The sequence below is a fragment of the Ammospiza caudacuta genome, chromosome 11 (genome assembly GCF_027887145.1).
Source record: "Ammospiza caudacuta isolate bAmmCau1 chromosome 11, bAmmCau1.pri, whole genome shotgun sequence".
Taxonomy (NCBI): Eukaryota; Metazoa; Chordata; class Aves; order Passeriformes; family Passerellidae; genus Ammospiza; species Ammospiza caudacuta.
In genome coordinates, this window is record NC_080603.1 from 12,015,293 (window position 1) to 12,076,240 (window position 60,948).

General features: G+C 42.1%; 1 protein-coding gene across 1 annotated transcript; it reads right to left on the bottom strand.

Annotated features, from left to right (window-relative positions):
* Positions 1-12,820: 12,820 nt before the first annotated feature.
* IRS1 (insulin receptor substrate 1) lies at positions 12,821-60,510 on the bottom strand. The gene is made up of 2 exons (XM_058812271.1): positions 56,818-60,510; positions 12,821-13,888 (listed from the first exon to the last, which is right to left on the bottom strand). Exon 1 carries the CDS (start codon positions 60,372-60,374, stop codon positions 56,841-56,843), a length of 3,534 nt encoding a protein of 1,177 aa, XP_058668254.1. The 5' UTR covers positions 60,375-60,510; the 3' UTR covers positions 12,821-13,888; positions 56,818-56,840.
* Between the last annotated feature and the right edge of the window lie 438 nt (positions 60,511-60,948).

A 60,948-nucleotide genomic window follows, 5' to 3' on the forward strand; every position in this document is an offset into this window, starting at 1 on the left:
GAATTTGAAAACATAGCACATAATAAAGATCAGCCACAAGCCATAGTACTGGCTGCAGTTTCAACTTATTTAAACTAAAGTATGCTGTCTCTTTTCCAACACAGGCTCTATGAGCCCATATATTGTTGAGTAAACTTCTTCCCATGAAACCATTCCCACTCCAGTTCAGAGATAGGCATTATGGTCAAGCCATGTTTCTAACAATAATGTTTGGTTTGGCAAGTTGTAGTGTGGTTATCTTGGCAAACAGATGCTTTAGCCTATGCCATTTATTTGATCCCAGCACATTCCAAATTATTTTGATGAAACTTCAAGTGTGATATGAAGGGAAAGTCATAGCTAGTAAATCACCTGGAAAGACCCATAAAAAGGACAGGTCTTGATGGCCTCACCCTGCCAAAGAAACAACACTGGGTTGCTGATCTGCTACAAATTGGAAATGCTTACAGAAAAAGCAGGGGTTCTTTTTATTGCAAGAAGTCAAGGAAATATATACAGCACACAGAATAGTAATATGACCCTCCAGCAATGCTCACCCTAGAACAGAAGGACCATAACTCTGAAGAGCAGTCAGCACTTAGGTTCATGAAGTTACTGAGGCAGTTGTCACAGCATTCCCCCACTCTCTCTGTGTAAATTGTTATTTATGTGCATGCACATGTATGTGCACAGACACCCATTTTTAAATCTGTGGATTATTAACGCAAAGGTGAGAGTTCACATCAAGCAGGAGGAGGAGAGATTTCTTTCTTTATCAGCACTATCTTACTTCAACAGAAAAAACACTGCAAATGGCAATAAAACAAAAAGAAGATATTTAAGTCCTGAAATAATGCATGGTAGTTCATGCAAACAGGCTTTCCTTGTGGATTTCTTGATAGGTTTGCTGCTCCTTAACAGTGCTGTAACAACTGCAATGCTTTTCTTTCAAATACAACTCTTTTTTTCAAATAATTTACAATATTTGCAAATTATATAAATCCCTTTTTATGGACCTGAATACTTTAAGAATGGCTTGGTTCTCAGAAACGTGCCATAACCTCAGAGCCCAATGTAAAAGACAGCATCTGTCAGTGCCTTGCACTTGTGGAAATCAGGGCAAGTCCAAAAGCTGTAAATAAAGTTACTTCCTGTGTCTGTCCCATTAAAGTAATTTCCAATAACTTTATAAAAATCTCACTTGCTTTTAAAACAATAAAGAGAAAAAATTCATAGTGCTTAGCTCTGATTTCTATTCACACAGCTTTTCCCCACAAACGTTCACATTCACCTCTTTAGCTTTAAGCTGTCCTCAATAAGAAACACAGACACTAAATCCCAACTTTCCATATTTCCTCAGCCCAAATGCTGACTGCTCAAGAGTTAAGAATAGCAGCAGCAAGCTGATAGAAAACTGGGAAAAGGAGAGCATTTGAAAATTAATGCTTGGATTCACAGCATTACCAGGACAGGCTGACTGACAGCTAATCTTAGATACATCTACAGGAAATGTCATTATTTAATTTCTTTCACTGCACATGGAACAGGAAGTATTACACAATGACTATAGCTAAATGTAAATACATGGCCTCTAAATTTTATGGATATTCTTCAGATACCATCTAAACAGGTAGGCAGATTTATATGTATTTGTCTTTCCCAGAAGACATCTCTCAAATTAAACAGCAATAGAAAAGGATTATCTAATTTCCTGAGCAGCCTGCTACAGAAGTAAGAATCATGAAGAATCATGCACAGACCTCTCACATGGACAGAGGTCCAGTTGAGCTTTCACCTGCAGGAAACTCCAAAGTTACCTCGGTCCAACAGAAACTGTTGAACTGTAGCCTACCTCACAGGGGTGGGAATTGAGACCTGGGAATATTCAACATCCTCTGAAAACACAAGCAGTTCAACATTTCCTCCAATGGATGAATATCCAGCTTTAAACACATCCCACAGGACATGTGCATCTTAACAGAAATGAAATCATAACTTGAAGTCCACAAAAAACCCATCATGTCATGTAATGCACTAATAAATAAGTACCTAGGAATTACAGATGTTAACATTGTTGTGGGATAAAAATAGAACTGAGTTTTCAAGGGCAACTAGTGACCTTTGGTTAAGCTGCAGTCAGTGCTGTTGGAGCATTTACTGGTTTTACACATATACACATTCTCAGACAGTCAATCTGATGCTTTCCCCATTTCCTTTTTCCTGATCTTCTACAGTTTCACCTAATTCCCTCTTTCCTTCTTTTTCTCTTGAATCCGAACACGTCTATAAAATAGTGTATTTTAAGTCCTTCAAGAAAGAAGAAACAAACACAAATAATTTGCACTACTCTCTGCACAAACACACTGCTATGGACACAGTCTTTTCCTTCCAGCATATCAGTTTCCTTCAACAAGCAAACAACTGGAAAAACACATGTCAAAGACAAATTAATTAGCTTCCTACAAATTAAATTTTTCCTTTCTGTATTCCTAAAGCTTGTATCTACGATTTTCTCTTTTACTCTTAACAATGCAATTGATTAAAGACAAATGACATTTCTGTAGGCATTGATTTGCTAAAGCTTTTGATAGAGCCCATTCCGGATGCATTATCCGATGGACGGATCCTGCTTGGGAAGCTGCCACGGACTCCAGACAGCGTTTGAAGCGCAGTTATGCAATGGATGCCACAGTGCCCGAGCAGGCAGATGATCGCCTTCCCAAGGAGCCATCCACCCCGCCCCGAGCCGGGCTCTGTGTGCAGGAGCTGCAGCTCCCCGGGCACCCAGCGGCTCAGGGTGTGCTCAGAAGCTGCCGCACAGCGACCACAAAAGTGGTCATTGGGAGTAGTTCAAAACGCTTCACAAGAATGCTTTGATGCTATCCAGAGCCGTGCTACTCGCCGGTAGCTAAACTATAATTATGCTGGCTGGAGCAGAAAGTCAGGGTTGAGTTGCAAGAATTCCCTTCTCGGCCCACCCGTTCCAGACCTTGATCAAGGCCAATGTACTTTTGGGAAAGTTCAGTTCCAGTGAAAATGTGAGCTACAGCTGAAAACCTCCTGGGTTCAGTTTTTGTTTTAAAATATAGGTCAAGCCATTCTCGTAGCAGTGGCAGACTTTCCACGCAGGTGGGGATACTCTGTACACAAGAAGGTACTAACAAAGAAATGTTTACAAAAATCTACTGGTATGTGTTAGGAAAAAACAAATTAGCATCAGTTCATTATAAGCTTTGTCTCTAGCCTGACTTCTACATCTGTGATGGGGATTTTGTTATGCAGTGAAAGAGCAAGACAGAACTTTAAACAATTGCCTCGAGCACACGAGTCCTGTGTTTATTCCTAGGAACATATTCATAAATTATAAAACTGAAGGAGGACCACTTTGACTGTGTGGACTGCAGGAAATTACTTCATCATGACATGTTCTGACTGCTCTGGGACCAGCCCAATTCCCACATTTTTGTTGAGGTCCATGACCACCGTGCACCTGAGCAGTGGCTCTGAACTCGGTGTGTCAGGGATGAGTGATCATCAGCACTGGGATTTCCCACCAGGCTGGGCTGGGTGCAGCCACTGCCAGGGCCGGGCAGGGCTGTGGCATCGCCCTTGTGAACACTCCTGCTCCAGGGGCAGGGCCATAGCAGGGGCAGGACAGCACTGACCCCTGGCTGAGCACTCCTCTGTCTGCTTAGCAGACACCAGGCAAAGCCAGAACCACGTGAGCCAAGTTAAATTCAGTATCCAAGCTCCACCTGGATCATCCCATTTCCCTGGGCAAAGATCACAGTTGTGGACTTTGTTAGGCTTTTCCCAATCCTTGTTGTCTGGTTTTTACCCACTGCATCCCTCCATAAACGCTGTCCAAGCTTGAGCCTAGCACCCAGCTTTCACCTCCTTCAAATTCTGCTTGTGGGAGGAAGGGTGACATCTATTCTCTGCTCTCTAAACTGGATCTAAAACAGGGCATCAACTAAATAATAATTACAACCTCCAATGTGTTTATTTGTGCCTCGGGACATTGGTTTAAGGAAGCCTGTGCACAGCATACCAACCCCATTTTCAGACAAACAACCTGGCAGGGAATCACAAAATTTTTCTCCTCATCCCCAAAGAATCCTTATGATGATGAACTTCCTTTCAGCAGCTTCATTTTAAGTCTCACCATTAAAACAAAACACTGCACAAAACAACGCACTAACATCTTATGGACTGCTTCACATGGTAAAGAATTATCTTGTTAATTCAGCCATCTCTCAGAAATTAATGCTTTTTTTCCTTGTCTTGGGAAGTCAGGGTACCTTATTGTGTTTGTGTATTTCAGTTCACTCTGCCATACATTACCCTGATTAATTCTGGCAGTGACAAAGCTGGAGAAGTAATTTAAACTCATGATCATACAGAGGCATTGCATTTTCCTGCAGCAAAATCAGCACTCCTGTTTAACTCTCCTGACCTTTCATTTTCTGTGAAGGAGCACAGGACGTAAAACCTGTTTCTGCAGGCACTATCTTAGGAGTTCTCAAGTTTGTTTTTGAATTATTTTCCCTCAAATGAATGAAACCTAGAGAGACACAGTACTGCAGTGACACCAAAGAGCTACACTACAGGTGGAATTAGGCTAAAACACCAAGGCTATTCAACCAAGCAAAGTCAATCTAAATTTATATTTGTCAACCTTGAAGAACAGAGAAGAAACCATGGAATGCAAATGTTAGGGATGAGCAATCTGACTCGTTTCCTGGGTAAGGTTTGCTTTGAATAAATATGTGGCAATACTGAAAACAACAAAATATGCAAAGATGACAAAGGGAGAATTTAAGCACATTGGACTTGTAATTTGTTTCCTTCGAGTTTCACTTCTTGTTTCCTTCTAATTATAGCTCCTGAAATATTTTTAGGGAATAATTATAATATAATGACAGTTTTCTATGTCAATTGCAAGTCATAGATGGCTTAACTCCTCTTTTTAAGAATTGGCCTTAACTATTTTCAGACTAAGCACGTACTTCCTGTAACCTCCCAGAACAGCAGTTGGTGATCACTGGAGCTAGAAGAGCTGCTGCCTGCTGCAAAGTGACACTTGCAATGTCTACACAAAGATCAAATATAAATTTATCAGAGAGCACCTATCCAAATGTCTGTTACAACACAATCAATCATTGATTTTTCACTGACAAGCTACTGAAAGTCACTTCTACTCTGCACACGCAAACCTAATAAGCAGTAAAAAAACCTCAAGAAAACAAAGAAAAATACCTCAAAAAGCCATTACATTCTTATAGGTTTGAGCACAACTCTTCTCAAAAAAATCTCACCTATTCAGCATCAATTTATATTACTGTTATATATGCCAAGCATCCTGCTTAAATAAATAGGCTGTTAAGCAAATGGACTGACAAACCCACATCACAGTCATGACATTATTTGCTTGGCAAGTATATGTGATTGTTTTACAGTGATGGAAGTTTCATTAGGAAACACTTCACTGCACTGCCAGACAGCAAGGTGTGCAACACATACTGTGGGAAAGAGACTCCAATCTGCACACCAAGTTCATTTGGGGTCCCATCAAAAAGAAAGTCACATGTGGTCTTCTGGTTTCTTGTTTCTCTTATTCTAAAGCCAGGATAAATTTAATAGGATGCTATCTCATACTGGAAAGTTCTGCCTTTTGAGTAATGCTATTACCTGTGCAACCATGTTCTAAATTGTGTTTATTTAATGATGTTTAAAAAAACCCAAACAAACAGTGAGTTAACTTTTCATTTGAAGTGAAGTTATTCCACATATCTAGTCAGGAACAAAATTACTCAGGCAGGTAAAACCCTCCCAGTATTCCATCAGGCCTTCATTTCTGAAGATACCAGAGAAGACCAAATCTTTTAAAATCAAAATAATTCTGTTATGTGGAAAAACAATATTATTTCCCCCTCCTTTATCCCTCCTCCCCATATTTATGCTATAAGCCCATTTACTCACAGCAAAACTGAAGAGTCTGTGGTTTCAGGACCCATTGCCTACTATGGCAATTTCAAGTTAAAGATTTCACACTTTTTCCCTGTTCTTGGGTCATTTAAGTCCAAGCCAGTGCTGCTTACAGGATGTCTCCAGAAAGTTCTGCTGGCTGCTGTTTCACTAAGGCAGCACTGTCCCCAGAGTCAGCATATGGCTGTCAAAGAACATTCATGTGCTAAAAGTGCTTCACAGAAAAGAGGAAAGCAAAGGAAAAGTTCAGAAAGGCACCAGGAGCTCACTGGTAAGGTGAAGAGGTGAGGAGCTCAACAATAAGAAGTTCCCTCCTTGAAGCATCCACGGGAAGAGGTATTAGGAGGAAGAAAACTTGCTGACTGTGACCTTAAAAGAGACTTCTGTTTTGACAGTGAGAATCACAGCCATCCTATCTTCAAGGAAGCTTTGAAGATCTGCATTTCATAGAACTCCAGCTCTCACAATAAGACTGCTGGAATAACAAACACAGGCTCCCCAAAGAACTTATGTGCCTGTAGAACCATTCTTAATTTAAGGATACACTTGCTTTAAGCTTCTGTGATTAGTTTACAGGCTTTGTTTAGTAGAAATCACTTTGATGAACCTTTAGTGGGCATTGGTCTTCCTGAATAGCAGCAGCCTCCTGAGTAAGGGAAAAGTGTGACTTCCACAAAGAAACGACAAAAAGGGGGTTGAGAATTGCAGACTGGGCTTGCACTGCTCATCTTCTGGTGAGAGCACCTTGGCTGTGCAACAGTTAAAACAAAACTCAGGAGTGGAAAGGACTAAACACAGAAGGAAACTTTCCAGCAACTGAGTTTTTTGAGTGAGATGGCATTAAACAGAACTGAAGGGGATACTGAAATCTGGAGAGAGAAAAAGGGCTGGACAGTACTACTGTTCTGAAAGGACACAGTTTACATATCTTCCTTACCAGCATTTGTTACCCAACACTGCAGCAGTTATGTACTTCTTACTCCTCACTTCATCCTCCTAACACCTCAATGGAGGTAAAAAAATCAGTTTTGATTTGCATACACAAAATTAGTGCAATAATACCAAAATATTTATTCCCATTCATGTAATGCTTTGAAAGAGACAAAACTAAACAGTTCACTTGTGTCTCATTGTTAGCTCTAATTTTAAAAATAACACAGCAGGCAGAAGTCTCTTGATCTTTCACATCCATGTGTCACGTTCAGGCCCTTGGCCTTATCGTTCACCTCAGATGACAACCCTCAGAACTACCCACATGACTGGAGACTGGTGATGAGCCAACAGATTACCAGGCCACTTCACACAGCCTAACAGGGAAGAAATACAGGCAAATTGCCTCCTGGCAGATTTAGGAAAATGAATTTCAGCTTACCTTTCCGTGCTCCCGCTGAGGCGGCACCGGCGTGTGGCTGAGGGAGACGGACGCTCTCTACCAGCAGGCCGCGTTCCCTTCCACAGCGGCGGCCACGCTGTGAAGAGGCTGAAATGAATGTAAAACATGCCTCTGATAAGGGCAGGCTGTCAGGAGGGGCCACATCACTGCCAGGTGCCTGAGGAAAGCCAGAGCTTGTGGGAAAAGGGCGGCTGCGCAGGGGGTGAGGGCTGAGGAACAGGAGGCCAAGCACCCAGAGGCGGTGCAGGGGCTCTGAGGAACCACGGCGCTGTTTGAAGACACCACTGTCGTGTAAGAACACAACAGTTTTTCTCTGAAGTTAGTCACTTGAAGGACAAAAAATTTTTTTGGCCCTGCATAGGCTCAAATGCATGTTTTGGACTAAGACCACAACCCCACAACCACAAGAACTGGAACTCACCTTATTTTCATCAACCTTTTAAAAACAAAAGCCAACTTGGCCTTGACTTCAAAAGATACAGCCTGAGGAAGAAACAGTGACACGTTTGCCTTGCACCCAGCTCAGCTGACTGCAGAATCAGGATATGCCAGAAATATGGGGTTTGTTTTGCTTTCAGGCTCCTGCCTGATAAAAACCAAATTTTTCCTTAAATCTGCCTTAATCAAATTTCAAACTGGCCAAAGAAAAATGAACGGCTGTTTTAAATTCACAAGCTGAAGGTGAAACAGTAAATTGATAGATAGTTAAAATTATAATTTCTTCTTTCAGTCCATCTTCAAAAAGGTGAGAAAACAAAGCACTACCACTGACTGCAATGAGGAAACTGAGCAGGACAGTAGCCACATCCACAATAACCTGAGGAGAAAGCCCCTGACATTTCAACTTTATTGTACTTTATTGGCAGCAAATAACTCACAACAAAACAGACATTTTATTCAATCTAACTAATCACTGGTTATTACAATAAAAAAAACCAAACACAAGCAAACAAGGGGAGAAAGACTTCTCACTTCTCAGTCTGAGAGATGGACCCTGGGAAAAGCCCCATGAGCAGAGCCATGCACAGCAGGAGGGACTTTCTCCCTGCTGACGTTCCAGGAAGGTTCAGCCATGACATCCAACAGCCAAATGGTGCCAGACTGATTTTGAAGTTAAAAAAGTAAAAAAGAAAGGCACAGATTGTGACAGCCATATACAATGCCACCCACAAGCCTTTGGATGGACAGACAGGAGCAGAGCTCTAAGTCACAACTTTTCCTCTTCAAAAATTACTGGTAAAAGTATCAAAGACATTACCCGGTTGTTTTAATTTTTTATCAATTCTGTAGCAGCATTGCTACTCCAATGTTTTTTTCCTTGCAAGGCTCTATCCTCTACAAACATTGTAGGCAATTTCTCCAGTCAAGGCATTTTTCCTGAAATTAACCAGCACTTCAATTTCTATAGACAGAAGTAGGGTCCAAGAGTGGTTGAAAAAGCAGAACCATTTTACCAAGCCATGACACAGCATAGCTCCACTTCCTGCTGTTCTGATTCAATGCAGTTTATCTGTATACAGACACTGATTTCTCTTAGAGGTACTCAACATCTACAAAAGGCAGACTGGTTTTATTTTATTTTATTGGTGTCCATCTCCAAAAACAATTGTCAAGTGTCTTAATACAACAGAAACAGGAGTTTTGGGGATCCAACCAAGCAGAGCCTTTCCATAGGTTGTGGAGTGTTAGGGAGACTTGCCAGCAGATTCCTTTCCACTCCCCTAACACAAAGTTCCAGTTTCCAAACCATCCACGAGTTCAGATCAGGAATCCAGAATGGCACAGACCCTTTTACCAAAAATGCTGTCCCCAGCAAGCTTCACAAGGCACTGAGTGTTTGAGTTCTCCCTCCGTCCTTCCCTCTTGAGGCCTTGCACCCAGCCCTACTCTGTCTTACAGCAGACGTGCAGAGTCCTTGGGCTGTTTTCTGTGACATCCAAGCCCACTGCAGGCACACATTAACATTCAATTATCCTGTTAATGCTATTCCAAATGTAGAACAAAAGCTTCCAATCTAAAAATATTTAAATACAGAAGTCACCACAACACCTGCTTCAAGTAGTCCTTGACTGGCCTCCACCTTCTCCTAGGATGTGTAAATGTTCTTTCGGTAAACATCTGAAAAGCACAGATTCCTCATTTCATCTTTTTTGAGAACAGTGTCACCTTAAAGATGCAAAAACAAAATAAAAGTTTATCTCTAAACTGAAACTCCTGAACTTTTTTCCACTTTCACTTTTTTTTTTTTTTTTTTTGCAATGGGGATCTGCTAAGTTTACAAACAACTTACTTACAGTATCTTCAAAGTCACATCTCAGTGAAAATACTGATAGGTAGATAAACACAAGGTGAAATGGACAAGGGTGAATACTGTCACTTTACAGTATTTACACTTCCCTGTCACCACTGAACTAGTCTCTAAGTCTGCAGGTTGAAAAAATCAGACAAACAAAAAACCAACCCCAAAAAACTCCCAAAATCATCTGCACCCAAAGATGGCTTGGAGGCCACACAAGAAATGGGAAAAAAATTACCATAACATCTTTATTTTCAGTATTGTTTCTTTAGTCTGAATGAAGTTGCAGAACAAGAGCTGCAGCATGTCCCCAGATGGAGTCCATGGGCATTGAATGCTGTACTCCAGCTGCTCCCAAGCACCGGGGTCAGCTCAGCCTTGCAGGAGCCCCGTGAGGCTGCTCTGCTCTGCTGTGCTGGTCACACAGCTCCAAGCAGCACAGCTGGGGGCTGATCACACCCTGCTCATCGCCCAGCCCTCAGTGAAACACAGGGCACCAAACAGCTCCAGCTGAAAGTCAGCTGGGAGCAAGATGGACACAGTGCTTGGCTCTTAAATATGCACCAAGTAAGGCTACAGCACCAGAACATGCATATAAACATGGCTTGAGTTCTCTTTTTGCTTTCTGAATTTGTACTTTTACTGAAACAAAACCAAAACAAGACTATGAAGACGTGATATTTTAAATACTAAGTAAAGAGGTTAGTAGCAAATACTAAAAGGACAAAAATTTATTTAGAGTTCCACAACATACACATCAACTCAATCAAACTGAGCTTGAACACAGCAATCTTTGCCAAAACCCAAGTGTGTAAATGCTCCTTGTGCTCCTGGAGACTGCTTCAAATGGTTTTTCCAACCTCTCTCATTTTCAACCAATAGCACTAATAAAATGCATTCAATAGAGAGTTTTTGAACACTGAAGCTGTGCCAGTAACAGAGCCAGAAAGAAATTCAAATAATAACCAGAAACTTCCACTTGAAAAAAATTAAAAACAAAATAAACTTCCAAGCATCTGAGTTTTACCAGCTGATCTAGGACTGATCCCATGTGCTCATTTTCAAACTTAGAGAAATGAAAATCTCTTCTGTGGCAGACAGTGCAAAAGAATTCATAAAAGATAGTATAGCACTGTATTTTTGAGGCATTTATACTTTAATTTAAAAGGGTTTAGTTCATAATCGTCTATTTATTAAAGTTTGTAATACATAAGAATAAAAATCTATGCAATAATCAAGAGTTTTAGGTTTGGTTATGAATGCACTTTGTTGCAAAAGTATTTTCAAAACATTTGCTGAACAGGCATCTTGAAATTTACTTAGGAAAAAATAATGATTAACATAAGCCCTATGCACATCAACATCTTTAACAAGCTCCTTCTCTGCCCATGTGCCATCATTAAGATGAATGGAAACCCACCAGATCAGCACCATCCCTCTGCCATCCCTAGTGACCACTGTCAATTCCTACACTTTTGTAGAATTCATTTTGTTTTAGGAACAAAATTTGCTCATGGAGGTATAACTGTGAAGTACTCCTACCAACATTAAATGAACTCACTGGTGCCTTTTAAATCTTAACAGTAGCTTCCAGCACCTCCAAACTTGTGACTTTAGTAATTGCCAGATTCTGCAAATTACCTGGAACAATACAAGCACAATGGACATTACATACTTTTCTATGCAAGGCACTTAAACATCAACACAGGCTAATATTCAGCAACCAAATCAACACAGTGAACATTTAATGTAATTCGCTAAGATGGAGAAGACTGGGCAAAGGAGATGAGGGCAAGTTTTTCTCATGTTTTTACTTCAGAATATATGCAAGCTTTCATTGCAAATAAACCAAATTTTAAAAAAAAGATAAAAAAAAAACAAGATAAAATTAAAATGGGTAACTTGCAAATTTCAATACTGGTCCGATGCACGTGGCTTTCTTTTTAAAGCAAGTGCTGCCTTTTTAGTTATTAATGGTTCTTTGGAAAAATCCAGATCACTGCTTATCAAGGCTAAAAGGTGAGCTACTCCAGATCACTTGCCCCTTTCTACATAAGAAAGCAGCAAAGCCTCTTGTCTGCTACTGCTGGGTATCAGAAGCTTTGGGAGGAGACTGCTCTGTCAGCAAAGGCCAAGATTTCCAATGCAGCACTTGGGCAGGCACAGATCCCTCTCAGGCTGCAGCCTCTCCACACAGCAGCACCCTCACTCTGCCAGCATCACCACTGCTGCAGTTGTTCCCAATCTGGAATGATTTAAGCATTCTTAAACTTCAAGTCCTTTCATAAGTGAATATTCTGACTTGACAGGGTCAGAGTGGTTTTATATGTGCAGTAATACCAGCAGAGCAAAGGGACTGGTAAGCCTCCTCAAAAGGAGAGGTGAAGAGCAGCTGTGCAATGGCCCCTTCATCTATACTGCAGTCAGAAGAGGACACTGCACTAACCACAGCCTAATCCCAGACATCATAAATATCTCAAGGGGAAGAAATTCCGCTTTGAGGGCTGACAGCCTTCCTACAGGTAGAGCTGCTGCTGTGCCTGCCTGCTTTTTCCTGATAACAAGAATTCTTTTGAATGTGCACTAGCCCATGGAGCTGCTTCATGGAAGCACGAGGGACCAACAGGGACCTGACATGGCTTCAAATTTAATTATCACTTCAACAACATTTTACTTGAAAATCCATGATCTCAGTATTTTTCCAGTCCCCAAAAGAATTAAGACTCTGCACATGCTATGCACAGAAGAATTTTCATCTGCACAGAATCAGTGTAAAGCAAAGGAGAGTCACAGAAGAATTTTTCCTTGTCGTGCCTCTTGCACTGATTTCCAGACAATCATCTGAGTTGTGCTTTTTAAATTTTAGGCTGAAGTTGTGCTATGGCTTCCAAGTGATTTTACATTCTGTGAACCCTTCCCCTTCTGTGGAATGGAGACTGTATCCTGAAAAGTCTCCAGAAAACTGAAACAAGGGCTTCAGTGAGAGAATGCAAGGAAGCATGCTCCTACTCCACCTAATTACACTTCATTTCATTCTTAAGTTACAGTGGTCCACAGCCATTCTCAGTGACAAGCCATGGCAACATCACAGAAACCTGGTGGGACAATTTCAGATATTTGACAGAGCTTACCAAGAAAATAAAAAAGACCCAAAACCCACTACAGCAGATAAAACAGTATCTAGTTTATTACATATAGAAAGAGATTTCCAGAATTTACAAACACCCACATTTTCATTCCAGGGAGTCAATTTAAAAAGTTCACCCTTTTTTTGTTTCCATTTTGCTTTGTGGTTTCCTGTTGGTTGGGGTTTTTTCGTTTGTTTGTTTTTCTTCTTTACAATATATACAATGGAAGACTTTGATTTCTTTTTTCTGATTTGTTGTCAGTTACTGTGCAATTGATGAATTAAAGTTGACGCTTGTAAATACCCATGTACAGTAATGTTTGTCTTCGTTGCAGTTAATACAGACTATTATTTTACAAGGAGTACAAAATTATTTTTCTTTTGGAAAGAATTCAGCTCAACATCAGGGTTATCTTACAACTGATAGTATCAGTAAATATGACTGTACAATCAAGGCCCAGGGGCCAATGACTGGTATTATATTATTTTCTGAATTACAATCTTAAAACAAGAATAGTACCCTACTCTATTCTTAGAAGCCTTGTTTTAAGCAGGTTCCCCACTCTGTTTACAACAGAATATAGTATACCTCAGTTCCACATCAAAAAAGATGTGCTGTAGGAAAAGTTACATTTTAATTAAAAAAGTACATGTATAAATCAAAACCTATGTTAAATATTTAATACTCTTCAACCAACATTATGTCTTGTATGTAATAATTTACAATGATGATTTGTCATACAGGTTTTCAGCAGCAAATGAAGTTGTGTAAATGTGCTAGTAAAATACCCATTCTCACCATGATGTAGTGGTGGGCACATCAGTTCATGTGGCCAGCTAAGTCCTTATGGTAGAGGATGAAGTAAGAGAGACTTGTTGTCCAGGTGTCACAGTGCTTCTGCTTGGCACAACACAGGATGTGCAGCTCAGTCAACAACTCCTGAGGTTTGTGTAAAGTAAACAAACTGAACTGGATGCATCGTACCCATTTACAGAGGAAGAGGAGGAGGAGGTGAGGTCCTAGTTGTGATAGCATGAAACATTTATAGTCCTGATACCCATGAGTTTAAAAGAAGGATTTGTTGAGGTTGTGTAGGTCATCATTCTGAAATTGAAAGAGAAAGAAAATTAACACCACAAGCACTTTAAAACTTTTCTGCAATTATTTCCCCACCCCTCCTTTGTTTTTCTTCTCTTTAAAAGAGTTATCATTCAAACTCAAAGTGTTAGCACCTTGAAAAATTATGGCATACACAGTTGAACTGTACGCAAGCATGTGAATCCCCAAAGCATTTAAAACAGATGTTGGCAATAAAATTCAAAGCAGTCAGAAACACATTTAAAACTTGCAAGAGATTCACCTAAGCAGAAACAATTTAAATGTCCATACTGATTAACTCTGACAAGCTCCTGTAACAAGAGAAAGGAAAGCTCCAAACACCAGCCTGCTGTTGGCATTTTTACCAGCTACAAGAAAGATTCACTGCATGTCAGGCCCTACAAGAGGCCTTCCTGGCCACCTGCAAACACCAGGCTGGCCTGGGAAGGGCGACCAAGAAATGCAGCATTCAGGGTGCAGCATTACCACTCCCTATTTGACATACAAGTCCAAAAAAACATTGTACATAGAAAATCCTGCAAAAGCCCATAAAGTTATCAACATTCTGCTTCCCTCTGAGAGAGGGCTGGTGAATAACAAGGTCCTGCCCTGACAATGCACAGCACAGGTTTAGAGGGGAATGAATACCAGAAGCTGCCTCTGACCCTGTCCCCCCGTTCTCCTCATCTGCTGCAGCCCCCCTGACCCAGTGCACAGCGCACCAGTCTGGGTCAGCAAGTCCTCTGGACTCTGTTCTCCCAGGCAGGCTGTCAGCCCCAGCCCTGCTGAGGAGCAAGGCAGTGTCCAGCAGGATGCACTCGGGGCTGATGGCCTCGTGTCCTGCTGGCAGCTGCTCCAGCCCCCATGGGGAGCACGGTCCCTGCTGGGGGACATAGAGCTGAGGTCACACGCTGGGGCACCAGGGCTGCCTCCCACCGCTCCTGAGGCCCTGTGGCACTGGCTGGCCACACACAGAGCCCTGGTGCCCCCACTGCCCAGCACCCCTGGGCCTCCCACACCACATCCCAGTTCCTCCCTGCACGCCACTGACACACAGGCAGACCCACTGGGGACCGAACCACGCAGCACTGAAATGAATACAACTTGTCTTTTAACTGGGGTTAGAGGACTACCAGCATTTACATTTCAATAGTTTTGCTAAAACCTGCTGAAGCAAGACTCATATTTTACATAAAAGTGTGTCTATTTCTTTGTTCAATATTAACTGTGCTCCTGAAAAGACAAGTAAACAGTGCGTTTTCCTCAGTACAAATAAAGGCTTCCCATAGACACGTTGAACTGAAAAAACTGAAAAGACCTCCTGTCCTATATTCTTTAATTGCACAAGAAACAAAATTTACTTTGTGTGGTCCTTCAAGTGAAAGGAAAGCCTATCCCTGCAAATGATGTGTGGTATGCTGTGAAAACTCCCTGGAGAATTATCTCACAGATCTCTTATTTACTTTCAACTTTCCTCTGCACTCACATTGCGATCTACTGGAATGTTCCTACCCAAATATCTATACACAGCTTCACATAGCTGTCAGCTTTCAACTACATTTGACCTAAAATTAGCCAGTAATGCCATACTTTATTAATAAAGACAAGCAACAAAAGAGAAATGGCTTGTTGAAATGAAGGGGCAAAGTGTGCATGATGTGCGTGCTGCATATCCAAGGTGGGTGTTCCACATCCAGCTCCCATCCAGCAGGGCCACAGCAACTGCTGGGTGCCCCCAGCAAGGACCAAACCAACAGGGCAAGTGGAAGGACAGCAAGAAACAGCTTTTCTACATGGCCAGACTTGATTCTGCTGAGAGATTTTAAGAACATAAATAATACATGATTTGCAGCATCAGGGCCAAGTTCTACGCCTCTTCACCAGTATTCATCTAAACGAGGTCATCTAAACTCAAATACATCATGTATTGAACAAAACAGCCTGTCCCATCCAACTCCTCACCAATTCCATCAATACAGCCAAGAAGTCATCTCAACCACTACTGGAGGGCATTTATTCCTGGATTCCAAAGTCAGAAGAGCAGAAGAAGAAAGAGGGTAACAAGTCTATGGGAAAAACAAAACAATTCCTGGAAGAATTCACTAAGCAAAGAAAACTGAAGAAACCCACAGGTACAAACACTTGTACGTTATAGTCCTGCACATGTGTAAAAAATGTGAAAAATCACAGAAGCCTGAAATATCCTGGAGACAGGATGAAGAGCCAGAATCATGTAGGACATGACCTGGTACGGGCTGAATTTCATACCAACGTCAGCTGCAGGCATGACAGGACACAGGGGCATGGAGCATTTTCAAGCTTGTACTTACACCTCCAGATCTTCAGCAGCACAACATGAAAATCTGTCACCCTCTCCTAAAGATGCACTGGTAGTTTTTGTTTTCTTCTAATTTTGAGAAGGGAAAAAAAACAAAAAACAACAAAGATCTTTGCTAAGGACCATCTGAAACTATTGATTGCAATTAGTGGCTTTCATACCCAACTCCTCTGACCAATCTCTTTCAACAAACCACAAATTGAGTAACTGAGAATGACAAGCCACACTACTGCTACAGTCCAGTGGTGCTTGTTCTGTCTGAATGCACAAAGATGTGTAGGAAACAGACTATCTGAGAGCAAAGCTGCTCCTCTGAGGTCACTGGAAATACACTCATCCTATAAACCTTGGATCCATTACTTGTGCCTTATGCACAGCCAAAAGCACTATCCTCACTTTTAGCATACAAATGTTCTTTGCTGGACTTCAAAAGACTCCTGAATTTTTGACAAAGCAATCTGAATCTCCTCTCTCCTTAGTGAGCTATTGCAGTGTGCTTTAAGGTGAAAGAACCTTATTTGGAAATGAAGTAATGGGCTGGATACCTCCAGCCATCAGCATTTCCTTAACAACACACAAAACAGTGCAGAAGACAAGTGTTCTAATAGAGAGTGTGAGGACAGCAGCGAGCTGAGGTAAGGATCATTAAAACTACTGACATCACTGCTGGCAACCAGAGAAAAGGGAAAACCTGTGTTTAATCTATTTCCTATTCACCACAAGTTTCAGCTGGAGTCCCCAATAATGCAGTTTGTGGTTGACTTTATGGAAAAAGTTAGTGATGCAAGAAAAATGTACTGAAACAAACAAGCATCTTTAAAAGTTCCTACAAGGTACCTCTGACAAGTAGTCTCTGCTCAACATCTGTTACAACACACATGCAGATAACACTGAGGCACGTTCCAGCTGGCAAAGCTTCCTTCTCAAATCTCTTAGTCCAGGATGGATACAGCACAGCTAGCTGCAGTTCCTATTACAGCTGAAATCCCATTCTTAAATCCAGTAACTAAAAATAAGGTGATATTTCATTTTATTTCCATTATTGGGAAGCTGGAGAAGAAGAGTACCTAAATTTTGAACTAAGAGCAGAGTGTCTAGACAGCTTAATATATCTTTTCTGAAGTTAAACAGAATTTTCATACATAACATAGACGTGTTGCTAAACTACACTTAAAGTGTAATCCTTACTCCTTCCTTACACTCCATTCTCTTTGAAAGTAATCAAGGAGGAAAAAAATAAAACAAAGCAAATATAAGTGAAAACTCAAGCAATGTTCCAGCAAAAGGCTTTCCAGTAGCCAACTTAAACTTCCATTAGGGATTAAGAGCCAATAATGTGTTTTGTCCCTAAAACACCAATAGAATTGCCTTTCCAAAGAGTCATTTAATTTCGAAACAATCCAATACCATGAAGTTGCTGTTGAAGTTCCACCATCATGTCAGCAAATAAATGCAACTACTTTGTCACTGATTAACACAGCAGGGCAAAACACAGCTCCCAAACATCAGGCCTGCTCAGCAACTGTGACCCCTTCCCAGGGTCAGCTGGCATCTGTTTGGGAAACAACTCCACAGGTGACACAGCCAGGTCAATGAAAAGATAGTTCTTGACTGAAGAAAATATCGATTATTTTCTCGATCTACCAAATGAGGATATTTTGAAGCTCTGCCATTAACCTTGTTAATCCAAACACATTTTCCAGAACTGTACCTATCACATCAACACCTCATTTGAAACCATGAGCAAGGACTAGTTGAAGACTCCCTGTCACAGTTACGAGTCATAAACAAAAGGTTTTAGAAGTGCATTTGTTGTTTACTTTAGGATCATACAGATCACCTCATTCTGTGTGTGGCGGCTTCCCACATAATGAACAAATCTAGCTCGTAAAAAATAAAAAGCTCACGAAGAAAAGCTCGGAACAAAAGGAGAGCCATTGAGAACATCCCCGGGAGGACTCACGCAGGATTCCACCAGCCGAGCTCTCCGCGCAGCCCGCCGCACCACTGCCTGGACAGCTATAACGGGGTGTCCTTAGAGATCCCATAAACAGTAAACACCTTAAGAAGTCTTGAGGAACTCTTACACAGCTCGTCTTGGTGACACCTGCATGAGCCATCACTAATTCCAAGCACACGCTGCGCACCTACCCCGCACAAACCCAACGCAGCCCCGTGCCGCGCTCCCCACACGGTGAGCACAAGCAGTGCCTGTTTACATTTTCCCCGGCATTCCCAACGTGCTCACAGGCACGGGACGCATCTCCTTCGGATAAATTAAAAACATCGACCAAAATTTCAGCTAATTCAAGTAACTCCTTTTCAAAGAGATGCAAATAAGCTGCAGCGCTTCCCCAGTCCCGGACGCCGCAAGAGCCAAGGAATGCGGGCAGGAACAATGGCTGCTCCAGCGCGTTAATTGCAGCCCGGGTCGAACAAAAGCAATTCCAAACAGAACCAAACAAAGTCATTACAACATTGCTATTTAATTTGTCAGGCTGTAATCTACATTTAATAGATAAGCTTTTCTTCCTTGTACCCCAAAATGCCTATTTCAGCTTTCCCGTGCACGTCTTAAATGGGGAATTACTGAAGATTGGGTTTCACCAAGTCCTTTCCTATAAAGCAGAATAAGTGAATTTGGTGCTTCCATCCGGTTTTGTCTTTTATAGAGGTCATTCACTGCTGGAGGAAGGAACCTAAAGACCACTTACAGATGATACTAGCTTTCTGCTATTAGTTCAGACAAAGTTCATGTACAGCCCTGGAAAAAAACCAAAGCCATCCTCACTACAGCAGAAAATATTCTTCTATTCTCCAGAAATAGAAGGTGGGAAAAAACAACAACAATGAGACTTTAAAAATAAGATGATGAGCCAGAACCAGGTTTTTACATTTCTGAACCCATTTCCTGGGATGTAAGTACAGTGGGAAAGCACAAGCTAAACCACACACATTCTTTGGATGAGCTTCTGCCCGGCAAAGAATTCGTATGTTTGATTTCGGCTTTACAGCATGTCAACCTGATTTAAACTCATTCATGAGAAAACTCAACCCATCACTGAGGTCAGCAAGAAAGGCTGCAGCCACAGACACAAAGCCAAGGCTGCCTGCCCCGAGCACCTGCCACGGGAAAGAGGGAAGCTGCTGCAGGTCACATTTGCCTGGTTCCACCAAAAAGAGGACACCAGCCAGCTCTCTGCACTGGCGTAACACATACTGGAAAAAGGAAATCACAAAGTTTCTATATAGAAAAAATACTGAAGGGATATCCTGCTCTATTACACAAAATCAGTAGCAGTTAGGTGTTTGAACAAGACTGATGACCCAAATACTGAATTTCTGATTAAATATTTCATCTTTTCAATTTTGAAAAAAGAAGTTTCCAAATTTTTGTGGTTTTGGGAGACTAAATAAACAAAATACAATTAAGTTTAGAAAGAAAGAGCTTACTACAACTTTTCTTGTGTTGGCACAGCTAAGCAAGCCATAGAACAAAACAAGTGTCCAGCAGTTGCAAGTAACAAAAATCCAAGATGCAGCCTGTAGGTTAGTGGTTGGTTGATTTCTATGAAATGAAAAACATGGGCAGAGTCTTTCTCATTAAAAGGTGTAGTGCTATAAATGGGATTCTCATGTTTGCGTCTTCAAACTTTGTAAGGACTGAAGGTGTGGATCTTTCCCTTCCTTTACTAATAGTCTGAGTAATCAGCTAAAGGTTGAGTCTGGCTTACAACAGAGAGAAAATCCCTTTGTTTCGGGACTGAAAATAATGATGTTACTACGAAGCCAGGGATCAATACTCCCTTCTCATAAAACTCCTCTAATACACTTGGCAGCGCCGTTTGTGTTTGATATCCTTCAGCTAAAGCCACTGCTGGCCAAGGTCTCCTCTCCTCCCCAGACTGCAATAATGAAAGCAGTATCAAACCCTAAATGAGCACCACCTCATTAATAGCTTTAGTACTCACAGGACAACACTGCTTGTGTCTTTAAGATTCAAATAGACTTGCAAATTCTACAATTGGGATCATTCCTTATTTTGGAATTCATACTGTTCAGCTCATGAGTCTGCAGAGTCTAACCCTGAAGAATTTGTGGCATTCACACCTCTCATGATGACCCAATAATCCACATCCAGTTCGAGAAAGCTCTGGTGAAGTCACTTTGTATGGCTTTATCCTTCAAGAGAAAACACTGCTCAGTTTCTACCTTTATCAAACATATAACCAAATAGTGACAATATTAATAAGGGGAACCCAGAAACAACATCATTATGCAATTTGTTCTTCAAAGGAGCTTTTTTAGGAACTTTCTTAGGAGTTCAAAATAAATTACTTTAATGGTAGTTTCGAATTCAACAAACTCACCAATGCTGGGAATCATTACAACTGCTCTGACTATAGGGAAGCAGATGACCTGGGTGCCTTTAGATGCACTCACACCCCCTCGGCTTGTCAGCAATTTAAATATACACAATTAATTTTGATCCAAATTGAGTGCGCTGAAGCTGTGCTCATATTATATCAAGTAAATTACATCAGCAGTAGAGCTTAGCAACACATAACACACAGTGTAGCTACCACATAATCAGAATATATTTCAGCTGCTGAATATCCTTATCTTTCTGTGAATATGTATTTCACATGCCATTCTGGCACTCGGGGCTGGTTCCCCATTCCAGAAGCCAAACCTTACCACTTTCTCTTGTGCTTTTCTGACCCAACTTTAAAATGCTCATTTTCTGATAGATTTACTTTTCTCTGACAACATGTAAAAAACCCTAAATAAATAAGCCTAAAGTGCCTTGAAACTGTTTCCATGATACATGCTAAATCGTGAGAGTTACAATTTAAAGCAAGGAAAGAGTCACACCATTCAACTTTTCTGGAGCCATTTTCCTCCCAATGGACAAATAAAGGGAAAACAGAGAACAAACAGAAGAAAAATAGCATTTAGGAAGGGATACAGAAGCCCCACAGGGGGATAACCTGGCCAGCTGACCTTCAGTTTGAAATTTTGCCAGTGCAAATTAAGCAGCTAGTCTGCAGCACGTCTGGGCAGCAGCGTGGGAAGGAAGTTCTGCAGTGATTTTGGATGAAACACTTCCTCAATTCAAAACAACAGCGCATTAAGTATCAAAAAAGGTTAATAAGGACGTACTGGAAAACACATTGTGAGAAGCATGCCAAGAATACAAAGCAGGGAAGGAACAAGAACAAATGAAATATCATAAAGTTGACAAAACTGTACCAAGAAGTTTGGAAAGCCAAGGTAGAATGAAAGAATCCATTATTTTGAAACTGTCTGCTACTCTGTAGTATAAAAACTACCATACAGCAGAAAGAGCTGGAAAAAAATTAGAGGCTATGCTTTAATAAAGGGAAAGGAGAAGGCCTTTGGTATAAAGCAAAGAGCAACAGCCAAGCTTGTTACATCTTGAAGCTGGACTAGAAAACAATAGTTTAACCACAGATTTAGTTTTTCACTGAGGTACCACTGAGGTATCAGTCTGACATGAAATTAACTACAATTACTGCTTTGACACATTGTTTTCTGCTTTGTAGACCAAGATAAGAAATCCTAGAAAACTACTGACATACAACATCATTTGTTTCTGTATGAATGCATTTTCATGTTTCATCCACATACATTCACAATTTATTTCTAGTAATTTGCACTCATTTGACCTGACCTTTTTACCTTCCTTGTCTGCAATAAACTGCAAAACTTCTCTAAGACTCACATGGCATCTTCTTCTTCCCAGCACTTCAAACCTGGTGCTCAGACTCCTTTGACACTTAGGCTGATAACTGAAATTCAAAGCATCAGCCATACTCAAAAGCTGCCAACAGTGAAGTGCTGTGGTTGGGGCATACAACCTACAGCCAGTTGGAAAAGCACACAGCCACATGCAGAAAGACCTGACATCTAATTCTGCCCTTGGTTTGATTTGCTCTGTAGTTTTACTCAAGTTACTCTGTCTTAGTCTCAAGGAAAAGATAAAACCCCATCTATTTTCTACATGAAATTTTATAGTGAGGAGGAGGAAGTTGTGAAGTCTCAAACATGCACAGTCACTGTAATATCTAGGGCACAGTTTTTCTGCCCTAATCCTCCTGTGTTTCAGCGCCTTGCCTGTGAGCTGAGAACTGCTACCTGCCAGCAGAGTTCAGACTGTGCCAGGGGCACACAGCAGGGTGGTAATGTCTTGACAGTGCCCACATGAAGACAGACGCAGGGCAGCATCTGGACAAGGTGCTATAAATAAACCATTGGGCAGCCACACACTGCTGAGAATAAAAAGAACTGAGAAAATGTCTCATTCCTGGATCACTCCTACAAACTGAAGAATATATTTTTGTGGGAAATGTATGTTTTGTGCTCCATGATCTGAAACTACAACAACCCATATGCACGAGGGTGGGAGGCAAAATTATCAATGCTTACAAAAATAAATAGCATTTGAGTGTGACTACATACAGCCAAGCATTATTCCACATTACAACAGATTTATAAAATTAAGAAAACTCTACATGCAATAGAATTTTTAGCTGGAGAAAAAAACCAAACAAGACAAAAAAATTCCAACATCAGAAAATAATGCTTCATTGGTAAAACAAGAGCTGTACCCTGCTCCTCCTACTGAATTAGCAATCAAAGTACGCTGGACTGCTATGGGATTAACCTCAGTAACAACACTGAGCACTTTAATAAGCTCTGAGATAGTCCATGCTAAACTCTTCATTGCAGTATTTAAACACTGAAAAACTTGTTTGTATATAGATTAGGTTTTCAAAACAACTGTCATCTAATTTATTTCCAGAAACCATAGTAACAAGAAAATAGTAAATATAGGGCACAAAGGAAACACAATCTCATTCAAAACAATGAAGCTATCTCAAGGTTGAAGAGCAGAGGAGGCAGCACCTGGCAGGCACTTGGGCAGGGGGGAGCCCTATTTGGATACAGCTGTGAATTAAATCCAAATGATAAAGACCAATTAGACAAATCAAGTATTTTACTGCTGTTTCTTTTGAGTTTCATTCAGCAAAATCTTAAAAGCCTGAATGACTGCCAATATTATATTCTAAAGTTACTAACAGCCTAAATGGACTAACCTTCACTTGTTCAGTTGCCATGATTTCAAATGGGAAACTAATCAACAGTCACATTAGCTATTTAATTGCAACACCAATCTAGCATTGTGAAACTCTATAATTACACAACAAAAGTCAAGCTAGGTGAAAGTCCTTCTCATCTCAGAATTTTCAGTCAGATATTTTAAACTTAAAAAGAAACCCATGCCACATGAAATCCTTTCCATATAATCAAAGTTGTTCACAAGAGTATCACTAAAATCACACTAGATGATAATAGACACTGTTTTATTGTCACACATAAATCTTCCATGAGTTGTCAAATCCAGCATTAAGGATAACCCTTTAGAAGCTATTAGTATAAGTCAATTGAAAATTAAAAGCATATAGCAGCACAGATTAAAGGCTTAGCATGCACACTAAAGGATCTGCACACAATATCACATATAATTAAGATGTCTTGGTTAATCAGTGACTGAAAACATCCTCTAGAATTAACCTTGACAAAATATATGAAATTCCAGCCTTATCATGCTGTATCACTGCACTTTATAATCTCCTAAAATGGAAAGCTCTCTGTTCTCATAACCTACCATACAAACTTGTACCATTGGCCACCCACTCCTCTCAACCAAGAGAAGAATCTGTACCCAACTTGGCCTGCTGATAGTATCAGTGATTACAAAAGTACCTGATGATACATTTGAAATTCTCCCCAAAATGAAGAGGAGAGCAGGGTGGTCAGCACCCAGCTCAAGCCGTGCATCCATTCCCTCATCAGCCCAGCACAGTCAGATACTCCAGAGAAGCTGCAGAGGGGAAGGGGCCAGTTAATAAATGAGAAAAACTATAGAAACACAGCTTCATTAGCTCCACTGCTCACACATCAGCTGTTTGTATAAGCAGTTTTGCTTGGAGCAGTGTTTTGTCAGTATTATTACTGTTATGTTATGCAAAGAATGTATTAAATTCTTAAATATTACATGAGATTTAATGGATTGCGTATCGCATGTGGGAGGTCAAACAAGGAGGGTAATGTTCCATTCAGCCTTATAGATGTAACTTAAAAAACAGAAGTTTGCATTATACTTCAAGGAGCAAGTACAGATCAAAGATATGCTTGAGATGGATGAAGGCAGCCTGAAACATAGAGGGAAACTATAAAATAAAATTTTAAATATAATTTAAAAAATAATCAGTGGTTGTGACAAGCAGCAGTGCAGTTTTCAAGAAGTTTTACAGCTCAGTCCCTTTTAAAACAATTTCTGTTTTCAGAAGCTATCTATAAATTCTTCCTCAGCTCCCCCCTTATCCAACAGAATATTACATTGGTTTTTTAAGTTTTGTATTCATTTGGAAACTCCCTATACCTCCAGTACTCTGAATGGCCAAGTTATAGTAAAGAGGACATATGAAGAATGACAGAGTATCACAATTTCTACTTTCAATCTGTATCTTCATGCCAGAGCCAAAAATATTCTAATTTAAGCTCCAGTTCTCTTAAATGAAGATTTTAATTAAGATAAAGCTAGTATTTTTGTTATAAAACTTCAATTTTCATCGTCTTTTGCAGTAAAAAAAGTACACAGCACAGCAACTAAAGAGATCTCAGTCAATGTTATTTTGTACATCTGTTTTCCAGCAATAGCAGATTTCTCGTATTATTAAAGCTTTTCTGAAGATATGTTTCATCATTTCAAATCACTTAAGGAACAAAAGAAAACTCTGCAAATATGTTATCATACAAAAATATATATTTTGCAGTTTAGAATTTATCAAGGTATATTGCCCATCACATTGTTCTGTAACATGCATTTTCTACTTCTCACATGTACAAAAGGTTAGAGTGTAACAACACTACCTATGTGTGCATATACAAAAAGGACCTAAAGTAGGCTATAGTAGCATGAAAAAAGTAGTTCAATTGCATTACTGGACAAAAAAGCTCTCCAAAACCACGACAGTTCCCTGCCTCAAAAACAAACACCCTCCCGCCAAATCTCCATATTGTCAGACAAAATGTATGATTCTCAGTTCAAACTCTGAGGACTATCAGAAATAAAGTTATTATAGGAGAAGGGGAAAACTAGCTACAGTTATTTTCTACAGATAAATAGATCCTATATTGGTAATCACTGTTTTTCTATTATATGTTCTCCAGTCTCAATAATTAAGTATTCATCTCTCTCCACTTACTAACTATGCATAAGGTTTAATGCAATGTTTAATTTGAATTAAGAATCATGACAACTAGAAGTCAGGAGTTTCTGCAGCATCTGTTGGCATTTTGTTCTACAGAGACAATATGATGAAATACAAACACAGGAACTTTTTCTTTCAGCCAAAGTCCTGGTATTTCAGCAAGAAAAAACTGCCTCTCAAACTTTCATTTTTGTCTGTGATTCCCTCCCAGCTTGCAGTCCTAGTTGCTAAGAGAAAAGTGCCATCAAGGTCTGTGGAAGCTCACACAGTGGGAGCCACAGCTTTTTCAAATAATACCTGAAGGTGTAGCAGGTTTTACTGTAAATGCAACTTGGCATTTCTCAGTTACTCTGAGTATTGACATAACACAGTGTGGCTTTCAGGCAAATACACCCCCTGAAATGGAGCAATTGCTTCCTTCCAAACTTCAAGGTCACTTCAAAATCTGCAAAACACCAGCACTGTCTGAAGCTGTGCTTGGAAGGATGAAAAGGGAATGGTGTTCTCATCTCACTGAAGATGGTTAAATTCTTTCAGCTAAAGCTTTCCAGTGAATTTCAACTGGAGGGAGACTAGTAACAAGCATGGGAAATTTCTGCCTTAAGCACTGAAAGTTGTCAAAAATAGGAGCAAATTAGATGTTCTGCTATTTTATCATGAAAAATATAGACAATACAGACATTCATGTGACTTTTTAAGTGAAAAATCTTCTTGTATTATACATTTTCAAAAGAATAAGAAACATAGCTAAAACACCCTGAACTTCTTTATAGGGCAAATGAAACAATTATTTTAAATTTAACTCATCTTAGACCATCAGATTCTTGCATAATTGTAATCACAGATTTTTAATAAAAAGACCCATGAACCTCTCATCTTTTTTTACTTTTTCATTTGTGAGGTTTCTTCTTCTGGGCTTAGGCATGTATCTACTCAGGCTTCCATACTCTTTATTTTCTCTTCTGTGCTCAGATGACTCCTTTACTGCTGCTTGAAGTGTACTGTAAGCTTAGGCATTCAAGGGAGGACTAAATAACCAATTTTTTTTATATTGTTCTTTCAGTCAGAACAATCCTACATCAACACACAGTAATAACACATTCAGATGTGTAAGATTTCAAAGCTGTGGATTTTAAATGCTGAACTGGCCACTACAGTTATGTGATGTATTTGAGATTCAGAAAATAATAACCCAATTCATTCAACAAAGCCACGCTTCATTGAAAATTAATGGAAATGTAAGAAAGGAAAACAGGGCTTTGGAAATATCCCACAGCTGCAATGTGGATGTAGTGATTAAACTGGGGAAGTACACAGACATCTACTGACATTTTGCTTTAAAACACTTAAAGAAGACTTTCTCTTCCACTTAAGGGTTTACAAATCAGATTCAGTTACAGGAAAACAATGCTATAATCTTCATTTACAACAACTCCTAAATTTAGTAAGCAGAAGTCATTAGTAGTACCAAACAGATTTGAGCATAAGGAGAGGCAGTATTTGAGCTATGGGAAAGGCAGTGCAGAAAGCAGAGGCTTTTCATTCCCACCCTTGGATACCAGCTGCTTCTCTGGACTTCCAGGACTGTCTCAGTGCAAGCATTACCATAAGCCACGACTGCTTTTCTTTCTTTTATTTAGGAAACCAATATGCAACTATAAACTATGTTTATAAAATTATAAACTATATTCTGTAATATGTAAACAAGTGCCCATTACTTAGAAGTCACAGATGAGCATAATATTAGATTGTAATAGAAAACAGATGCATTTTCCTTTTCCAGTTGTTTACATTGCCAAAGCATCCAGTCTTTAAGATATTCTCCATACAAATCAAAACACGTTGTGCCTTAATGAAGGACAAAACAGCAGTAGCTTTAAAACACTGCATTCCCTGTAATATTTTGCAAGCTGAAGCCCAAGTAGACAGGGTACTCCAAAGGGTACAGCAGCTCCTGCTGCCAGGTAGCTGGGACAAAAAAGGGACATTTCACTTTACTGCAGACCACCCCTTCCACCAGCCTTGATATTGCAATCATTCAGATGTATTTTCATGTGACCTATTCCACTTTTTGCTTCCATTTGCCACAAATTGGTTTTATCTCCCCTCCCTCCACACACACAGGTACACAGACTGCTACACACAAATATATGCATACATGCACACAGCACATTCAGGCACCCTTAGTTTGTTGATATAGGCAAGCATAAAGCAAGATTTATTTCAGCATTTCCTTCAAATGTCTACAGTATCTGCTATGGTCCAGCTCCAGGTAAAAAATATGTGCAGATTTATCAATTGTTAGAAAACTATGAGCTCAAAACACGACCCAGAAGCTTGCAAAGGTCACATCACTCTTTGTCCTGAAGCTGCCCGCAGGTTCAGCTTTTGAGAGGTAACACAGGGACACTGGAGTCACTCAACACTTAAGGGACAGCCTTTGGGTGAGCAACAGCATTTCAGTGCTTTGAGCTGCAAGTATTTAAAGCACCTTTTGCCCTCACCTGCAACAAAGCAGTTCAAATACCTCTGTAACCTGCATTACAGCCATAGCCAAAAGAAGTCAGGCTAGGAAAGGAGCTGAGAGGGGAAAACAGCTTACTGAGAGGCTCAGTGTCTTGTGAGAATATACCTTGACTTTTATTTTCAGTGATTTGAACACTTATCAGAAAAAAGCTTGCAAGAGGCTCTGATATTCACAATACAGAAATCAAACTATTAACAAGCAATATTTAGCTTTGCTATCATTTTAAACCACTCTCTGCACTTGGTGGTGGTTGTTTCAGTGAAGATCAAATAAAGTATTAGCACCCATATATGCCCATATAAAAAAAAATACAAATTAATCTTGTGTCTACACACCTAAATATCCCCCAAAGCTTTAAGCCCCTCCATCTTACAGGCTGTAAAAGCAACAAGAAAGCAGCAGTCATTTATAAATCAGTATATCACTGGTTCTCCAAGAGGGAACTTTTTATTGCTTCGACTTAGAAAATAATTTATCTGTCCTTCAGATTAAGTTACAGCAGAGAGGCCTCCCCCAGCCCCTCTTCACCTGTGGATTTGGCCCCTTTTCAGCTCAGGAAACTAACTGTACTTCTTGCCCCACAACGTGCAGCTCCTTCTGCAGCTGATAGTTCATTTTGAAACCTATCAGCTGGGTGGCAGGAAGGCAAAAGCATAGGAATAGAATATTTAATTTTGAATTATATTATCATTTATGGAAAATACTATCATTTTGAAAAGCCATTACTAAGCACTTTCTATTCACAGTGCAGAGCATCTCTAACAGACCCTGTGTCTCACAGTTTTTTTCTGTCATTTCATACATAACTTTATTTTGGCAAAAGCAGATCCTCAGGTTCAAGCCCCTGGCTACAATACCAAGTTGAAGGGGGTGGGTGTGCCTGGCACAGATTCCAGCAGCTGGGAAACAAACAGACACTCCAACCCCTGCACAGCAGCTGCAGCAGAGTCAATTCCCAAACCCTGCTGCACCTCCTGCATGGTTTGCTAGGCACTAACAAGTATTTCCACACTCCAAATGAACAAGGGAGTGCAGCTAAGCCAGCCAGCTCTTCCAAAGGAAGAATTACATCAATACTAGAAACCCATAGCACTGGGGTTTCTAATACAGTGTATCATGATGAAATGCACGTAGGTTCTTTTAAAAGTGAAGAGATAGTGTTCATTCTGTTTCATGTACAGCAAGATATTCATAGTACTCACATGTAATAAGAACAAGCAAGAGAATCATACATGTCTCTAATATGATCATTATGCTGCAATTTTTCTGGTTACCACAAATATGCAAACATTTGCATGAAGTGCAATCTGAGCTCTGAGTTCCACTAAGAAGAAAAAATGTTCACATCACTAAGAAACAAAGCATCAAGTAAGATCCACACCAGGTAAGTACCTGATGCCCAAGTACCTTAACTCTCCTGAGGAGCCCTTCTTCCCAGAATCCTTCTGCATCCATTAATTGTTCCATAATATACCTGCATGTGCCAAAATCCTTGCATAAGTGTGCTTATAACCTGAAAGCAACACTTCAGAGAGAATGCTATAATTACTTCAGATTTCAAAGCATATCTAGCAGCCTGCTGGCTCTTCTGCATGCCCCTGCACATCAGTTGGGAACCATCATTCTAGATAGATTTATTTTTGTAATTTTGGAACAACTCCTACTAACCTTGAAAGAATGCAACTGAACTGCAAATTAATAAAAACCATTTGTTTGGGGGTGAAAAAAAGACAGAAAATTCTGACTTGTATTATATTTTGATTCCACACCATTCACAGAATGTTTTGAAGGAATTCAACTTCACTTTTCTTCCTTTTTCATCCAAGGCATCTAGCAAGGCACTAACAACAACTATCAGTGTAAAACATCACAGCCATACGGACAGATTTTCATTTTACTCAAAAAGTCCAAGGTAAGCAACTATGTCATTACACTGTTTTTTTTCTATAATTAGAAGGTACAATAATGGGGAATAGATGACCCCAAGGCAGGCTGTGGCCACAGCACAGGGATGATGGGTGTGCTCTCCAGCAGAGCTGTGTGGGTCCCTCTCAGCAGAGCTCCCAGGACAGCCACCACCTCCAGGTTTCACTGCTGCCTGGCTGTGTGAAACCAAGAGACAAGCTGAGCACCATCGAGGGTGGGCTGGGGTGTCAAGATAAGTCTGTGGCCAAGTGAGAAGATGCAGAAGAAGCAGCTTCAGATCATTCTCACAGACATAAGGAAATAATGGAAGTAAATTGAAGAGTTATGCCAACAAATCTTACTCTGCAAAGCAGATTCTGAGATGACATAAAGACAGACACATGTTTTTAAGTAACTTGAAACGCAGGCATGCTTCCTGAGCAGTCAGCTACCCTTCTATAAGCAGCCTCAAAGCCAATTATAGCAGACAATTTGAGCTAAATATAAAACCCCACAAATCTCACAGTTTGAGATAACATCCAAGAAGGTGTTAAAGTTAACTTTGAAACTGTGCAACAAGACTTCAGCCTTCTCATAAGGAACATGGCAACCACGTCCGTCAGAGCACCCCGTGATTTGTGGGAACGGAGAGGCTGAAGAGATTATGTGGATACTTTGCATATTTCTCCAAGAGTAACAGATGGAATTTTTCTGCTCACAGAGCTTCAGAGATGAGAACTTGACTGTGCAAAATATCAATGGCCATACTTTAGTTTGTAGCTACAGTAATCTCCACATGTGATCAGGCTACAGTCACTCCTAACTGCAGCAGCTGGATTAGTGAGGCTGTCATGGGAAAACCAGGGTATTTGACATTCTGCAACAGGGAGAAAACGGATCCAGCCTGTACAAGGACCTGTAGCCTTCAGAACTTCATCTTTTTATTAAAATAATTCCTTCATTCTCACCTCCAATGCACAGGTAGGCTGCCATCCCTGCCCTAGCCAGAACTCAGGACCTGGTTTATTTGACAGCTTATTTGACATGTTTTCTCCCTTCTTCAGGAGGCTGCTCCTCCATTTGATACAACCAAACTGCATCTTTTCTGTTCACAGTAACACAGTGCAGCTGTCCCCTCTTTCCAGCTGATTTGGACCTGAGTGTTTTCCACTGCCTCTCCTCCATCTCTAGCTGTGCAGGAAGCTTCCCCACATGCTGTGATATGGTCAGTTACCTCATCATCAGAGAAGAGTATTTCAGACAGCCTTTGTCAACCTCTAAAAGCTAAATAGCCAAGGAAAGCTTCAAATACAGCTGCCAATAGAAATACATATACATAGAAAGTTGGACTGAATTTCAGCTTCTGCTCTACAAGTATAGTTGTGGGAAAAAAAAACTTCCATAGAAACAGAGAAACTGAACAAAGCTGTAACAATTTTCTAGGCTGTGGTGCAGCTCTCTTCCTTCAGTAGCCATCAGGCTGTGACATTATCCCTACTCATCCATCTGCAGAACAGCACTATGTATGCTTTAAGGAGCAAGGCCACTTGAATGGACACTGAGAACACCAGATTTCCCACCGCTGGTGTGCAGCTCACAGCTTTACTCAGCCACAGAGGGAACCTCAGCGGCTCACCTCCTGTGCTGCATTTGTTAAATGCTCTCTCAGCAGACTCAGACACACTTATCAAAAGAGATGGAAACATTCATCCCTGGGTTCTTGTACACAAAACAGTGCATCAGGTGGCCCCTGCACACTTCCCTGTGCTAGAGGTGGCTCCACGTGTCCCTCAGAGTTCGGACGGATGGCACCAGAACCCTGTCCCTGCACAGACCACGCTGCAGCAATTTAGTGTTTAAAGCAGTGGAGGACTACCAATGAATCAGCAAAGCAATCTAGGGAGCTTTCTGCACTGTGACTTTTGCATGAAACAACCAAACCAAGGTTTAAGGCAGATATCCTTCCTTCACTCTTAACAGCTGATGATTTACAGGAAGGAAAAGAAATCACCATCCTCCTCCTCCTCCCCTACTATTAGAGCACTGAGATTGTTAGGAAGTGGGAAGATCAATTTCTGCAGTGTCCTAGGATGACTATCATCCATGTATCCCAAATAATCTGTTCTGTTCATGGTGGATATTAAGTTTTGCACCTTTAAGACTGGTTCCAAAAGTGAAGGGGAGGAGAAGAATTGCACAGTTTGTTATCAGAACCTGCACTTGCCCCCCCTGTATCCTCACAGACTCTGCTGTCTGCAGCATGGGCAGACAGCAGGAGAAAGCTTTCCTTTGCTTTCAGTTAATTTTTTTAGCTAGCTGAGGCAGAGAAGCTGCCCAGACTGTGGCTTTTATTGTTCTTGGAGCTGACTGGCCCTGTTCTGGAATTAAAACCCAGAAAAACACCAGGAGCTCACACCTGTGGCCCATCAGGACCTGGGCCGTGGCATTTCCAGCACTGATGAGACACTGATAAGAGACTGAGTGAGCGAGGCTACACCCCAATAAAAAGGGCCTTCTGAACTTGCCATCCCTTCAGAACAGCAAGAGGTTCCATTGTTTAACATGATTCGTTTTTCCACGTTTGTGAGTACTTTGACTGACATACAGTCACTCAGGCAGGTACAACCTCCAAGGGGACAAAAAGCAAAGGAGGTTTTCTCCATTTGTTTTTCCCTGTTGCACAATGTGACTGGAACCAAACCAAACCAAGTCTCTAATGCTTCTAAGCTCAGGTCTGCAGTGTCAGTGCTCATCATGTAAACAACCACTCTCTCTGTATTCTTATAGTGCTTTTTTTCCACCCACAAAGAATGCCTTTGATACAACCTCACCAAACTCATTTGATGCAAATTAGGAGATTATTTTGATAACTAACTACAATGTTAACATTTAATATTTTCAGTGTATTGAGTAGAAACACTAGGCACTCTGAAAATGAACAAAAAAGGTACAGAGCTCCTTCAAATAGTAAATATTTAAGACTGTTCATGCAATAGTAAATATTGACACTTTTGATATATTTCATAACAGTGAGAAAGGATTCTCTTGGTCAAAGAAGAAAACAGGGGAGGTTTTTGGTTGGTTGGTTCTGAGGAAGCTTTACTTTATAAACTTCTTTTCAGTATTTATGAAAAATATACATAAATCCCATTCTTTCCATAAACAGAGACTCCTTCTCTGTATTCTACAAAGTGTATTGCTGAGATTTACAGTCTCTTTCAAGGGAGGACTTCTACAGTTTAGGATTAATTTACACTTTGAGCTATCAAATTTTACTGCAATTGTGGAAAGACAAAGCAGGGCTAAGGAAGAAAGGAGGAAGAAAGCAGGACAAGCTTTCAAAGGGCTCATACTCAGTCTTCTTCCAAGACAGCTGTGCCCCAGCAAGGAAAAGCCAGATGTATATATCCACATGAATAATAACTCCTGCTAGCACAGCCTTCATTGTGAGGGATTCTACAGCAGCCTGACATTAGGCTATGATAAAGCTCAACAGTGTACAGATTTAGACATAACCTAGCCCTTTCCATTAATTAAGTTTTCCTCCAGGATAAAAACAATTGTAGAACCTTACATTAAAAATGGGGCATTTATTTTCCTGTTGTAAGACACTGATGGTAAAAGTAAAACAAAATGTCACCACCTTTGAAAGGAATGCCCTCACTATTTTTCAGCTTTGCAGTCTCTCCTGTCTTAACATTATCCACAAACCTCCAGATTCTCTTTATTAATCTCTTTTATGTTAAGTCTATCCCAATTAAATCTAAAAATATGGATAGTAAGCCTAGGCTCACTGTCTTTCCAGTTACCAATGGTTACCACCCGACAAGGCACTGCTATACTGAAGTTAACTTTGTAAAGGAGGATTAAAAAAAATACTTAAAAATATTGTAATACTCTATCCTACTCTCTAGCAAAAGAATTACTCACATCCTTCAGATTCAATAACTTCTAGCTGTGGGTTTTACTCTTGCTCCTGAGCATTGGTAATTGTCAGAAGAGGCAGAGGCTGAATAACTCCCAATTCTCAGAGTTCACTGGGACATAACCAAATACCAGGGAGTGTGTCCCACTGATGAAGTAATAAAAAGTGTTTGGAGTTTTGTTGCATAAACAACAGTGTAGCTGCTCACCACTACAACTAAAAGCTACATCTAAATAAAATCTTATCACTAGTATCTGAGCACTATCCCAAACCTCTCCTTGGAATCTGAGAGGAAAATTATGACTGTGACCTGGATGAATCACATTCCCAGATGGACTTCCCAGTACTTTTTCCTGGCTACAAAGAAGGAAACTTTTTCCAGCTTATTAAGAAGTAATAGCCATATCATCTTGCAGCACTGATGAATTTCGTAATTATATCCAAGAGTCTCCCTTGGAAGTGCAGCTTACTGAACATACAAAAAAAGAAAAGAGGCTTCCATCTAACCCTGCCACGAACAAGAACATAATTCTAAGTGAATGACAAAAAGATCCCACCAAGCCTGAGAGCTCAGGAATGTAAGCAACACCCAGCTGGGTCAGACTGATGGTTCATCTAGCCCAGAAATCATCTCCAACAAGGCAGAAAAGGAGCTGTTTAGAGAGAACCAATAGCCCATGTCCTGCGGTCCACTCCCCTCTGACCACGAACTCTCCTAACCCTCTTTTGAGCCTGCCTACTCAGCCTGTTTTCAAAACATCCTCTGGCTGCAAGTTGCATAAATTCAGTACCTGATGGGTAAACAAACACTTTCTTCTTTCATCTGTCTTAAACTGATTCCCAACCAGTTTCACCAAGTGTCCTGGTGCTGCAGGGTTTCTGTCAACAAGAGCTGGGAGTTCACCCTTCCACCAGCTCATGATTTTGTAAACCTTGAACCCACTGCCCCTCTCAGTGGCCCACCTTCCAAATCAAACCTTTTAAATTATGCAGCTCCACACAAGGCAGCACTACCACCCCTCTGGACTGAGGGCTGCCCTCCTCTGTATCTTCCCTAAGCTAAAGGCACTAAATCCACCTTCTTTAGATGTGAGCACAAAAGCCAAACCCTGTGCTCAAAATGTGGTGAGCACACCAGTGTTTTAAATACCAACAAAAGGTATTTTCTTGTCCTCAGTACCTTTTCCTGATGATGCAAGAGGCACACACAGCCCAGGTTTTTCTCAGTTTTTTTGGCTGCTGCTACTCCACGTTGCTCACAATAGTCCTGGAAAACTGTCAATGACAACCACAAAGCCTCTTTTCCAAGCTGCAGCCGTCAGTTCTGAGTTCAGCATCGCATGGTTTAGAATAATCTTTTCCTAACTGGAAAAAAAATCTGTTTAAAAACCTATGTTTACCTATGCTGACATTAGTCTGCCACATTCTTGCCCACTGAAGTTATGTGATGGTCTTCTGGAATTCCTCTGCACTTAGACAGCATCTAGCTACCCAAAAGTAACAGTACCACTATTTTTCATCAAAACTGGAATTATTCTGGGGCTGGTGCAAGGTAACAAATCGAGCTGTTGGTCTGAGTGATGTCTAGGAGTCACAGGGAAGGCAAGTGAGATCAATCAAGACCACCAGAGCTAGTTTTATCATTGTGGGAAAATTACCAGATATAGGAGATTTATTAAACAGGACAGAAATTGGGTGCAAAGCAACAAAACTGAAAAAAACCCCAAACCCACACATCACACCTCCACAGCTGATGACAGCAAACAAAACCTGCAATGGATTGTCCATGGAATTGTAGACTATCCATGGATGGAGCTACTTGAACACTACTGTGGAGGAAATTAGATCTTGTAACAGCAACTCTGGTGATACTCCAGCATGACAGACAGACATCAGGCTTCCTAATGTCATTTTGTACCTGTCAGCTATCAGTCTTCACTTTTACCTTACAATGAAAAATGACTGTCAAGAAGAATATTCAAAACTACTTTTTAAAGAGTTAATGTAAAATCCAAGTAAGGTTGGAGGAAAAAAAAATCTAATTAAAAAACATACTAAAGAGTGAAGCAAAATTCTTCTGCTAAAGCATTCTGGTTTTGGGCAAGCTGAATCACCACAGCACCAACAGAAATTTTACAAAAACTTACCCAAATTGGAAGGCTACAGCAGCTTATTGCACAAGAAAATTAACCAGCAACTGTAAACAAATGCCTTAAGAACTTTTCTGATTAATGTAAGTTCTTAAGAAAATAATCATTTTGGCTCTCTGCTGCATCCTGATCAGTGTTAAACCACAATAGAAATCATCATTTATCATGTGCAGAATTGCCAAGGGCTATCCCCTAAAATGTACTGCAGAAACTTCATGTGGTAAAAATATCAGATCTAAAGTTTAAAAAAAACTGATAATTTCCATTTTTGGATATGATTGCAGTTTCCTCTGTGAAAGAAAAGGAAAAAAAGGAAACCCACAATACCTTTATTTAAACTCAACAATTAATTTAAATTAACTATCAAAGCTTCATTCCCTGTTTTGTCAGTCAAAGGAATCAGCATATTCTATTCTGTTTTTGAGCATCAAATAATTTCAGACAAAAAAAAATCCCCAATTTTAAGTATTAGTTTTAGCAGATTCTGTTGTCTAGACAGTAACTTTACAACAGAAAGCTAATTTTTTTAGCCACTAAATCTGGGACTCTGTTGCAGGTTTGTTGACACAGACTGCTTCTTAAAATATGTCACATTCATTTTGTATTTTTCAGCTGCAAAGATGCTTATACGTTGCAAGTAACAATTAGCATATCATTCTTCTTGAAAAAATGCTGTAACTCACTGCCTCCCAAAAAAGAACCCCACTAACTCCCAGATTCCAAAGTGCAAATTAATTCAACATATTTGAGATCTACTTGCACTATCTTCCCCCTTAATGTGTGTCTAGTCAGACTAGTTTCAAATCACAGACCAAACACCAGAATGGAAGGTTTATTTACCCTCAGCTGACCAGTAGTGTTTGTGTTTTCACTTCACACATGCTCTATTCCCTCTGACCAATTATTATTGAGGTTCCCTGGATTGGGACTTTCATCTAATAGATATCCAGTTGAGGAAGATGAAGCACATGATGATGACAGGTTAGTGCATCTTACAATGATTATCTGCTATCTTGCATCCTCCTTGAATTGTTCATGCTTGACTACAAGGTAATGGACACAGTACAGAGGAGTAAACTTAAAAAGAATTTCATTCAAGAATTTTTAGCAAGCCCTAACTCCACCATTCTGTCTGTCAATCCTTTTGGAGAGTCTCTTAGGTAATTGATAATGGTTTTACTGGTTGATCAATTCTTTCTGAAATTCTATGCTAATTCTACTCTCTGAACTTCTTCCCCAAGGCAAAGACATGCAGCAAACTTCCACTGGAAAGCTACCCTGTCTCTTCTGCATGGCAGAGCACAGCTGTGGAATAAAAGGGTGTGCTCTCTTTGAAGTCTCATTATTAGCACTTGTATCTGGTAAATATAGCTCTCCCTCCTGCACAGCTCGAGTGATCACTGTGTGTTTCAATGCCTCTTGCTTGTCTGTACTGGTTGTCTGGCTGCTGCTCTCTCATGTGCCCCAAAGAAGGAACCTCCCAAGCTATCTGGTTTCATCATCCCTGAAGTCACAGAAGATTTAAATTTAGATGACTGTGGTCATAAAATTAAAGAATCAGAAGCTGTTTCTCTCCTCTCCAGAGTGCTCCAGTTCCAAGCTGTTCACAGGGACTGACCCTGTTGGTCTCACCCCTGCTTCACTGCAGCTCACCCCAGGAACACAGAGCCTTCCTCACAAGCTGCCCAACAACTGTGGGCAGGAAAAAAGACAGCTCACCTGTCATTTGTTTTGTAACAAAGTACCACTTGATGCAAAAAAAGGATCCAATTCTTATTAAATCATACAAGATGTGCCTTTTAAGATTGCCATTATTCCTAAAAACCAACTAGCAAGTAGAAACAGCAAGACAGATTACAGAGCAATGAAAGCAATCACACACAAGACTCAACGTTAAAAACAGAGGAAAGGAAGCTGGTGTACACACCAAATTCCTGGTCACAACCTTAATGAGGCAGGCTTGAGAAACATCCTGCTGCACTTCTGGACAAGTTTTGGCATAAACAGCTACCAGGATGGAGGAAGGGGAGAAAGCTCAACAATTGAAGATTTTAGAACAAGGTGAGGACTATTGATTTGGGGTTTATGGAGACTTTGAATGTCATCACACATTCAGCCAGGGCCCAGCCAGTGCTGTAGAGAAGTGCAGGGATAAGGAGTGATAAGGAGTGATAACCAGTGATAATGATCATGGACATTGTTTGCACTGTGACAGCTCAAGGCCTGGCTGCTGCACAAACACAGGAAAATGACAGTGCCTCCCCAGCACACCTACAGGGAAGGAAAAAAGAGACCAGCAGATACATCAGGGCACAAGGAAGTGACATCAGAGTGTTTCTCAGCATGTGAGACTCATGAACAACTCACCAAAGGCCACAGACAGGCCACTTCTCATTAATTAATGAACACATGGCTGCAACTGCACAACTATTCAACATCCTTCCAATGCCCACATCTGAGAACTTCCATCCAAAGACTTCTTACCTTTAGCAGTGCAGGACACTCAACATTAAAAGCGAGAGTGTTTGGAGTTGTGCTTGGATGCTTTCATTCCTGCTGTTCATCTCAAGCTTTAGAAGTACATCCTCACTATTATGACACACTGGATTATCAATTGGATGGTGAGAAGATGAACAGCAGGTTACAGTGCTGTGGCTTCTGTCAATTCCTTCATGGTCAGAGGCTTCAGATTACAAGTTTATTGTTTCCAAACTCAGCCCACTGAGCCCACAGCAAAGGTCACCCATCAGGTATTCCATGCATGAATTTTTAGGTTCCTTCTTTTTAAGTAAAAATTTCATTAATTAATTTTGGTCTTTGGGTTCTGTTTTTAATTTGGCATTTCATGAAAAGATCCAGAAAATTTTTCTTTGAAGTTCATTATTTTCCCTCTCCCTTATCTTTCTAGTCCTAAAATATGAGGGGAAAAAAATCTTTATTTCTCCTTCTTTGGAAAAATGTCTTAAGCTTTAATCATTTAATCATTGTTGCAAAAAAAATTAAGCCTGCATCTGTTCCTAATTTTCAAATACACAGTAAAATGGCAAAGATTTCAAATCAAAATACTCGCCTGCAGATCTGAGGAACAAAACCTAGAATCTACCTCGTGGCACAAAGTGCATCGCCTTCTAGCACCTAACAGCCAGCAAACTACTGATCTCTGCCCTGCACATCCAAATCAAATAGTGGGTAAGGGAAACTATCAGTTCACCTGCTGCTGGTACTCTGACAGGCTACAGCATAAGCCTCAGCCACTGGGCTTTTTCCCAGAGACACATTTCCCAAGGAGCAAGAGCTTGTATGGTTCCATAAGCACAGAGAGCAGACAGAAAGCCTTTCAGGAAAGCTATTCAAGAGTAAACAAACCATAACAGCAACAAACCCCTCACCTTACTACACAATTTAGCACAATCACTCCAATTTCTATTAAGAACTGGAAATTTTCTTTTAAAAAACCCATAACACTCTGCATAGCTAAAGGACAGAAAAATTATTGTAGCAATTAACACTCCTAAGAAGCAATTCAGGCTTCTAACCAGAGGTGTTCAGTGCTTTTTGGCATCCCTGACTTAGCAGGTAAGAGACAAGACCATGTAAGGAGATGCAGCCTTCTGGAGCTGGGGCTGAAAGCTAAACAAGAAGCGCAGTAGCTTCTAAAAAACGCATTAGACCAACCATAAAGGATGAGATTTGGCTGCTTAACATCAAACGGGTTTATACAAAAACAAAACAAAAGAACCTTTGTGCATAAGGCTCACTTCCAGCCATTAGAGTTAGAAAGGTTTTATGATCCCAACACAGGAAAAAAACAAGCCCCTTCTGCTTCACACCATCATTACTGCCCTGGCCCAATGAAACAAGCACTTCAGAAGGTGAATGAAAATGTTGCAGGGAGATGATGATCACTGTTTCATGTCTACCTGAAGCCTGTACAAGCCTGTCTTCTTGTTGCTGTAAATGTTCCCACTGCACACAGCATCCCCTCCTTTGCCCTGGCACCAGGGTCTGTAGCAGTGCAATGAAATAAAACTGAATTCTGATTTCTGCCCTCCCTAAGCCAAGGTTACTTTTAGTCTGGATGAGTCCCTGAGGAAGCTGCCTGGCTCAGCTACAGGAATGCAGATATTGAGGCAAAGGAGGTGTCAGCATGGGAACTGGGCTAAGAATCCTTCTCCAAAATGACAGTGTAAAAAGTAGCATTGAGAGCATACCCAAAGCTGCCCTCGTGTACAAGCGCCATTCATGCCCTGAACTGGCAGAGCACAAACTCTCCCTTGTCCAGAGGCTGTCCAGAGACAGGGCTGTAACCACACCTGCCCCAGTAACCCCCCCTTCTTCTTCCTGGGAAGGGGAGGCCCAAATCAGACAGCAACTTCAGCTCAGCAGCCTGACAGAACACAGGAATACACTGTCACACACTGTGTGACACCAGGGGCTCAGGGCAAGGGGGAAATCTGCTTTAGTCAATTGGAAGTTGAGCTGATGACTGAACCTTGAATAGCCATGCATACCTGTGGTCCACATGAGCAAACAAAGTCACTGAACTTACCTTGGTTAAAATTACACCTAGCTGTAAAAAAAAAAAACTCAAATAACCCTGATCTGGTATGAAATGTCTCTGTGTCTTCCCCAAAGGGCTAAATGAATCACTCTGTGCTGTCCCTTTCATTTGCCCAGACAAGCCACTACTATGCATGGTATTGAAACACTTGTATAAAAATGCTATCTTCCTTAATTCACACTTTTTGTTTCTCTGTGTAAGCTTGTGTGTAGGCCAGCCTTTAATATTTTTTTCATGTTTAATCAAAGCCTCGTGTGTGAGGACATTACCACACAGTAACTTGGTACTACTCAGCCAAATCAGAACACCCTATGTTCAGCAAACAGAAGTATATGAAACAGATTTTACAAATCTATGACATACACGTCAGAAGTATTTCACAAGTGATTTTAATTTCAAATTTTTGATTATCCTTTTTCTCTGGAAAACAATGCTCTTGACCAGATTGGCTTCAACAGCCCAGAGCACACAACTCCCTCTAATGCACACATACATTTTGGCAAGCAAAAAGGAATTAGAGCAACTAAGAGTTCAATAGCATTCACTATCAGCTTTTACATACTGATAAAGAACCCTTGAAAAAGAGCATTTTTGCACATACAGCAGCTGCACAGCAGTGCAAACCCTACCTACACCCCCTGTAGTAGTGACTTCACTCCAGTGAAATCAGTGGATGTTTTGTTACCTATTGTTAAATGATAAAATACCTCCAACAGGCACTGTTCTCTTCCATGTTGTTTTTTTTTTAAACACCCAAGATATACCTTTGTATTTGAAAAGAGAGGAAAGAATTAAAGTTCTCTCACTTCCTCACTCAGAAAATACTCACTGCTTGGATTAGCCACTAAATTAACTTCAGCTGTAGAGAAAATGACTCATTAAACAGAACAATCAAAAATTTCACTGGAGAGAAGGGGAGGAGGTAAGGAGAACTTTAACCTTCCTCCTCTCCTGCCAAATAAATGACACAGTAGTTTAAAAAAATAAGCAGAATGCAGTAACACTTATTAATAAATAAGGCTTAAAACAGAAAGCGCTAGAAAACCAAAGCAAAGGGAAAAACCAAAGCCAGGCTACAGACAACTGTAATAGCTCCTGGAGTACTTTAATGTTCTAACTGTACCCAAATACATCTGGAAACACTGCACAGAGCAGCAGAAAGGCTGAGTCGTCTTTAAGAGGTTACTTCTTAATGTAGATCATAATGTCAGAAGTTCAACAAATAGTTAAAAGAAAGTTTTGTTTGTACAATCACACATGTGCCAGACAACAGACATCCAGTTTTGTAATACACCACTGGGGACAAACATGCAAGAGATTTTTAAATAAAAGAACAAAAGTTTTCTTCCACAGACTTATCTGAATTGCTGTTAGACCAGTGGGAAATGTTTTAGGGAAACTGATGTTTCCTTCTATCACAGCCAGTTACTTATTGAATACTGGAGTCAGTTTCTGATTGAATCCTCCTACAATCACTAAATATGATGGAGAATTGGGGGCAGAAAGGTGGGAACCCTGCCTGTTTCTCATATGACATCTTGAGTAACTGTACCAGAAGGTCTGTAAGACAGCTGTCTGAAGCCATTACATATATTTTTTCATTTTCACCTGAAAATATTTTCCACATATGACCTTATCTAAACTAGAAAGGCTAATTTGTCAGTGTGGATTTGGGTTTCAGCAGAAAATATTTGGTTGAGAAGATGACTAACACAGACAGCTAAACTAGCATGAATACTAAAGCAGCAAGCACAAGTTTGGCAGTAAAAGATGTCTTCTCTCAGATACAGACCACCTTAACCAAAACAAGCCATAATTGAGAAGTGGAGTTCTTCTTAACAGCACAAATACACTTACACTGCATTCCTACCTCAAAGCAGCACCTCCAGGGTGAGTGAAGAAGCAAACCCACTTTGATAAACCTTTCAGATTCTCACTCAGCACACCTGCAGAGACTCCCTGGGCTGAGGGACTGGTGCTGCAGCTGGTCAGGATCACAACTCACTAATGGCACAGTTTCACAGCAACCCTGCAGACAACCTCAGACAGCTTCTGCAGAGGCAGAAGCAGCAGCAGTGTATGCCAAGACAAGTGTGGTTTCAAGGGCAGTGTAAGGCACTAATCACATCAGGTATTCTACTGGAAGATTTGCTGCCTGAAAGAATACAGCAGATGGAGTTTCACAGTTGGTTTTAACCAAACTGGGAGCTAGCTGATGTCTAGAGAAATGGTTCTGGATTTTCTCCTAAATACATTCCCAAGTGCTCTCCAGGGGATGCCAAAAAACTCTCCAGAGGAATACATGTTCAAAGGAGATAGAAACAACAGTGTGGCCTTCCACTTCTCTAGGCTGATGGTAAACCTGTGTCCTGCATTCTGCTTCTGAAGTGCAGTGATTGCTTGCACTCACTGCAGCTCTCCCTGACCTTAATTCAGATGTACCTGCATGAACTGAGCCTAAGGAATCAGAACAGAGAAAGTCACAACAATGGTAAAAGCTGCAAGAATTAGGCACAGATATGCAGATAAATCCAGGAAAACAGATTCCAGACAGTGACTTTTATCACTCTTGACTTCATTAAACCAAAGCAAAACCTTTCAAAAAGTTACAGTGAAGAACAATTAGATGCTACTACAAGAGTTCATCAGTTAAAAGCACAAACAGATTGGAAAATCCTACAAATAACAAGAGTCCTGTAAAGGCTACCATTACATGTTCTGTAGTCCTCTTTTCTTCTATGTATAAAGCAATCCTGCTAATAATCTTTAGCTTTTACCTGTTCTTTCAACCCAAATGCAAATGCTGAAATGTGACCCAAATCCATGATTAACATCACAGGAGTTATTTGATAAAGGAATAAAAGCTGACGAGCTACTCTAAGAAACACAGAAGTAAACAGGCTTGAATCAAGACAGATCAAACATCTCACCAATCTTCAGGAGAAGTAGTTTTGGAAAAGATGAAATAACCAAGGTAGAAGATAAACTAGACATTGAATTACAAATGATTGTGTAGCCCTTTAGAGCTAACTCATTACTATAGCTAATTAAAATTAATAGGGACTCAGTATTAATTCAAACAGAACAGTATAGTAACACCTTCCAGAAAAAGAAAGAAAAACTATTAAAGGGACACATTCCAAATTGAGGCATGCTGCCCTAGTCCTCCAACCTCAAGTAAGTATAGCAATTTACATCAATTGGAGATTCCTCTCTTTCCACACCTAGGTGAAAAATAATTCATAGCCCGTTCATGCAGAAGGATCATTCAAACCTTCCTCCAAAATATGCCTACACACAATTTACGAACACATTGTATGTTAGAGGAATTTTCTTCCTCTAACAATTCTTGGCACATCAACACTTTCCACTTCTGCAATCCCACAATGTTATCAGCACAAGGCTTCATTCATACCTATGTTTAAAATTTTATAACAGCCTATCAAACTAAGAGATTATGAATCATTCAAGCCATTAAAGTCCAATTACATCAACTGAAATCTGAGCTTCCCGGCATTATTCCAATTTCTCTTTCTGCTCACTCAGCCCCTGAGCCCCTTCCTACACAACTTTTCCTTCTCTAACCTTGTGAAATTTCTCTTACAGAAGACCCAGGAGCTGGCCAATTTACACAGCATGCCTGTCACTCTTACCCTTCAATACATTTAACCACCACTTTTCTGTACTTGTAGTTTTGCCCTCACCTCTCCCCCACTGAGCTTCCTATCATTTCATGGATTGTCTGCTCCTGCTCCTCTGCATCAGGCAGCACCCTGTATCCAGGTCCTTTCTGTGCCTACCCTTCATTTCTGCATGATTATATCAGTTCAAATACATTTAATGATCATGTACATACTGACACTTAGCTTCACGGTGGATTAATTCAAATTAAAGTAATTAAAATAATCAAATTTAGATTAGCAAATGAGAAAACTTATATTTTATGTCCTTAATGGTCATTCTCAAACACCAATAACCACTAAATCGTGATGATCTGCAATATAACCTTTTAATTTAGCATTTAATATAGTCCCTAGTTAGACAATACTATTAGTGTACATTTATGCAGTCTTGACATGAAATTAATGACCACCACAGGTCACTATTTAGTAGCTGGTTAAATTTTATGACTTTTCAACCTATTTTTGAATGAAAAACAGGATGAAAATGAACAAACTCCCTGAACACCTAATGAAGTTACTTAACAAAATAAATGTTGCATTTAAAGACAATTTTTTTCTTATTTTTAAACCTCATCTCTTGAGTAGGTGAAATTGAGTGAAACTGGCTACTGTGGAATTCAAAATTTCTGATTTTGTAGAGTTCTTTGGGTTCTTTTACTAAAAAACTTGAGAAAATGAAGCTGTTTTCCTGTATTTTCTGTTGATCTCATTCAGTTTTGAATAAACATTAGGTTACTCACACTAAAATGAAAATAAATTTCTCTGGGTATCTACTGAAGCAGCTGCTTTTCTCAGAAGTGAGGCTGTAGCACTTCAAACCCCACTCATGCTCACTACAGCAATGGGTTTATTTCTTCTAAACATTTGATAGTTAAACTGAGTGAAAGTTCTGTCTTAATTGAGGTAGTATTAATATATTGCAGCAAATTTGTCCTGAAGAGAGATTTATTTTTGAGAAAGCATGACAAAAATTACTTCAACCTGAACCACCCTACTTTCTCAACCTCAGCTTGCCTTCTCCAGGGATGTGCTACCACCACCTCAGGGTCAAAACAGAATTTAAAAGAAATGTAAATATTTGCTTTCTTCCTGGGAAAGCACTACATAGGGAAGAGGTGAAAAAGAGGGGATGTGCATATGGGGAATTACATCAGTATAATTAGAGAGTTTTAGCAAGCTGGTAAACCTCTGTGTAGGCAATCCCTTCACTCTAAAGTGTATTTCCTAATTAAAATTTTGCACCCCATTTTCGAGAGCCTTCCTACTGAAGAAACATCTCACCGCTGCCGCCCAATTAGATCAAATTGGGTGGCTGGCTCTTTTTGTTGTGTGCATGATAATACAAAGGCTCTCCAAGTTCCTGCTCAACAAAAGCTTGTGTGAAACAGGCTTTGAAGACACAATAACATTCCTCTTGCGAGTTTCAGGCCCGGAGGCTAAAAACACCAAGTAACTATTCATTCTTCCATCTTGAGACACATTCCTAACCTAGTTCAAAGGCCTGAAAAAACATGCCCTAGCTACATGCCTGCACACCTTCAGCAGGGCTTTCCCCTTCTAGCAGAGCTTGCTAGATAAAGAAGTTTCATACAGAAAAGAATTAATAAATACATTTGAGTTTTGTTTCACTTTTAAGAACTCTTAAATTGTTTAAAGGATTCAAGACTGCCTTGCATATGAATTAATCAGCTGTGTTAATCCATTGAAGAGTAAAGTGCACCATTCACATGTTTAAAGTCCAATGTTCATGCACAGTGCACCGTTCTTTAACTCCTGCTCCCGAGAAGCAGCTGTGGGAGGAGGGAGCGTGCACAGCAGCTGGAAAAGGACAAGAGATGATCTGGAGCTGTTTGGCTTCCATCACTGCTCTTCTATTTAGTTTCATCTGCTTCTGTTTTGATCTCAAACTGGTAAGTTAGATGTAAATCACACATGGCTATCCACCCATATTAAGATATCCAAGGCATTCAAGAACATTATGCATCATGTTCACAAGATGATGATAAAGGCAACAAAATACAAGATTATTTCCAAAGTACTGACACTAGAACAAATATTAACTTTCAACAAGAAAAAAATGTTTACAGTTTTCAACATACAGCCTTCCTAAGCAAACTGAATTCCTCTTTATGCATTTTATTTTGCTCTTTCTCAGAAATCTGAATGCTATTATGTGTAAAATGAGGAAATATAAACAATTACTACAGAACAGGCTAGCCTGACTACAGTTACCATTTCATGGACTGGAACCAGCCCAGGGAAACAGCGGAGCAGGCAGATGGGAGTGAAGGCAGCGCAGGTGAGAGCCTCCTTTGCAGGAAGGCAAGCTGGTTACACCTGCCCAAAGCTCCTGCAGGACCTGGCCCAGGTGTGCCAGCCAGCCTGCTTTTTGGGATTCCTGAACCACACACAGGAGATAGAAAGTTTCCTTTGTTTGCAATAATTTTCAGTACACCTAAACTAAGATTTCCTTACCTGTATTTCATTTTTTATCTGCAATCGAGCAATTAATTATTTAGTACTCCTGAATTTCCCTTTCTTTTAAAGAGAAGCAAATATTTTTTTCATTTTGTAGTTTAGTTGACAGTGTTAAGAAAAAAAAATCAACTGTGATCTGCAACACAGAAAAGTGGACCAAATGCTAAAAATACTACTTTGTAACATAGCAAAGCATGAAGGGATGGTACAGTGTGCCCATGCTTTGCAAGCGAAGAAGTCAAAAAGAGAAACAGGGTAAACGTAACATGTTAAAGAGAGGCAATTTTTTTCAATTTCAACAATGTTGTTTCCATCTAAAATATATTTTTGTCCTCCTAAAGATTTCAATTAGTCGCTTTCACTTTCCCCAAATGAAAATGGCTCAGTTTGAATTTACCATCGCTACAAAAAGCCAAGTGTTGCTCATTTTTCCCTTCATGTAGCCATAGTACAGATCTTCATTCCCATCAAAACAAGGAATACATTACCTTACTGACATCTAAGAGCCATTTTGAATCCTGTGGCATGCTGAGCTGCCCTACCTCTTTCAAGGACTGCACTTTCAAGCTGAGCTACCTACTGCTGGTCATTTCCAGGAAATACAAGTGTACTCTGAAAGGAAAATCTTTGTGGATAAATTCCAAAATAGGGAAAAAAAGTAAGATAACATTGTCTTAGCCTCAACTAAGTAAACAGCTTGTTAGTTTATGTCCTCATTATTATGTAACATTCTGCTCCATAAATGCACCATTTGCTGTTTTGAAGTAACAAGTAATTCAGAAATGGTGATCAAGAATTGCAGGAGAGGAATCACCAATAATGACAGCACAAACTCTTCTGAAGAAAGGAAAATTAATCCCATTTTTCAGAGACCACTCAGCCAACATCACCATCACCTACCCACAGCACCTGTTTGAGTCAGAAATGGAACAGCCACCATCATTTCAGCAAAGTACCCAACCATTATTTCCCTGGGTATCACCACAGAGACCAAGTATCATGAAAAAGCACATTGTACCATGCAGGGAAGGCTGCAGACTTTCCCAGCCCTATGACACAGCAGGTACAGCAAAGGACACTGTTACATCTGTGCCTTCTCCAGGAAAGAGAAGAGCTTCTGTATTTCTCCTATGTTAGTATCTATGTGAAGGCTCGAGCATCACAGCTGCCAGTGACTCCCAAACACCTTGTCAATCACTTGCACAGGAGCCCTCAAACCAGTCTGGAAATTACTGGAACATCACTGTCTCCTTGCTCTAGCAGTTTAAGGTATTTCAGCCAAGTGCCAAAGCATCACTCACTGGGACCCCAGCACTCCCCTGCAGCTCATACAGGAGGCTGCTGGGCTCCCAGTCTGTCTAAAGCCAAAACATCTTCCCTGTCACTCATTTCCTGCTCTCTAGGGGTTAAAATTCTCTTTTCTAACAGAGCAATCTTCTCTTCAAAATGAAGATCAGCTGGCTGAAGATTAATTACCATCCAGTGTTTTAATCTAAAAGATTCCCTCCCTGGCACACATCAGCTGTCACTTGAGGTGTCTTTGCATCTCTCACACAGCACAGGGCACGGGAAGCTCAGGTCAGACCTGAAACAAGTCACAGCTCCAGCCATGGTGCTTTACTGACTTCCCTTCCATTCCTTTGCAGTCACTTACAAACTGATAAACAGAAGACTACAGCTGAGATGTGCTGTAAGAGGAGAGACAAACTCAATCTTCTACCTCCCATGTACAGTTCTTGAGGTTCTTTTACTCTCTCAGTGAAGACACAGAACTCTCAGCACAGCATTTACATGAATGTTACTGGTGATGTACAGACATGCAGGATCTGGTTAGCAGGATGATGGGAGAGTTTGTTTTGGTTTGGTTTTAATCCCACGGTTCAGTGAAGTAAGGGCAGAAGGAACCCATGTAATCAGACTGGCTTAGTCTCCTCCACTCCAGCTTCAAGCTCTTTATTCCTTCAGGGAACTGTGCCACTGAAAGAAGGCTCCTGTGCACAAACTAGTTAAGTATTTTATTGACTGGCAAATCCAGCTTATGGAGTTCCTACCCTATAGTTATGTCTTAACAAATATTTGTGCACCACACTGAAAGCCAGACTGCTGCAACTACACAGGAAACAAGGCTGCTAGTGAATTCCCATTTTTCCTATTCACACAGATTCTGTATTTCAAAGAAGGCATGTGCAATCCTTAGGTGCCCTAGTGGTTATAAATGTCCAAATCATACACAGGCTGGAGGGGATGGGCTGAGGCAGAAGAAGAAGAAACTCAGTCAATTAAAGCTGTAGATGTTCCCAGACTCTACATTGCTCCCTTACATAACATATCATTAGAGAGTTCAAATGTGCAAGTACACTTCAACAGCTCTGCTAGCTGTAAGGTGCACACCATCCTCCTGAAGCATATCTTATTTGAAAATTTAACAGGTCATTTCTTCCACATTCCCAGCTTCCAAAAAAATAGAATTTTGCAACAGTTGACAAAATGTACACAGGTAAATCTTCTACGATAGCCCATGGAACAGTACATTTCACCTTCCAGCTCAGGTGGCTGAAACCAGGTCTTCCAACTAGACTCCCAAATTATTACAAGCACTTGAACACACACAAACATCCACTGTCTCACCTACCTGACCAAAAATTACTCTGAAGAAAATACACTTCACAATTACCCAAGGTTAAATCTCTAATAATAGTCTTCAGAGAACATGACCTAGATATGTCAAGCATGATCAGAGAGACATATCTCAAGACATCCTTTAGTTAGTTAAGAGTGCCAGGCTTATTTAAATCTCCTTTATCTGTTCACACCTTGGCTTTTGTTAAATTTCACATCATTTCTGTAAGCAGAGAGTAAAGCTGTTAAACTTGTGAATCTTTTTTTTTCAAGTTACCAATGTCTCTCCTGTCTCTATTTCATGTAGTCAAAATAATAATCACCACTTATCAAAGCCCCAGAATTATGTAAAAATAGAATAATGCTACTCACTTTTATGAACAGGAACTGTAACACATCAGATCATGTACAGATGACCAAAAGCCAACTTTAACCATTCTGACAAGTTGGGAATTCAGACATATTTGTCAGTATTAATGTATTTGTGTTGCAGCTCTTACCACAAAATGAAAACCGCATCTATTGTAACAAGCCACAACAGCTTTGTCATTTGAAGTTTTCTTTTACAATATATTATTTACATTTTAAAAAGAGAATCTATACTTACTAATTCATAAGACAAAATATTAAACTAATGAACCCAAATCAAATTTATAACTGTCCAAGCAGTAGAGTGTAAAGAAGATAATGCTGCAGTTAAAAAAACCTGTGCAAATATAGTCCTCCTTCTACTGTATATATTTTATAAAATCAAGGAGTTTTAACGTTAAAATTCAGTCATTCTTATTTATCTTGGACTTAGTTCAGATTTGTATCTGTGGTTTACTGTTTTGGTCGTGACAGGGATATTACAAGACAAAGAATTCAGGAAAGGAGAGCTGGAGGTAAATTCTGCTTGCCTTAGTAAGCAAATCATCCTGTTAAGGTCAGCAGAATATCCAAATACTAAAAAAAAAAAATAAAATCCAATAACAAATAAGGACTACATGTGCTTCCTAAGCAGAGTGTTCATCCCTGTAATAAAGAAAAAAAAAAAAAAAAAAACAGAAGGAAAAACACCTTCAGAAAACTGCAGTACCATGCAAAATGAGCACCTCTAAAACAAACTCTTTGTGTATATCCAGGCTCTCCACATTTCTCTATACTCGTCCTCAAACTTTCAAATATCACTTATCCCAGTTCCCCTCAGATCACAAACACCTTGCAATTCTATCTACATCATCCTGCCATAGTTTGTGTGTCTCCCAAGTAATTTCTCTCTCATTTCCACCTCCTTCCCATACCACTTTCTGTAAGTGCCCCCCAGCCTTCACCTCAAGTTCTCCATTATCTCATGCCAGCAGTCTCTCCTGGTCACAGCACAGGCCCCATGAACAGCTTTCCCCTCCTTTTCCTCTTGTCTTTAAGAGTATTTCATAACTTTGTCAATCAAACACAATAATTAGTTTTCATTGAAACTTGGCACAGAAGTTAAACCTAAAGTCAAATTAGTTTTGGAAAATAGTATCTATTTCTCTTCCCTATCACTGGACACCAAAATTATTTTTAAAGCTTATGTGACTTTACTCATGTAATAATCAGTACTGAACAGATTAATTTTCAGAGCTTCAAGAAACTGGAAAAAAAAACCCACTTTCTTTACAAACAAGCTATTATACACTTGTTCAAAAGAATATTCAAGTAAATTTACTTTCAGTACTTGCACTCAAGTATTTAGGAAGTAATGAAAACTGTACAGTCCTAATGAATATTAAATTTTAGCTATCATAAAGTAGTCCTTTAACAATGCACCATACTGAAGACATTGGTCAAATTACATTCCCATTCCACATCTGCTTGCTGTATTTTATTAACAAGCTGTAATTCTCTATTTACAAGTGTTATCTAGGGAAATTTATGATCTCCCTACAGTTGCTATTAAAAATCAGCATCATCCTCACCCTGCAATGTCCTGTTTAATTTTCAAATTTAAACCACATTCAAAAACCAGCTTAAACATTAACTAACTGTGAAAACCATGTGCTAAAGATGTCCAGGTAATACCTCATAATCATATGAATTTGTTTATAAATAATTCTGTTTCTGTTTTTAAGCCAGGAAAACAAAAGAGAAACACCTAAAGCCATTAATTACAAGCTTGTGGTCTTGTTAAACAGGAGGACTGCAAATATGCAAGTATGTGGAGACACAGGCTCAATTTTGGCAAATAATTAGGTGTGAGGAAAAACTAGTGTGTGTATACAGTAAGAAATGCACTGTTTTGTCTACAGTAATGCCCACAAAGCATGAAAAACTTTCATAACATGCTGGTATTTACCTTGGTGCTAACCCAAAACTTCAGAAACTTCTGTTCTTCAGTTCGGGAAACAACGCGCCCCTAGAAACTTAATTCAAGTGTACAAGTCTTGTTTTGGCACCCTTGTGGGTCTCTTCCAACCCAGGATATCCTATGATTTTATGAACTGCTGTTGCTCCACCTTAAGTTTTAACTTGAGAAAAAGAACACAACTATTGAAAACGATGAAGGAAATAAATTTAAAAAGCAAGCAGTCTCCCAAAAAAAAAAAAAAAAAAAAAACCAAAAGGGCATATAGTACCAGAATGACATGAGCAATTTTCTGTTTACCATCATGTGTATTTTCATGAGAACCACAAAGTTTAGCTCTACCTTTAGAAGTGTTTTGTTTTAACTGGATACAGGCAAAAGGTCTAACAACCCTACAGATGCCCTTGCGCTGAATTTCCATTGTACTGTTTTCCATTTTCTTACATCACCAAAAAACCCCAAACCACCCATGCAGTGGGTGAAACAGTCAGCATCAAAGCTAGAGTGAGCCAAGTTACCACTTGCTTACACTACACATATTCTATTCTGTGTTATTAGCACTTACATTCAGGAGTTCTCAGAGTCATCAACAAAATGGAAATGAAGCTTTGAAGCTTTGGAGATCAAAGCAAGATACCTGAATTCATTCCACTGTCTTGCTACTGCATTTCCTGTTTCTCCAGAGCCAACATCTAATGGTTTCCTTTTTTGGAATATTTTATGACTATATACTCAGAACACAACTTATCAGCAGTTCATCTTCAAAACCCCTGCTCATTTGAGGAGCCTTCTCACAGCAACCCCAGAAGCAGGATCCACAGCATGTCCACAACATCTGCTCACCGCTGTCTTGGGTTTGTGTGCAAGGTTTTGACAGTGGGATCTACAGGGGTGGTTCCTCAGGGAAGCTGCAGGAAGCTGCCCCCATGTGTGACAGAGCCATTGCCAGTCAGCTCCAAGATACACCTGGCCAAGGCCAAGCAGTGCCACTGACAGAGGCACCACCTCCGGGATTGTGTATTTAGGAACAGAAAAAACCGCACAACTGCAGCCAGAGAGAGGAGTGAGGACATCTGAGCCACTGTGGATACAGGAAACTATTCTGCAGAGGAAGTAGCAGCAGGACAACATGCAGTGAACAGGCCAAAATCCCCATTCTCATACCCCTGTGCTGCTGTGGGAAAGAGGTAGAGAAATGGGGAGTGAAGCTCCCTCCAGCTAGGAAGGGAGGGGTGGGGGACAAGTGTTTTAAGATTTAGTTTTTTTATTTCCTATTATCCTACTCTGATTTGATTGGTAAGAAATGAAACCAATTTGCCCAAGTTGAGCCTGTTTTGCCCACGACAGTAATTGATGAACGATCTCTCCCTGCCCTCATCTCAACTCATGAGCCTTTTGTTGTATCTTTTTCTCCCTCATCTAGCTGAGGAGGAGAGTGATAGAGTGGCTCTGGTGGACGCTTGGTGTCTGGCCAGGACCAGCCCACCACATCTGTGCATGCAAAACTCCAAGCAGGAGGAAAACGCCTTCGGGCTACACTGCTCTCTCCCCTCAATTTTTCCATGTCATGGGCTGGTGTTTCCCAGCACAACTTGGCAATTGCAGCAACAGAGCCTTCCAGCTACAGCATAAAAGGCCACTCATCAGAGGATCCAAGAGTCACCAGCCAGGCTAGACACACACAACAGTACCCAGTTCTCTAAAGCAGAGGTAAAGGTTTGGACAGGAGAGCATAGAGAACTGCACTGAAACTACAGCACTTCTAACAGGAAAAAAGAAGAGAGCTAGGGCAGGGCCAGCTGCTGGGAAACAGCCAAGAATATATGACAGGGAAGGCAATGGGATTGGAGAGTGCAGAGGAATTCTGTGGGTGAGAGAGAAATGTTTTTCAATGAAATTCGGGAAACAACATGGTTATTTCAGCCAGGATTCTTAATGTTAGGAGAAATAATTACACTTGAAAGAGACTAAAAATACTTCAGAATCTCATGTCTGAACAACCTGGAGGCAGCTGGCAGAGAAAGGGAGCAGGGAAAAGGACAGGAGTCAGGTAGTTTGCATCAAAGCAGCAAACAGTCATTTTACTGTTAGGAGATGAACAGCCAACATTTGGGGTCACTGCAGATGTCTTGTAGATGGCAACAACAGAAAATTCCAGAATGGATAAAACAAGCACTATCCAGACAGTTTTGGCCTTTGGGATGGGCTGGAAGATTGTTCTATGGAGGGAAAAAGTAAACCAACATGTACAGTCCCTTTGCCCCTTCTGAAATTAAAAGTGTAAATAATAACCCATGAAAGAGAGGGAGAGTAAAGAGTAAGAGTGCTTAGTGCAGCCTTCCCCAGCCCTTGTTCTGAAGCCTGCAGCTTCACCTTTCCCTTCCCAGCTCCAGATGTTTTCTCCTCTCTACTGTACCTGCGAACACACCAAGCAGCTTTTCCTTCATCTTTCACTTGCTCAGGCACCAACAGGAGAAACCACAACCTCCCCGCTCTCAGCTGCAGCCTGGACAGCCTCAGCTGCCACCAGGAGCACAGGAGAAGCTGGCCAAGGAGGCACAGCCTGCTCGGCTGCTCACTGGGAAAGGCAGGCAAAGCTCTGGGGAACTGTGCAGTTTTCAGGTGAATGGTTTGGCTGAAGGTGTTCAACAACTTTTTCAGGCAGGTGCAATCAGTCCCATAAATCATTCAGCTCCAGGCAGGTTTTCTTAGGAATGGCGTAAGGTAAAACTTACACAGAACAAGTCTCCTGCCAAACCAAAGTTTTACCTCCAAAGCAAAAAAGGTACAAGCACATGTTAAAAAATAACTATAAAAATGGTTTAGTATGAACGAAACATTGTTGGGTTTCTTTCCTTAGCACACTCAAGAGATGAGCTGGTCAGGCTGAATTTTACAAGACAAGTTTCAATTGATAGCAAGAAATCTAACCTTGGAAACAAGAGTCCCAACAGTTAAGGTCTGAGAGGGCTACAAGCAACCAACAAAGCTTTACAGTGGGAAGGGAGAAGGAACAGCCATGGCTCAAACTCCCCATATAATTACAACCTGATTCTTCCCTTGCCTCCCAGAAACTGTGCCTCCTCAATCCAATCCAAATTTTGGGAAATAAGAACCAACTTCAAATAACAATTACTCTATTTACACAGTGCTGCCCTTAAAAGCGTCTGCCTAGTATTTTTCCATGAGTTCTTATATCAGGTCTTCCACATCCTAATCTTTCACTGAACAGCATAATCACAGCAGGTATCTACCTAACACCACCATGGAGAGCATTGCCACAGCTTTTATGTTAAAGATGACACATAGTTCAATTAAACAAGTTATCCACAGCAAAAGGAAAGCAGTGCATTTGGAAAAAACTGGGTAAGCAGCTATGACACTACTCCCTGCCAGACCTGCCTTCTCATACCCTTCATATATTCTTTACTTACCCACACACTGACCAAGGATCTTCTCTCACACTAACTCTCCAGCCCCAACACTGCACAGGTGGGAGGGAACAGTGATGCTCCCAGCAAAGTGACTGAACTACAGAACATGTTGCATCCTTTGCCAAAGTCTCCTCCTGAAGAATTCACAACACCAATGCTGTCCTAAGCAGAGCCATCTGCAAAAACAGGGCTCTTGCAAGCACACGCCAGAACTGAGAAAAGGTGTGGCTGTGTAAATTTGTGTACATTTAGTCACAAATAATGTATGGTGACACTCAGCACAGTCCTGTCAGCCACAAAAGTTACCAGTTGCGACTTGAACCAGACTGGCAATATTTGCACTGATCCTAAGTCCCATCTTGAACTTGCAATTAACCTAATATTTGTAGGTCATGTAAGACAAAGACTTAATACTGCTTTGCTCTAATGGGCAACAGCAGCAATGCCAAGCAGCAAATGTGAAGAGACTGTTTTGCCTTTTTTCAGGTTATAAGGATGCAAAACACCTAGATATGAAAAACATATGATCCCAGGCATCACACCGACACCAGCCCTCAGTGTTCCCTTCAGCACAGCCAACAGGTGACACAAATACTGAGATGATGTAAACAGTGGTATGAGTTTCACCCCCTAATGTTCCCCATATATTCATAGTAACTGCTTTAACCATGCTGCTGCTCAGGCATGTAGGAAACTGTTAAAATTGAATGACAAAATTTACTAAATAACTATCTGCCAGTACTCTCCTGCACCAAAACAAAGCACTCTTCACCATTCGTGAAAGGACACAGGCGTGCTGTACTTTATGAGCTCTTAACAAGATACATTGTTCTGTGCTGCATGAAGTTCCCACTCAACAGAAACATCACACTGCTTCCAACAAGGCTCCTGCTCATCTTACATGTCTGTAATCAACGTGCAACGGCCTGGCAGAAGTTCTTCCCGAATTAAAAATTAAAAGCTTCAGGAAGAAGCAGAACACATTAGTCAATGCTAAAACACAGTTCATGGGGCTCACTTCCTGTGCTGTTTGTAACACTGGCAGGTGAGGGACAGCCACACAGACATCAACCGAAACACAAGTGATAGGATACAATGCTCTAAAGGCTTTGAAGTCTGTTTCCAAACTCACAGCTCCTTCCAACAAAACTGAATTAACACTGGTCACAGCCCTGTGAGGTAGATGCCCTTAGCCATGCACGTGTTAGCAGGGTTCACTGCTCTACTCTTGGCCACAATCACTGACCAAACCAGGATTACACTGGGAGTTTCCTGCTTCCAGCCCAATACTAGAAGCGATTCACTTTCACACCCCTCTCCCACACACTTTTGAAGCACTGCTAATTTCGGAAAGTAAAAAAAAGTGGCAACACAATAAGCAGAATATTGTATCCCCGGCTGAACAGGAGCGTCCGAAGCTGCTTTGGAAGCATCCCCGGCCCGTGCAGGTGCGGGCCAGCGGCGGGACACCCGCACGGATGCTGCACTCCGGGATACTTCTGCCACTAAAACACTCTGCAGTGAGGCCAAAAGGCTCAATGAAACCAACCCAACCCGTGGCTGCCCCGGGGGATGATGTCGCCCGCCCCAGCCCGCGGGAAGGCACCGCAACGAGCAGCCCCGACCCCCGCCCCATCTCCGCTGTCGTTTCACTCCCCGAGCAGAGCCGCGCCCCGTCCCGGCTCACCTTCCCCGGCGGGCGTCCGGCTCCTACATCTCCTCCCGTTTCTGGAAGCTGATGCTGGCGTACGCGCTCAGATCCTCGCCACAGTGGCCACTCCCGCGCTGCTGGCCCGGGGGCTTCGGCGGCAGCGGCTGCTTGGCCTCGGCGGGGGCGTGTGGGTGGTGGTGGCGGCGGTGGCCGCAGTCCCTCACCAAGTCCAGGTCGATGTAGTTGAGCCCGTTCTCCAGGGCGGGCACGATCCCCGGGTCCCGGCGGGCGGCGGCCTCCCCCGCGCCGGGACGCAGCCACACGTTCTCGAAGGAGGCCGAGCTGTGCCGCTTCACCTCCTCGGCGCCCCCCGCGCCGCCGCACGGGAAAGGTGCCCCGAGCCCACCCGCCGCTCCGCGGGCCGCGCTCGGCGTGGAGGAGAACGTCTCGGAGCTGTGTCGCCGCCGGCCGCCCTGCGGGTCGGCGCGGATCACCTTAGCGCTCTGGTTGCGGCCGGGGCTGAGGCTGACGCGGGTGAAGGCGCTGCCCGCGCCCAGGCCCCCCAGCAGGGAGGAGGAGCGCGGCGGCGCCGCCGACAGCTCGGCCGGCGGCCGCGGCAGCTCCGGGGACCCAGCGGTGGCGGCCGCCGGCGGGGGCTTTTCGGGGCCGGCGCGGCCCCCCCGCACTTCGGCGTAGCTGATCGGGCGGGCGGGCGAGCCGGGGGACGGGCTGTCCGCGTAGTCCAAACAGGAGCCCCCGCCGGCCGCGGCGCCCCCCCGCTGCATCGCCACGTAGTCCCGGCCGAGCCGGGCCGCCCGCGCGGTGGCGAAGCCGGGCGGGCAGGGGGCCCGCGGCGGGCCCGGCTCCATGTTCATGTACTCCTCGGCCGCCTCGCTGCCCGGCGGCGGCAGGGCCATGCTCAGGGCAGCCGAGGGGAAGGGCGGCTTCTCGCCGGCGATGAACTCGATGTTCACGTACTCGCCGGGGCTCTTGGGCTCCGGGGGCAGCAGCACCGGGGGCTGCTCCCGGGCCCGCGGCAGGGTGCTGGCCTTAGGGCCACCCAGCGACAGCCGCGTGGGTCGCGCCAGGCGGCCCTTGGTCTGCACGGCCGTGTCCACCTTGCGCGGGGGCTGCGCTTGAGGCGGGGGGCCGCCCTCGGGGCCGCCGCCACCGCCCAGGCTGTCGCTGCTGGTGGAGGAGGACGAGTCCTCGGCCGCGTAAAGGAGGCGGCTGGAGCCGAGCGCGATGCGGGGCTGAGGGCTGCCCTCCTCGGCTGTCCCCGCCGGCCTGCTGCCGCCCCGCCGGTGCACGTGCTTGAAGGAGCGCGGCAGCGAGAAGTAGGAGTAGATGGGTTTGTGGTGCGCTACGGTGGCCGCCTCCTCGACCCCCGGCTGCCCCGCAGCCCCGAAGTAGCAGTCGGGCGGAGTGCTGGTGGTGGAGCCGCTGGCTGGGGACATGTTGATATAGTCGCTGCCGCCGCAGGGGAGCTTCCCTTCGTTGCTCTCCACTGAGAGTTTTGGGTGGTGGCCGGCACCATTTGTCCAGATCTTGCCGTAGCCCGCAGAGCTGCTGTCGGGGGAGTAGCTGCCACTGGGGGACATCATCATGTAGCCATTAGAGTCCACTGTGGCTGGAGGGTGGCGGCCACCCCTGCCAGGGTTGATGATCTGTTGCGGGGCCGACACACTCTTGGGACTCATGGGCATATAGTCACCACCCTTGGGGGGCCCCCCACCACTGGGCACAGGGGCTACACCAGGCGACATGGGCATGTAGCCATCATCCGTGTGCGGGGCAGAGTTGGTCCGATGATGGCCACTGTCCATGTGGTGCATATCCAGGCACTCCTCTGGGTAGGAGTGAGTGGGCACAAAGGCTGAGTGGCGGTAGGAGGGCAACCTGCTGCTGCCACAGGGGTAAGAAGGCAGCATCTCCGTGTACTCCTCAATGGAGGCCACTGAAGACTGTGAGGGTGTTTTCTGGTGGGAGATGGTGGGCGAAGTGCCTGCAGAGTGAGTCCGCTTTCTGAATGCCTTCTCCAAGTCGGCAACCTCCTCACTACCACCTCGAGGACAGCAGGGTGTACTAGGATAGCGGGGCTGCTGCTGAGGGTGGCAGGTGCGTGGGATGAAATGGCCATTGGGTGCTGCCAGGCTGCAGCAAGAAGAGGTGGCCTTCCCTCCCATGCAGATGTAGTTGAGGTCTTCATCACCCCGGGCAGGGGGGGTGTGTCCCAACGAATCAGGGGTTACACTGCGAAAAGAGCTGCGAAAGTCACACGGGCTTGAACCATACTCATCAGAGGAAATAAATCCACCATCACTAGGAGAGCCAGAAACTGAAGCACTAGACCTTCGTGGGAACAGGCAGTCTGAGGTGGAGCCGTGGCCACTAGTGCTGCTGGATGACAGGCTGACTGGACTGGTGGCTGAAGGAGAGCAGCGCGAGGAAGGCATTGGGATGGACCGGCTGTGGTTGAGTGGAGGATGGAGCCTGGAGTTGCCACGGTGTCTGTGTGAGTGAGTCCGGTTAGCACTGGGACTAACTGGGCTGCCATCCACAGAGGCAGGTCTTGACATTGTGCCTTCCCCATCACTCGATGCTCGAACCCGGAAAGAGCTGGGTTTGCCGCCTGTACCTCCACCACCGGCAGGAGAAGTGGCCGTGACGCTCTCAGTCCTGGACCGCCGACTGAGCCCCACTTGGCTCGGTGGAGGGTTGTTGACGTGGTGCCTGCGAAGGGGCACAGAGATCGGGTTGGAACAGTTTGAGGAGGACTGGCTCTTGCTACGGGGCCGGAATTCCTCACTCATGGCTCGCATGGCCTCCAGGATAGTTTCATGCATGTTCTGTGCCACCACTGAGTCATCCACTTGCATCCAGAACTCACCAGGTCCAGTGACAGCTGAGCGTCCCACCTCAATGAAGAAGAAGTTCTCAGAGTGACCACAGCGGCGGATGTTGAGCAGCTGCAGCACCACAGCAGCCGCATCTGAATTCAGCTTTACAAAGCTGATGGTCTTGTTAGTCAGGCACAGGCGGTAGATGCCAATCAGGTTCTTTGTCTGGCCTAGGCCCTTAGGCTTCAGAATTACTTGCCAAACTTCCTTAAAAGCTGGACCAGGGGCTACCTCACCATAGCTGTCCTCACCTGCTTCCCCCAGTCCTGTGCTGCTGCCTCCAAAAGTGACATCGCTGTGGTGGTGGTGGTGATGGTGATGGAGGTGATGGTGGCCCTTGGCCCTGTTGTGCAACTGCAGCAGTGCTTGGTACCAGCTCTCCTGCTCAAGTTCACTGTCAGCTGCAATGGCAAAGTGTTCGTCCTTGGTGTAGAGGGCCACCAGGTGCTTGTTCTTGGAGTCAGCCCGTTTGTTGATGTTGAAGCAGCTTTCTAGTGGGATGGAGCGCTTGGGGGCCCCCGACTTGTGTCTCCATTTCTTCTCATTCTCGTAATACTCCAGCCGGGCGGGTCCAGACTCACTGGCTGCCCTCAGCACGAAAAATCGTTTATGCATGCTCTTGGGTTTGCGCAAGTAACCCACCTTTCTGACATCTGAGAAGAAGCCCTCGTTATTATCCGTGGGGCTGGCCATGATGAGAGGTGGTGGAGTTGCTACTGCAGCTCGCAGTCTGCAAGACCCCAAAACAGCCAAGCCAGCCAGGAAAGGCAACCACCTAAAATAAAATTCATGCAACAACAATTAAAAAAAAAAAAGGGAAATAAAAAAAAGGAAAAAGGCAAAATAGCTCAAGATCCTCTTTTGAGAACGGGACGGGGGAGGGACAGAAGCAGGGTGAGAGCAGCTGTTCAGTGGCAGAGGCAGCTTCCAGCACCAAATCAGAGTTTGTGTTGCTGTTTATGCCCAAATCGCGCTTAGACGCGTAAGCTCGTCCTTAAAAAGTCCAGTCCCGATCAGTCCAGACGAAAGTCTCGTCCCAAAATGAGCAGCCGGGAATGAAAAACACATCTTCCCTCGCAGGGGTCGGGCTCCGGCGGGGCCGGCAGCGAGGCGCGGGTCCCTTTCCTCCGCTCCCTGCACCCCTTCCCCGGCTCAAGTTTGCCTCCGCGAGCAGCGATCTCTGTTGCAGATTAAATATCCTCTCGGGGGCGGAGATTGTTTTGCAAAGTCCGGGGTTTGCACCCAAAAATACACGCTGCTCTCCCCT

Bases quoted from the DNA above. Each gene is read 5' to 3' on its own strand.
- IRS1 (XM_058812271.1), bottom strand. From the start codon at position 60,374: ATGGCCAGCCCCACGGATAATAACGAGGGCTTCTTCTCAGATGTCAGA.